This window comes from Triticum urartu, unplaced genomic scaffold, assembly GCF_003073215.2.
Source record: "Triticum urartu cultivar G1812 unplaced genomic scaffold, Tu2.1 TuUngrouped_contig_439, whole genome shotgun sequence".
NCBI lineage: Eukaryota > Viridiplantae > Streptophyta > Magnoliopsida > Poales > Poaceae > Triticum > Triticum urartu.
Window position 1 is genome coordinate 13,151 of NW_024114974.1, and position 72,089 is coordinate 85,239.

Genomic DNA, 72,089 nt, shown 5'->3' on the forward strand with positions numbered 1-72,089 from the left:
TATACTAGTGACCTTTAAAATTTCATGATCTTTCAAAACCGTGAACTTTTTTGAATACGTGAACCTTTATTTTTTTTAAACAAATTCGTGAAGTTCTTTTGATTGTTCGTGACCTTTTTTTTAAACAGCGCGGTTTCATTGGTTTCTTAAGTAGTTAGCTGTAACATTGGTTAGTAGAACTTGGTAGCTCTGGAGATTAGCCTGCACGTACGGCCCTGCGTTGCCCTGAGTTCAAATATTCGCTGAAGCAAGTGCATCTTTTTTTTTGAGGGAATGCAGCAAGTGTATCTAATGTTTTTTTTGCTGGAGCCGCGTAGTACTGGGTCGGCCCACCAGGGCGCTGCAGTGGGCGCCCAGCGGCAAATTGTGGAGCCTTCGCTGAAGTCAGGGCAAATGGGCTGGCCCATTAGGAGGTAAAACAAGCTCCAGGCAAGTAAAATAATAACCAAAAATTTGTGCATCAGCCAGAATTCGAACTCACATCCTCATTCTTGTGAACGAGCGCTACGAACCAATAGAGCTAACAAGTTGTAATTATAGATTGGAGGCGCCACGCTATAAGTACCGTAACCTTTTTAGAAAATTAGAAAAATATACACTACACATTTATGATATCCATTGAACATTTTAAATAATACACGATGACCCTTTCTTAATATACGATGAACATTTCGAAAAACATAAATATATTTGTTGAACAATTGTCGAACATTTAGTAAAAAATATTGAACAATTTCATAATATGCGATGAACATTTTTATCTGCAAAGGTGAAGATTTTTCATAACATACAATGAACATTTTTGAAGTACACAATGAACGTTTAGTAAAACATGTTTAACAATTTCATAATATATGATGAACATTTTTGTAATACACAATGAACAATTTTATATGCAAAGGTGAACCATTTGCGTAATATACAATGTACATTTTTGTAATACTTGTGAACATTTTATATAATATGAAATTAAAGAGAAGAAAACAGAAACAGAAAAATAAAACAAATAACATAAAAGAAAATGAAAGGAAAAAATGAACCAAAACAGAAAAATAGAAATAAAACAGAACAAACCAACTGAAAACAGTGAAAAACTGGAAGCAAAAAACCACGGAAGAAAAACACATAAGAACCCGCAGAAGCATCAAAGGAAACAAAACAGCGAAGGAAAACGGCACAGGAATCCGTACATGGGCCGGGCCAAGTGGGGAGTCGCTTCAGCGAAGCCGCAGCACCTGGACGCACACGGGCGTCATATATAGGAATCGGGAGCTCCTACTGGACGCATTCTGCATCAAACAACCACGCAACGCATGCACGAAACCCCCGATTGAACCGGCTCAATAGAGGGAGCGTGTGTTCCCTTGTAGAGTAGCGCTGCGATGCTAATGTTAAAAAAAAAAGAAGCAAAACTGCCAGGATTCAACCTCTGGACCTCCATGTTGCGTACGAGAGGAGCTAAGCAATAGACCTGACAAAGGTTCGTGCTAAATGGGAAGCGTGCTAGTATACGGACTAGTACCAATGAAGAATCAGGATAGTTTTTGATTTTTTTCAAACTACCTTTGAAATTGTGATTTTTTTAACAAACGAGCAACGTATCAAAATACGATATTTTTTTAACAACACAGATATATTTTCAAAATTCAAAAATAAAACAAAAGACGTGGACATTTTTAGACAGATTTGTTTTTTAAATTCCTGAACATTTTCCGAAAACCCGAACATTTATAGAATTTTGAGAACAAAAAAATGATTATGGGAACAAATTTTCAAAAGGACAAACAGTTTTTGGGAATAAAAAAAGGAACAAAATTGAAAGCAAGACCATTATTTGAAAAAAATTGAACACTGTAAAATTTGTGAACAAAAATTTAAAAACTAGAACATTTTCGGAATCTAGAGAAAGCAAAAATAAACATGAAATGAGAACATTTTTAAAATTTGTGAACAGATTTTTGAATATGCTATCATTTTTTAAAGACAAAAACATAATTGAAAACCAAATTTTTTTCAAAACATACTGAACTTTTCTAAGCGCAAACATTTAAGGAAATTTGTAAAATATTTTGAAAATTCGTGAATAGACATTGAAAATTGGATATCTTTTTGAATTTGTGAGCAAAATTTGAAAATAGGAACATTTTCTGAAGACATGAAGATTTTTTGGGAACGTCAAACATTTCTCAAAAGGGAAAAAGTGAAAACTAGAACATTTTTTGAAATTGCGAACATTATTTTTGAAAATGCAAACATTTTTTGAAAAACAGTAACAAAATTAAAACAACGAACATTTTGTGAATTTATGAACAAATTAGGAGAAGAAGAATATTTTTTGAATGCGGGGACAAATTTGAAAGGGGAACATTTTTTAAAATTCCAGAAAAAATTTCATATTTATGGAAAAAATTAAAAAATGCATACATTTTTCAATACTTTGTAGTTCTAAACTCTTTGGAATTTTCAAACATTTCTTGGAAAAAGCGAACAATTTTTGAAATTCTAAACTTTTTGCAATTGCTGATTTTTTTTTGAAAATAGGAACGTTTTCCGAATATGTGAACAAAATTTAAGAATTCAAACATTTATCTAATGTCTGAACCTTTGTTGAAAAAGTAAAATAAACTTGAATCAGAAAAATAACAGAAAATAATAAATGAAGAGAAAAGAAAAAGTAATAAGAGATAAAAGAAGAAGAACAACAAAGAAAAACGAAAAAACGAAAAAGAAACGGAAAATGAAAAAACCCGGGGCCGGCCCACCTGGAACAACCGCTCGATCCCGTGAGCGTTCCCCCGACATTTTGCGACAACGAGCGGCAAATAGGATCTCTACTCCTAATGGATCAGTTGATGAATAGTCTCCACGGTTTATTTTCGCTGATTTTTTTTTCGTCTCTCCTCCCACCACCCCCTCCCATGCTGGTCCATCGGTTATTTTCTCTCCACTCTTTATTATAACCAAAACTTTCCTAACGTATAACAAATCACGGATCTAACTTTCTTAAATTATGCAAATCAACCGATTCCTTTTATTGGTTCAATTTGTCTTAGGAAATAAATAACAGATTTTCAGGAAACAAATAATATATTTTAATCTAACTTTCCTAACTTATCTAAATCAACCGATTTCTCTCGTTAGTGAAATTTGTTTTAGGAAACAAATAACAGACACGTCACAAACTTTCCTTCCAATAAATAGTTTCTTAACATTTGCAAACTTTCCTAATCAGACATATCACAAACGGGCAGGTACTGATAACACGTTACCAAACAATAAAACCCCATTTGCATATAAATCAATTCAGAATCCTAACTTTCCTAATTTTTTTACCTTTCCTTGATAACAACCAATATTTTCTATGTTTTTCACCTATAGAAGGAAATCACCCCTCCATCGATACTAACATTTTTTTGGAATGACATCTCCAGGTTATGATTTTTTTGCGATTCTCTCCAATTGTGTCCTCTCCTTCCGCTCCGGCTCCTTCTCGCATAAACACCTCCACCACAGCCAACTGACGCCACCCCAGACCTCCTGCCTCTCCACACCTTCTCCGCCACCCCAGACCTCCTGCCTCTCCACCCCTGACGGCACACTGAATGATATCAATGTGTTGCAACGCTCTCATTTGTTTGCTAGGCTTGCTAGTGGTGATGCTCCTGCTTGCAACTACACTATCAATGGGCATGAATACACAAAGGGGTACTATCTTGCAGATGGTATATATCCTCCTTGGTGCACATTTGTCAAGAGCATCAAAGAACCCAAAAGAAAAAACAATGTGAATTTGCAAGGGTGCAAGAGGCAGCCCGAAAAGACATTGAAAGAGCATTCGGTGTTTTGCAATCTAGGTTTGCCATTATCCGTGGTCCTACTCGTTTTTGGGATAAGAAAACCCTAAATAACATCATGACTTGTTGTCTTATCCTGCACAATATGATTCTTGAAGATGAGAGAGGAATGAACTTAGAATTCTTTTACGACAATGTGGGTAGCCGTGTCAAACCAGCTAGTGACCCAAACCGCATTAGAGCTTTTCTTCAGACATATAAGGAGATTGAAAATGCAGACACACACTTTCAGCTTCAGGAAGATCTCATTGAGCACCATTGGCAAAGAGCTGGACAATGACTAATTTTTGTATTCATTTGTATTTGTATTCATGACAAGTTTTGTATTGCATTATTTTAAGTTTGCTACGGTGATTTGAATAATTATTTGTAATGCGGATGATTATTGTTTTATGTTTGATTTGAATAATTCAGTTTGTTTTTGATTGTTGAATTATGTTGGATTTGAAATTTGCGGGCTAATGATATGCGGGGATGCAGCGGTGCAAAGAGCAGAACCCGCATAGCCGACCCGTAAAAAAGCATATTCCGCGAGTATACTTTTTTATGGATCCGTTTGGGGGGTCTGCATCTGTGCTAGCCCTCGCCGGCCCGCAAAAGCTGTTTTGCGCGAACTGCAAACGCGTTTTGCGGGGTCTGCTAGAGTTGCTCTTAGCACCTGTACAAGGTGGAGCATTGGAAGGGGCCTAAATAAAGGGCGCTACTCTCCACCGGCGCACCGGCGTAACGATTCTGCCGGTCGACATAGGACCATACGATTCCTAGGCGATGCAATAACTGCTAGCCATCGGATGTGCCTCTTCGCTTTGTCCTTCTTTTCTATCGTCTTCCTGAAAAAACTACAGGGCCGCACATCGGAGCGAGAGGAGGTTGCAGCGAGCGCCGTCGACCCCCGCCGTAATCCCCCGCGAGGCGGCCCAGTCCGAAGCACTGCCGCACACCCAGGGCTCGCCACCGCTCGCCACCGTCCTCGCGCTTGACAAAAATCGATCCGTGGAGCTTTTAGCACAAATCCTCGCCGTTTCCAGCATGAAAAATCCTCATCCCCAGCCTCGCAGCTGCCGCAACATCATCATCCTTATCCCCGGGCAGTCGTTCGTCGTATCAGCAGTGCTCGGAGTTGCCGCGGTTCGCAGCTCGCCATGAATGGACATAGGAAAGAAATTGCCTGTCGTAGCAAAAATCTATGACGCTTGCAGCAAAATCGTCGTCGCCGCCGTGAATGATCGCAGCTCTGCCATGAATGGATGTAGTAAAATAATTCATCGGACATAGCAAAAATCCTTGATAGTTGCAACAAAAAATCGTCGCCGCCGTTGCGGGGTCGCAACTTAGCTACATATGCGTCATGCATAGTTCTTCATATTTTAGAATGCACTATTATTATTTTCACGCAAAGAAAAACAGCTCAACTAAGGCCGGCTTGCGCAATTCCTAGCATCCTTACCACCCACACCAAAAAAAATATCGTGTACGCTGCTAAATGATTCTTTCAGCATGACATATTTACCATCATGAAAATATTTATAGCCAATTCCTTCATTCACTTGATTGCTATATTGTACGCAAACTGCTCAAATTGTTATCTCCCGGATTTAAAGAACAATAGGCTAAAGTATGGGCATATTGCACACCTTGTTATCTTAGTTTTTTGCATGAACTAGTTACTACATGCAAACTAATAAGCAATATGGGTTCAAACCATCCAACTATAGCTTGTTCACCATGGTGTGATTCTTATATATGAGTATGTGTATTTTCTAGCATAGGCATATTGGTGAACTCATTGGTACATGCAATACAACTGTAAGGATATAATTACTATGTTGCTTTTATTTCAGATATATAACTTGCAGGGTGACCCGCGCATTTGCGCAGCTAGATTTTCCATTTGTTGCTAAAATTGAGTATTAGCGTATTTTTCTTATTAGCAATGCCCATATTGTTTCTCAATTTGGTTCATTGAACTTAAGAAAATAGACATGAAAAAGTAACATCGCATTAGATAAAATTTCAAATAGTAATTTATCCCAATCTTGGTTCCTCATAATGTCCTTGGGGGATTTTCCTTCCATTTCTCATCATTATATCGCTACTGCAGTTAGGTTTAGTTAGGGAAATGCCATGCATCAAGTTCCATCCGCACTTGCAATCCTTACTCCAATTTCCTTTGTCACATGCCTATCAATGCCCGTATTGTTTGCATCAGGTTGCTAACACATTATCTCTCTGCTAACTCTTGCATACCTTGTTTTATAATGTATCCATGTTAGTTGTGTCATAACTTACCTTTGTCTAATCATGTCAACTTTTTTGCTCCAAAATATGTTATTTAGCACAACTAAATTGATTCATTACCTTGACATAAACTTTTGTTCCAAACATTTACAAATATAGAAGAAACAAATTCCGTTGTCCATGTCTGCTTGTCTATCGCATACTCATCCACTTGTTAATTATTCTTATCTCTTATCATGTATATGACTATTTGCGTGGGCATGCACCATATTATTCTATCCAATCATGATTTTTGAATAATTCGAATATTATATTACATAATTGACATGATATCTTGCTTATACGTTCTCTCTTGGCCACTTTCATCATAATTTCTTTTTTCAGATCATCTCCATGTTCTTTTGCCCACCTATGGCAATATGATTCTCAATGACAAAGTAGGCCTGGATCACGTCGACCATAGCTTATTCTTTATGACAGGGACCATGTTGTCCATAGTCCATCCTTTACAAATGTAAGGCGCCCATTTGCACCCATTTTCTAATTGTAATCTTTCTTTATAATATTTATGTACAATATTTAATTAATAGTTAAAAGAAATGTAATAACATGAAAAGTGAAAAGAGTAAGATCTAATACGAATCAATGTTATTACTTTAATTTATAAATGGTAATCACAGATGATTATTTGGATTGCCCGTCGAAGCCAGAATTTGGCCAATTATTGTCCCACATTTTCTAGCAGATGAAGTATACTATATGATTTCTCGTGGCCATGAAACAATTATGTTTCCATCACAAAATATATCACCTAGTAATAATGGAATTGATTGCCAATTCTAATTATCCAGTGTCAAGATGCATTGTACTTCCTCTTCTTGCAACTGTGGAGTTCACACGACAAAAATTCAAGAACACCAAGATGGACTTTACACTACTCAGTTTTTTTGTATTCTCTTTTCACATTGAACCCATGTATGTAGACATATATCCTTTATCCTGCATTTTAGTTTTAGGTAAACGATCATATTTATAATCAGAATTCTGCTCTTGATATAAAAATTATTATAGTCATAAACTTTGTGAGTATGTATGCAAAAGCAACTGTATTTAAATCATTCATTTACTTTTTATTTAAGCAACAAAAAATCATTCATACAAAAATAAGAATAAAATAATTGTACAAAAATAAACTTTGATTAATTTCTTGATTATTAACATCAGATTTGAAGCCATCACATGTAATGCAATGTCCACAGCTCCTAAAGGGAACACGACTGCTCCTAAAGGGACATCATGGATTCACCCTTTTTTTGTGGGAATAACTTTTGATTTAGTCATGGCAGTACAATGCATATATTATTATGTTCTTTTAAAATTGACCAATAAAATTTGATGGCGATAGGTAGGATAAATAGAATGTTAAGATATATGTAGGCTAGTATGATTTTTCTTGCCTTAGTTAATGTTTTAGGGGCATTTGTTAATTTCTGATTATTAGGGTATGGCAGTTGACCATGCCTTGTAGATGCTAGTGAAATCCAACTGGGCCTGAGATCAAAAAAATTGACAATTAACACAAGATGAAGGAGATCTTTTTTTGAAAAGGTTCCATACGAAAGAAGGATATACATAAATATGGAGTACATTCTTCTCAAAAAAATAATATACGGAGTACATATTTGTGTGGAATGTTATATGGAATGATGTGTGTACTGCCCTTGTGATTTGGAAAGTCACAAGAGGATATGCAGGGAGCTAGGCTCGCAGGTGTAGGAGGAGTTGCTCGATCATCTATGACTTACTTTGGTGCCTGGTGCAAGCCGATCCAGGGCGTCACTGACTCGCTGGTTGCAGAGGCTCTTGCCCTCCGCGAAGGTGTAGTCTTCGCAAAGCTTCGTGGCTTTGAGCGAGTACAAATGGAGACTGACAGTCAAGATGTGGTCGATCTCTGAAACTCGCGCCGTTCTTCGCGCTCTTTGATAGCGCCAGGTCTTCTAGATATTGAAGGGTTAGCAGATAGTTTTTCCTCTTTTAGTATTCATCATGTAAAGAGGCATTCTAATGTATCTGCCCACTTGTGTGCGAAAAATGCTTGCACACTAGAGGTGACAGATTGTTGGATGTACTCTCCCCCTGGGTTTCTGGTGACTAGCCTGATGGCGGACACTGCTGGAGCTCTTTTGATTGAATAAAACCCTCCAGTTCAATGCAAAAAAAAGAGGATATGCAGCAGGTGATGTACGTCTTCAGCTTGTTATTTACTCCTTGATTCGCCACCCCTATCCAATAAATTTTAGCAATATACAGTTCGTTAATGAGTAATGGATGGCAGTCCCAACAGCATGGGTCGCTAATTCGAAATTACTCACAAATAGATATTTTTTTGCTAATCCACTAATGCATTGACGGACTAACCAACATTTTCTTATATTATTTACTATATCTAAATAGGAGCTCCCCACTACATGATTTCTCTTGACATACAGCCTACCCATATCATCAATCAACATGCAACATCCACCTCAGCAAATCTGCCACGTCAACATTTCTTTTCAACCAAACAAATCGCATGATTTTAATCTCTGTAGAACCGAAGAGGCAGTCCACACACAAAAAAGAAACCGAGGAGGCAGTAGTAGTCTCTTAATAAAAGCCAGCCAGCACTGCGGCCCTTTAATCTCCCCAATTAATCCCCCGTTGATTCCCTTAATAATACGTAGTAACAAAGAAAAAAACTCCTGGCTGATTGATTTCTTTCGCCCTCTCCCTCTTCTACGACATATCTTCTTCATCTCCTCACTATTCCCGTGGTCTTCACCGTAAGTATGAGCGCACCTGCTCGAGAGTATTAGTCAGGCATCAGATTCTTCCCTCAGATATCTGCTACTAGAAGCGATAGGTAATCCGATTTTGCCTGCGGAAATCTACGTGTTGGAGGCGACGACCCGCTGTCGATAGGCTATCTCCGGCATCGCCATGATCCATGTCTCCCTTGCCTGCTGCATCATGCTCATATATTTCCTTCGATGGGGGCCGAAGACCTCGCCCATGGAGCTGGTACCTAATCCCTAATATCATATCTCAAATTTACCTCGCCGTGCCATTACTTTTGCCTCATGTATCTTTGTTCCGCTCATACAAGTGAAACTATTGGGAAAAGTCTGGAGTTCCTGTCGTCTATTGCTACCTCCCTCATGGAATCTACTTCATATCAGGTTGTTCCCTATTCCTTTGTGCTCCATTAATTAATAATCCTCCTCCTGTGCTATGTTGCTACTCCACTATGATGTTATTTGTTATAAAATTGTGTTATCAAATTTCGTGCATCCCAACAACGAAGCATGTATCATTATGATATATGGAGGGATGGAGTTCCGTAATTCGTGTTGACACACACAACATGAAAATTCATTAGATTGTTGAGCAGTACAGATTGATTATAGAGCTCTATTGGACACAATCTAAAAGTTCCCTTTGAATTGTCTAAGAATGTTGTCTCGGCTTCATGCCTCTGCTTTACCAGGAGATATTGCAACTTCTACCCATCAGTGATCTTGATGGAGTAAATATTTTTGTTTGAAACAAGCCGATGGAGTAAATATGAACAGTGTATTCTCAGAGTGTTTCGAGTGGTTTGTTCGAATGTTTATGAGCTTTATTCTTCATTTCAATTTCTGTCAAGAATCAAGAATGCCAAGGAAAACCTAGGTAAGTGGTAACAAATAGTTGTGTTCCAGTTTCTACAGGCCCAAAGTTCTGAGTACATAGTCATGGAAATCATAGATTACTAGCTAGCTGCATGTATCATCTGATTAATGTAAATACATACGTCGTTACATCATTGGTTGATTAAAATTTACAATTGTTGCTTTCTTCAGAATAGAGAAAATGAAGTAATTTGAGTAGAGAAGATTCTAAATAAGTTAGAATCATTCAGTATTTTGTTTCTTTTTTATATCTGTTTGCGTACATTGTTGTACTTTGTAATTTTTAAGATCTATATGGTTGTATGTTATTCATGAAGCTTTGGATGTTTAGAACATACATTGCAGGAAGACATGCCTACTTGGTTTCAGGTGCTCATTACACATACTATCATACGACCATATAGTTAATTCTTATGTCGATATTTTATTTTCCCAGTGGTTAATACTTGGTACAAGAATTTCACATTTGTGTACATGTGAACAAATGCCTCTTTTGAAGTCACTATAAGCTAACCAATTGTACCATGATTTTTATCAATGTCCTTACAAGTCTACCTCCTGATGATAGGAATGTTTGCATGTACTGTTAAATCTCTCTATGTTTCTACAAGAATTCTATTCTGTAAGTCTGCTCAAAGATCATAGAAAGTTCCGCAGCAACGCGCGCGGGGTATCATCTAGTTTCTTGAATGGCATGGTCATCTTGGTCTTGGTGTACTCCAGTCTCAATATATCTTCCACTTGCTGGAGTCCATTGCCCGATCCTGCCGATGTGAGTGACGTTCCCTGAAGACCTGTAGGTCTCGCGAGGTGACGTGCATGGTGCTCTGTGCCATGGATGCGTAGAGGAGAGATGGAATTGTACTCTGGATTATTGTACTAATTAATTGCTACATGAACAGTACTTGACCTCATGGTCTGTCCTATTTCAATCCGACCATAACTCATTTACGTGATTGTTTCGGGAACTTCTATGTGAACTTTTCAACTCCCACGTAACATCTGATGATTTCTTACTTTCCTATCTTATCGCAGCCGTTCCTTTTCTACCGTTTCACGTAACATATAGATTGAACACAGCCGTTCCTTTTCCATTGCTTATGTGTATATTAATCCTATCCGTTCCTTTTCTCCTGTTTTAAGTTGTATATAATAGATCAATTGAATATTTCTGAAATATATTTACAAATGATAAAGCAAAAGGCGCCAAACAGAGAATTTAAGTGAGATACTCGGGTAAATAGAGATGAATTTGATTAGTTAAAACTTCAAAGAAGTGGGTGTGATATATGTACAATATACGTATGGAAACATATGGAAACATATATAGACACACACACACTTAATTAATTATCTGAGTACGTAAACCGCATGCACTGCTGGAGATTCATGTCCTGTTCATTATTCCTACTATCCATTTCATATAGAATCAAATAAGAATTTTAAAAGGTTTTCCATGTCATAAGGAAAACATGTAAAAATATGTTTTGTTTGATTGTGATTCGGTAACTTGAATTGAGTTCTACTCATAGTTAAAATTTCAATGGAGCTGGCATGCTACATGTTTACAGTAAACTGCATATGGAAACATAAGCAATAATCATGATACACTTTATTAAATACTCCAGCTAAGTATATGAAGCAGTATCGGAGTTTTGAGTGTTCAAGCTGAATTTCTTATCATAATTTGTTGACATCATCGACCAATTTTGTAGGTATATCGTCAGTGGCGGAGCTTTATTAGTACAGGTATGAGGGGGGTACGTAGGGCTTAGATAAGGAAAAGGTCAAGTATTTGCCCTCTTACTTGTGTTCATGTTTTGGCTTTGATGGTCCTCACAAGTATGGAACACTATTAAGTGTGCTTTTCCAGAGAATGATTGTTGTAGCAGAATTATAACCACTGCACGCATTGTTGATGCAGCCAAGTCATGTTGTCTGAGTACTGATGACCGCATGTATGCAATGGAACCACTAAGTGATGTTAACTCTAGAGGCTTGTTCTTCAAAAGGATATTTGGCTCTGATGGTTGTTGTCCTGATATGCTCAAGGAAGTTTCAAATGAAATCCTAAAAAAGTGTGCAGGCCTACCATTGGCAATTGTCACTATATCTAGTTTGTTGGCAAACAGATCAGCTACCAAGGAGGAGAGGGAGAAGGTTAAAAGGTCATGTGGTTCTGCACTGGAAAATAACCAAAGTCTAGAGGGAATGAATAGCATACTATCCCTTAGCTATAATGTTCTTCCACCTAATCTCAAGACCTGTCTGTTGTATTTAAGTGTATTTCCTGAGGATTGTGAGATTGACAAAGAGAGGTTAGTGAGGAGATGGATAGCAGAAGGTTTTATCCAGGAAGAGCGTGGACAGAGCCGACAAGAGGTCGCCGAGAACTACTTTTACGATCTTATCAACAAAAGCATGGTACAACCAGTGGACACTGGGTATGATGGTAAGGTTCGTGCCTGCCGAGTTCACGATATGATGCTTGAAATTATTATTTCAAAAGCAGTTGAAGATAATTTTGTCACTGTGGTAGGCAGAGGCCAAACAAGTTTGACTAATCGTCATGGTTTTATTCGGCGACTATCAGTTCAGCACATTGACCAGGAGATGGCATCCGCATTAGCAAATGAAGATCTAAGTCAAGCTCAATCTTTAATAGTAACATCATCAGGTTATATGGAACAATTTCCTAGTCTTCTTAAATCTGAAGCTTTACGTGTATTGGACTTTGAAGGTTGTGAGGGTTTGGAAGAGTATGACATGAACAATATGGACAAATTATACCAGCTTAAGTTTCTCAGCCTAAGGGGCACCATCATTTCAAAGCTACCACCAAGTGTTGTGATGCTACACGATCTAGAGGCCATAGATCTTAGGGACACACAAATAGTAGAGTTGCCGGCTGGAATTATCTGTCTCAGTAATCTACAGTATCTACCCACAGGAAAACAACTCCTTCCTGGCAATTTTTTTAAGCAGCTTCAAATTCTAAGAGAGATTCCACACTGCTCCATCGGTGATGGATGCTCCACCTTCTTTTGGCTAGTTCGTTGGCTATAGCCAGAGCCATTGGCTATTGTTTTCCCCGCTGTTTTCTCCCACCACACCAATCAAAATGACATGGTAGCCACAATATTACAGGATGGGACTGAACTTGCTCTTCGTAATCACCTAACCTCTGCTGTGGTCGCAGAACTTGCCTCCCTAAACTCTTTGTTGCAGGCGTTGCTACCTCCCAGGCGACTGCTTAACGGATGCTTTCTCCTCACGCGACTCTGATGGTGTAGCTTATTTGGGATTCAAAGGTGCCAAAAAACGTCATGATTTTGGCTGGCTCCTTTACCTCGACCGGCTGAACACCAGGCAGAACCTGCACATGAAAAACATTCTGGACTATGACTCTTACCCGCGGTGCAGCCATGCAGTGGAAGACCGCGACCACTTGTTCTTCTCATACCGGGCGACATGCAGGATCTGGAGAGTCGTGGCTATACGACCGCAGTTCATGCTCATCGACACACTTTTCTCTTACTACGCCGTCGGACCCCCTGCCTGCCTCGATTAGGCCCCTCATGCTCCTGCTTATTCTCTAGAAAGTTTGGGATGCAAGAAACAAAAAGGTTTTCCAGGGATTAGATATTAATGCTCATAGTTCGGTTAAAGCATTGTAGATGATCTAATTATTTGGTCTCACCGCCTCAAGACGGAAACTCTCAAAGAACACGGCGGTCTATGACGTGACTCCCTTTCCTCGCACAATGCATGAACCTCTGTAACTCTCTGGCTCTTTTCAAATATATTCAGGTGGGGAGCCCCCCCCCCCCCCCCCCCCCCGCGCCCGTGACAATTAAAAAAACAGTATGTACCCACTCAAAAATTCTGCATGGTACCTGATGGGATCAACAATATGAGAAGCATAAGGGTGCCCCCAATATTTGATATTACGAGGAGTTCATTGGATGCTTTGGAGGATATCGGGAGGCTTACCGGATTGAATGAAGTCAAATTATCGCTGGAGAAGAAACATTGTCAGGAGTTATCAGGAAATGATACTCTCCTTGCTATGCAAGCTTGGGAGCTGCAAACTCCAATCTTTTGTATATGCCATTCATCTATATAGTATGATTATGCTGATCCCATCAACCTCCTAGATCCTCCTCCCCCACCATATTTCCTTCTGGCATTTGATATGGATGACATTATCTATTTTGCGAACATTCCAAAGTGGATTTCTTCAGCGCTCACAAGTCTTGCTCGTCTGAAAATAAATTTAGCTGCATTAAGGGAGGAGGATCTGGACACTCTTGGTGAGCTCTCACCATTAATTGTTCTACAGTCGTGATTTCTTACAGGACCCAAAAAGGTTTATGTTATTGGATTCCGATGCTTGAGGAAGTTTGACCTCACTTCTACGGATGGGGAATATATGTAACCTTCACAGAAGGGGCTATGCCAAAGCTTGAGAATCTTGAGCTGTCATATAATGTGTTAGCGGCGAGAGCCTATGGATTCCATTTAGGCATTGAGCATCTACCATGCCTGAAAGCAATAGAATGACATGAAACATGATACCACACTATTGGAATACATGCCTGCAGCAACTGTGATCAGTGGCAAAGTTGGTGCCCATCCCAACCGTCCTAACCCCCCCCCCCCCCCCCCCCCCCCCCCCCCCCCCCCCCACCCACCTTGGGATCTAAATGAAGAGGGCAATGGAGAGGCTGGTAATAACGAGGGAACGAACTTGGAGCAGGGGAATTAAAATGGTCATCCTTCTGGATGAGATGGTCCTCAACCGCAAGCGGCACTAAAAACATAGTCCTGTAGGCTTCTTCTTCAAATTAAGTTCATCTCTTATATTCCAAACCCACTAATCAATGATATGTGTCGATCCAGGATGATGTGGAATTATTGCCAATTCTTGTTAATCTACTGTTCACTTGACTTGCCTGATGTGAAGATGGGAAACAGAGGCTGAAAAAGGTTGAACGGTCTCAATTGCCACTTGCCACATATTTTTTTTTTGAAACGGAGGATGAGCCCGGCCTCAGCATCTGGATGATGCATGCAACCATTTTAATAATTATTCACAAACGTCTTACAAAGTAATACATTAGGTAGTTTGAAGCCACTATCTTGGCAATATTTGTCGTTACTCCTATCCACTTGATGAAGGGGTGCCGATGGTAGAGCCTAATACCAAACATACATCACACAAAAGCAAAACATCTAAACACAGAGGCCCCTACCATACCGCGTTGTTGGGGCACACACCGGTCCAGCGCACTCAAAGAGGCTGCCACCCCCGTCTTCCACCGATCCATCTCCAGAGCAGACACTGACCTTACTAGGCCTGTGTCGACGTCACAACGGCACCGGACAACACCACCATCCTACACATATCCATCCTCACGAGCCCGTTGCTGAAACTCCACAGCGCCATGCCACCGAGATCTGCCGTTGGACTTGCGGTAGATGTAACACTACTCCTCCTCTAGTCCCCTCCAACCATCACTTTCTCAAAAATGATGCTCCCAGGAGGGAGAACGACACCGAAGGCACCGTCATCATCTGATCCGGGAGACCCAAATCTAGGGTTTCCCCCAGAGCATCGCGAGCATGATGACGCAAACTGCAACGACGATGCCGCAAAAACGAAACGACATCGAAGACATCACCATCATCTGCCATGACCGTAGTCGGCACAATTTTCATCGGCAGTTGCGCCACTAGGCCGTGCATTGCCAGCGTCGCTGGTCCCTTCAAGCGGAGAAAACTCTAGAAATGATGCCCTCAAGAGGGCCTACGTTGCCAAACCGCCATCGCTCGATACCAATGAGATCCAGGGTTTCCTCGGAGTTTCCCTCGGTGTCAAGGACCCAGACAAGGGTTGAATCCCGGCGTGATTAGAAAAACCCGTCAAGATCCGCCCAGTTGCCGACGTGCCACACCCGCCACCGCGTCGTCCACAACCCAGTGCCAGCCACCGGACATCACGGACACGTCCAGTCACCAGCCATGACCAGATCTGGCCGAGGCCAGCGACCCCATCCTGGTCATGGCCGCAAGCATCGAATCCCGCCGATCTGGTCGGAGAGCGCCCCCACGAGACGAACATTGACCTCCACCTCCGACCATTGCTCGCCGAGTCCCGCCGCCGTATGCCCAGATGTGCATCGGACAGGGACGCTGTCGGCTGGCACCAGGTTCTATCGCCCACAAAGCAAGGGGAGGCCGCGAGAGATGGGCCGCGCCGCCGCCGTCAGCCACACGGGCTTCGCCCGGCGGCATCTTCCGGCGGCGGCGGGTGGGGAGAGAGGATTGGCCGCGACGGTTGTGGGTAGGGAAGCCGCCCTCGCGTCGCCCTAGGCAGGGTTGACCGAGGGATGCGGGCAACATTGACGAACCTTTGCCACTTGCTACACATATACATTGTGGAATTGGATCGATCGTTTCCGTTAATTACCTTGGGACCAACGCGAGGAACGCATCCTCGGGATCCACTGGCGTGCTCGCACGTGCCTAGCGTGCAGTTAGCACCTTTGCAGCCTCCGCCCTCTTCGTCGTCGGCTACCGCTCGTGATAGGCGGCCCGTGCTGCAGATTCGGGCACCTCTTTTGCGCAGACGCCGGCGTAGGCACGAGAACCCAGCAATACCCTGGTGCTCCTTCTGCAGTAAATTGAACCTGCGGTGGTCGGCGGCGTACCTGGATAGGCGCATGCGAAACCAGACCTACCACTGCCGCCTTGGTTCAGTTGCGACCTCCTCCACATGGTCGGGCTCGGCATCGCACAGTGGGTTAGACCAGACGTCGAAGCCGCCAGATCCACCACTGGAGCCAGTGTTTCTGTTGTTGCTTGTCATTGATCAGAAGCGGAGGGAACTAGAAGTGGAGTAGATGGAGAGAGTGACTAGAGTGGCCTGATTAACTTCGGTCTAGGGTTCGTTCGGAGGAGGATATTTGCGGGGGTTAGGGTGGGCCAATCGAGGAAGTAGACGCGTCCGGGCCTCCTTATATATGCTCTAGATTTGAACTGGATATGAGCGGTAACGGATAAGCCTAGTGATGTTCACCATTGAAACTACTCGATATCACGTGATGATCGGACATGGTTTAGTTGATATGGATCACGTGATCACTTAGAAGATTAGAGGGATGTCGGTCTAAGTGGGAGTTCTTAAGTAATATGATTAATTGAACTTTAATTTATCATGAACTTAGTCCTTGTACTATTAGCATATCTATGTTGTAGATCAATAGCTCGCGATATTGCTCCCCGTTTAATTTTTATATGTTCCTAGAGAAAACTAAGTTGAAAAATGTTAGTAGCAATGATGCGGATTGGATCCGTGATCTGAGGATTATCCTCATTGCTGCACAGAAGAATTATGTCCTTGATGCACCGCTAGGTGACAGACCTATTGCAGGAGCAAATGTAGACGTTCTGAACGTTTGGCTAGCTCAATATGATGATTACTTGATAGTTTAGTGCACCATGCTTAACGGCTTAAAATCGGGACTTCAAAGACGTTTTGAATGTCATGGAACATATGTGATGTTCCAGGAGTTGAAGTTAATATTTCAAGCAAATACCCGAGTTGAGAGATATGAAGTCTCCAACAAGTTCTATAGCTAAAAGATGGAGGAGAATAGCTCAAGGAGTGAGCATGTTCTCAGATTGTCTGGGTACTACAATCGCTTGAATCAAGTGGGAGTTAATCTTCCAGATAAAATAGTGATTGACAGAATTCTCTAGTCACCATCACTAAGTTAGTAGAACTTCGTGATGAACTATAATATGCAAGGGATAACGGAAACGATTCTCAAGCTCTTCGTGATGCTAAAATTGACGAAGGTAGAAATCAAGAAAAGCATCAAGTGTTGATGGTAAACAAAACCACTAGTTTCAAGTAAAGGGATAAAGGGAAGAAAGGGGAACTTCAAGAAGAACGGCAAGCAAGTTGCTGCTCAAGTGAAAAACCCAAGTCTGGACCTAAGCCTGAAACTGAGTGCTTCTACTGCAAAGGGACTGGTCACTGGAAGCGGAACTACCCCAAGTAATTGGCGGATAAGAAGGATGGTAAAGTGAACATAGGTATATTTGATATACATGTTATTGATGTGTACTTTACTAGTGTTTATAGCAACCCCTCATTATTTGATACTAGTTCAGTTGCTAAGAATAGTAACTCGAAACGGGAGTTGCAGAATGAATAGAGACTAGTTAAGGGTGAAGTGACGATGTGTATTGGAAGTGGTTCCAAGATTGATATGATCATCATCGCATACTCCCTATACTTTCGGGATTAGTGTTGAACCTAAAATAAATGTTATTTAGTGTTTGCGTTGAGCATAAATATGATTGGATCATGTTTATTGCAATACGGTTATTCATGTAAACTAGAGAATAATTGTTGTTCTGTTTACATGAATAAAACCTTCTATGGTCATACACCCAATCAAAATGGTTTGTTGGATCCCGATCGTAGTGATACACATATTCATAATATTGAAGCCAAAAGATGCAAAGTTAATAATGATAGTGCAACTTATTTGTGGCAATGTCGTTTAGGTCATATTGGTGTAGAGCGCATGAAGAAAATCCATGCTGATGGGCTTTTGGAATCACTTGATTATGAATCAGTTGATGCTTGCGAACCATGCCTCATGGGCAAGATGACTAAGACTCCGTTCTCCGGAACAATGGAGCGAGCAAAAGATTTGTTGGAAATCATACATACTGATGTATGTGGTCCGATGAATATTGAGGCTCGCGGCAGGTATCATTATTTTCTGATCTTCACAGATGATTTGAGCAGATATGAGTATATCTACTTGATGAAACACAAGTCTAAAACATTTGAAAAGTTCAAAGAATTTCAGAGTGAAGTGAAGAATCATCATAACAAAAATAAAAGTTTCTATGATATGATCGCAGAAGTAAAATATTTGAGTTACGAGTTTGGCCTTTAGTTAAAACAATGTGAAATAGTTTCACAACTCACGCCACCTGGAACACCACAGTGTAATGATGTGTCCGAACGTCATAACCGTACTTTATTAGATATAGTACGATCTATGATGTCTCTTAGCGATCTACCACTATCGTTTTAGGGTTATGCATTAGAGACAGCTACATTCACGTTAAATAGGGCACCATCTAAATCCGTGGAGATGACACCGTATGAACTGTGGTTTGGTGAGAAACCTAAGCTGTCGTTTCTTAAAGTTTGGGATTGCGATGCTTATGTGAAAAAGTTTCAACATGATAAGCTCGAACCCAAATCGGAGAAGTAAATCTTCATAGGATACCCAAAAGAAACTGTTGGGTACATCTTCTATCACAGATCCGAAGGCAAGTTATTCGTTGCTGAGAATGGATCCTTTCTAGAGAAGGAGTTTCTCTCGAAAGAAGTGAGTGGGAGGAAAGTAGAACTTGATGAGGTAACTGTACCTGCTCCCTTATTGGAAAGTAGTTCATCACAGAAATCTGTTCCTGTGACTACTACACCAATTAGTGAGGAAGCTAATGATAATGATCATGTAACTTCAGATCAAGTTACTACCGAACCTCGTAGGTAAACCAGAGTGAGATCCACACCAGAGTGGTACGGTAATCCTGTTCTGGAGGTCATGTTACTTGACCATGACGAGTCTACGAACTATGAGGAAGCGATGATGAGCCCAGATTCCGCGAAATGGCTTGAGGCCATGAAATCTGAGATGAGATCCATGTATGAGAACAAAGTATGGACTTTGATTGACTTGCCCATTGATCGACGAACCATTGAGATTAAATGGATTTTCAAGAGGAAGACATATGCTGATAGTAGTGTTACTATCTACAAAGCTATAATTGTCGCAAAAAGGTTTTCGACAAGTTCAAGGTGTTGACTACGATGAGAGTTTCTCACTCGTATCTATGCTTAAGTCTGTCCGAATCATGTTAGAAATTGCCGCATTTTATGAAATCTGGCAAATGGATAAACAAAACTACATTCCTTAATGGATTTATTAAAGAAGAGTTGTATATGATGCAACCAGAAGGTATGGTCAATCCTAAAGGTACTAACAAAATATGCAAGCTCCAGTGATCCATCTATGGACTGGTGCAAGCATCTCGGAGTTGGAATATATGCTTTGATAAGTTGATCAAAGCATATAGTTTTATACAGACTTGCGGTGAAGCCTGTATTTACAAGAAAGTGAGTGGGAGGACTACATCATTTCTGATAAGTATATGTATGACATATTGTTGATCGGAGATGATGTAGAATTATTCTGCAAAGCATAAAGGAATGTTTGAAAGGAGTTTTTTTTTCAAAGAAAGACCTCGGTGAAGCTGCTTACATATTGAGCATCAAGATCTATAGAGATAGATCAAGACGCTTGATAAGTTTTTCAATGAGTACATACCTTGACAAGATTTCGATGTAGTTCAAAATGAAACAGTCAAAGAAGGAGTTCTTGTCTGTGTTACAAGGTGTGAAGTTGAGTAAGAATCAAAAACCCGACCACGGCAGAAGATAGAGAGAGAATGAAAGTCATTCCCTATGCCTCAGCCATAGGTTCTATAAAGTATGTCATGCTATGTACCAGACCTATTGTATACCCTGCCCTGAGTTTGGCAAAGGAGTACAATAGTGATCTAGGAGTAGATTACTGGACATTGGTCAAAATTATCCTTAGTGGAATAAGGATATGTTTCTCAATTATGGAAGTAACAAAAGGTTCGTTGTAAAGGGTTACGTCGATGCAAATTTTGACACTGATCCAGATGACTTTAAACTCAATCTGGATACATATTGAAAGTGGGAGCAATTAGCTAGAGTAGCTTTGTGCAGAGCATTGTTGACATAGAAATTTCAAAATACTTACGGATCTGAATGTGGCAGACCCGTTGACTAAACTTCTCTCACAATCAAAACATGATCACACCTCAGTACTCTTTGGGTGTTAATCACATAGCGATGTGAACTAGATTATTGACTCTAGTAAACCCTTTGGGTGTTGGTCATATGTCGATGTGAACTATGGGTGTTAATCACATGGTGATGTGAACTATTTGTATTAAATCACATGGCGATGTGAACTAGATTATTGACTCTAGTGCAAGTGGGAGACTGAAGGAAATATGCCCTAGAGGCAATAATAAAGTTATTATTTATTTCCTTATATCATGATAAATGTTTATTATTCATGCTAGAATTGTATTAACTGGAAACATAATACATGTGTGAATACATAGACAAACAGAGTGTCACTAGTATGCCTCTACTTGACTAGCTCGTTGATCAAAGATGGTTATGTTTCCTAACCATAGACATGAGTTGTCATTTGATCAACGGGATCACATCATTAGGAGAATGATGTGATTGACTTGACCCATTCCATTAGCATAGCACTTGATCGTTTAGTTTGTTGCTATTTCTTTCTTCATGATATATACATGTTCCTATGACTATGAGATTATGCAACTCCCGTTTACCAGAGGAACACTTTGTGTGCTACCAAACGTCACAACGTAACTGGGTGATTATAGAGGTGCTCTACAGGTGTCTCCAAAGGTACTTGTTGGGTTGGCGTATTTTGAGATTAGGATTTGTCACTCCGATTGTCGGAGAGGTATCTCTAGGCCCACTCGGTAATGCACATCACTATAAGCCTTGCAAGCATTGCAACTAATGAGTTAGTTGCGGGATGATGTATTATGGAACGAGTAAAGAGACTTGCCGGTAATGAGATTGAACTAGGTATTGAGATACCGACGATCGAATCTCGGGCAAGTAACATACCGATGACAAAGGGAACAACGTATGTTGTTATGCGGTCTGACCGATAAAGATCTTCGTAGAATATGTGGGAGCCAATATGAGGATCCAGGTTCCGCTATTGGTTATTGATTGGAGACGTGTCTCGGTCATGTCTACATAGTTCTCGAACCCGTAGGGTCCGCACGCTTAAAGTTCGATGACGGTTATATTATGAGTTTATGTGTTTTGATGTACGGAAGGAGTTCGGAGTCCCGGATGAGATCGGGGACATGACGAGGTGTCTCGAAATGGTCGAGGCGTAAAGATTGATATATTGGACGACTATATTCGGACATCGGAAAGGTTCCGAATGATTCGGCTATTTTCGGGAGTACCGGGAAGTTACGGGAATTCGTATTGGTCCTTAATGGGCCATACGGGAAAGGAGAGAAATGCCTCAAAGGGTGGCCGCACCCCTCCCCATGGGCTGGTCCGAATTGGACTAGGGAGGGGGGCGCCCCCTTCCTTCCTTCTCCTTTTCCCTTCCCTTTCCTTCCCTCCTACTCCTACTACTTGGAAGGGTTCCTAGTTCTACTAGGAAGGGGGGAATCCTACTCCCGGTGGGAGTAGGACTCCCCTAGGGCGCGCCATAGAGAGGGCCGGCCCCACCCCTCCTCCACTCCTTTATATACGTGGCCAGGGGGCACCCCATAGACAACATTGATCTCTTGATCTCTTAGCCATGTGCGGTGCCCCCCTCCACCATAATCCACCTCGGTCATATCGTAGCTGTGCTTAGGCGAAGCCCTGCGTCGGTAGAACATCATCATCGTCACCACGCCGTCGTGCTGACGAAACTCTCCCTCAACACTCGGCTGGATCAGAGTTCGAGGGACGTCATCGAGTTGAACGTGTGCAGAACTCGGAGGTGCCGTGCGTTCGGTATTTGATCGATCGGATCGTGAAGACGTACGACTACATCAACCGCGTTGTGCTAACGCTTCCGCTTTCGGTCTACGAGGGTACGTGGACAACACTCTCCCCTCTTGTTGCTATGCATCACCATGATCTTTCATGTGCGTAGGAAAATTTTGAAATTACTACGTTCACCAACAAGCATCTACAGAGAAGAAGAGGGGAGAGAGCGGAGCTCGCGGTGCAGAGGAGATGTGCGCGAGCAGAAGAATGAGTGGATCTCGTTCACCCGTGAAGAGATAAGGTAAAAGACTAGGCGGTCGTTCGGTGGTGGACCCACGTGTAGACGAACGAGTTGCGGAGTGCGCGCTGTGACCGGCCGAAACTCGGCCGGTTGACCGCATGTCGGCAAATTTAAGTTGGGCAGTGATCTGCGTCGGTGCATCGGCCAAACGATTCGGCCGATCGGCTGCCCACCGTCGGATCGCTTTGCCCAGGGCCATTAGATCACACACTTCTATCGCCCCCTTCCTCACGTGCACGAATGACAAAAATCCCCCGCGACGCTATTCGTGCTGGACACCCATCATGGACCGCTTCGAGGCCTGACCTTGAAGCATCACCAGCTTACCGCCGGTCGCCGTCCTTGCCCCCGGTCGCCGTCTCCGTCACCGGCTCGCCGCCCTCGCCCCCGGTCGTCGGTCGCCGTCCTCATCGCCGGCTTGCCGCCCTCGCCCCCGGTCGCCGGTCGCCGTCCTTGTCGCCGCCCGGTCGCCGTCCTCACCCCCGGTCGCCGGTCGCCATCCTTGTCGCCGTCCTCGCCCCCAGTCGCCGTCCTCGTCACCACCGGTCATTCGCCGCCCCCCCCCCCCCCCCCCCCCCCCCCGGTTGAAGCTTTTTTTGCCATTACCGCTTGAAGCTTTTTGTCCTGCCGGTTGAAACTTTTCCACTGCCGTTTGAAGCTTTTTCCACCATTGAAGCATTTTTTTCGCGGTGGAAGATTTTCTGCCACTCTGAAAACTTTTCCTCTAGCTGAATGAAGCTTTTCCACAAACGGTTGAAGCATTTTCTCCCTGGGTGGAAGCTAGACACTTGACTAGTTCTAGCAAATAAAAATGCAGCTGGTAGCAAATGTATACACCGGTTGTAGCATTTGTCCACCCTGGTTGCAGCTTCTGCCATGCCGGCGTTCGTAGCGGACAGTCGACAGGTTCCAGCAAAAAACGATGCCGAATGTAGCAAAAACTGCTGGTCCAGCAAAAACGACTCTGATGGAAGCATTTTTGGGTGCTACTTCTAGCAAAACACTGCGCCGGTTCTAGCAAACGTGATCCGTGGTTGCAGCATCACCCCATCCATTCCAAGTCCAACTTGCCATGGTGACCCCAGCAACTCGCCGGGGTGAATCCCGCAGCTCGCCGCCGTTACTGGTTCCAGCAAAACAAGTACGTGATTGCAGCTCCCTTCCCAGCCGGCGGTGGATGGGGTCGAGACCCGACGGTGGCAGCGCCCACCGGCGACCAGCCGGCGAGGCGGCAGGGCCGGGCAACGAGGAGGTGGGGAGCGGGGCGATGGGGCTCGGGGGCGCTGCTCGCGGGCGCGCGCGGACTTCGTGGGAACAGCGCGGGGAGGGATGGATAAGATGCATGGGCCATCATGGGAGAAGTTGCTATATGTGCGTGTGTGTTGTGCGTGACGAGGCAGGAGCCGGCCGAAGTGTCGGCCGGTGCGCCGGATCTAAACATTACCCATTTAAGATTGTACCAGAACTCAGCAAACACATCAAAAAAAAAATCTTCGCCGAGTGCAAAAAAGAAAAACATGTACTCCAATGATATGGTGTCAAAAGCTTTGCCAGTGTCACACTCAGACATCAGGGCAAGGCTTCATCGACTGTTACACTTATAGACATGTACTCCAATGACACTGTTGTGGCCGTGGTGGCAATATCCCGGCCGGCTGATCTGAGCTGCTCGCCTCGCCAGTTGCAACATCCCGGCCGGCTAGTTGAGTTGCACGCCCCGCGGGTCCAGCTGCCCTCCCCGTCATCGCAACAGTGCGTTGTAACAGTAGGCATCACGGGTTGCAACGCACCCGCTGTGGTTGCAACGCCACCGCTATGGTCATAGCATCTTGCTAGCTGGTTCTAACCCCGTGTGCCATCTCCTTCGTAGCATACTTGCGCATTGGTTCTAACCACTTGTCCCGCCGTGGTTGCAACATCCCGGCTGCAACATCGACTCAGCTGGATCTGGTTGTGCACCCTGCCGGTTGCAGTATCCCGGCGGGTTGGCCCCAGTCGCGAGCCTCGCCACTCGGTGCACACCAAAACTGTGCTGCACAAACGAACGTGATGGGAGTGTGAGCGCCGTCGTGTGCGAGAGAGATAGAGAAGGGGGACAGGAACCTGTAGTGGAGGTCACCTCGCGGTTGGATAAGGGTGGGGCGGTGGTTGCCCGGCGTAATGGCCAAGATGGGCAAAGGGGAGCACGGTCGCATGCGAGATATGGAGGAAGGGAGAGACTAGAGATAAACCTATGAAGGAGGTCGCCTCATGATTGGATATAGGCTGGGGTGCTGCCGCTTTCGGGCGTGGGTCCAACAGGACACGTGTTGCGTGCGCGCGACCGACTTGGAGCTGAGATCGGCAAGCCTATTTCCAACCTTTACTTCATTATTTTTGTAGGTTCAAACCTTTACCTTCAAGTTTTGAATTATTTTTTAAAATAATTTATCACATACGCCATGTGGTAGGAAGAACTTCATGTTTCTTGAATACTTTGGTCATAATGAAACACGCCTATCCATAACAGTATAGCAGTGTATATGGGCTCCCTTAATTTCGTAAAAGCATCCACAACGGAACCCTAAATTTCTCCCTATACGTCTAGATGGAAAGCCCAAATAGTGTTTGGATAGGTGAAAGAAAAGAAAACATCCAGCCGGATCTCTCAAATTATCCTCATATATGTCTGGGTTGTTTACAAAATATTCATATTCAGCCCATATGTGAAGAGGATATGAGCGCGATTGGCATTTTCGGGCAATCCGCCAAATCATATTTGGCCCATCCGAAGCACTTCCCCTCTTTATTTTTTCTTTCTTTTTCATCTTCATCAATCATATGCATGAGACCCCACATATAAGAGGGAATAAAGGATGGTTGTGTCCAGAAACAAATGACAACTTAAAGTGGACACGTGACGTATAGGGTTTCAAATTCTGAATCCACCCGGTGCCAAGCATCTCCTACACGCATCACAAGACACATCACGTGGCATGGTCACTCTCATCACCAAGCAAGAACCAAGGGCCCCACCCCCTGCCCGCCACGTGTAAGGCTGGTTCTAATGAGGAGTAACTTAGACTAGTAACATGCATACTAGCCTATGTTACTGTCTCTATAGTAGAAAGTAACATATATATGTGCTATCATGCGACATTTCATTTGTTAGGTCGTATGCTTATCTTGTCTTGCTATGTGTGATGTTACCCATAATGTGAGTAACATATTATGTTACCACATGCCTCTCTTTTCTTATTAATTACTTATCACATCATCTATTTTATAAGATATATGTGATGTTATTATTTATGTTACTCTAAGCGAGAGAATGGGCGAGACTGTGCTACTTACGTGGTAACGAGGGACTGCGAGAACCATTTCTGGAGACCGCTGACGGATCTGAACGGTACTCAACTACCATTTCCCCAACTCTTCTTCTTCCTTCCAGTTCCCCTTACTACTCAGAAATCCTCGCCTTGCTGCTCTGCAGTCCCAAGACTGCATTGGCTGCTTCCTCGCTGGCAGCCATGGGCACCGTCGGCGTTGCCTTGTTCCTCCCCGTGGCTCTAGCAGCGACCGCGGGCGGTGGCGATGCTGTGATCGTGGAGCACACGTTCGTCGTAAGCGTCCCTGGCTAGCTCCCTCCCTTGTCTTCTACCCCTCCGTCTCATAATATAAGAACATTTTTGACACTACATTAGTATCAAAAATGTTTTTATATTATGGGACGGAGGGAGTAAAAAATTGCTTGTTTAGTTGTTGAACTAGAAACAGGAGGTCTGTTCTTATGATTTGCTGGAATATAATGTATATGTAGGTGAGCCAGATTAAGCTGCGTCGCCTGTGCAACGACACGCTAGTCACCGTGGTCAACGGCCAACTCCCCGGTCCAGCAATTGAGGTCACGGAAGGAGATTCACTGGTTGTTCATGTCATCAACAAGTCGCCCTCTGGGTTAACTATTCATTGGTAATTAATTAGTACCTAATTTTGTGTAGCACTAGTTTATATGCCCTACTTGTTCTATGCATTATGCACGTTGTCCTGCCTGCTACGCTTCAGCTGAGCAAATGATCACAGTATTCTTTGGGAGAGAGAGAGAGCGAGAGTTCTCCTTGGCTCAGAATTTCCTAGTATGAACTTATTTTACCAGCAACAACCTATACTTCCTTCGTTCGAAAATACTTGTCCCAAAAATGTTGTATCTAGACTTAATTTAGTGATAGATACATTCATTTTATTCATTTCTAGAACAAGTATTTCCGGACAAAGAAAGTATAAATGTGCGTGAGAGCTCAGATAACCAAAACACTAACCAAAGATCGTTACACCATTATAACAGACAAACATGGAAATTTTGAGTCATATTTATATGAGGAAAATACATTAGTGGTACATCAGGTTGCACGCAATGACCACTTTGGTGCCTAAAGTAGAAAATACCTGAAACTGGTGCTCAAACATGTCTCCTGATGCACATACGGTGCAAATTCTGTTTGTAGACATAGACCATGCCTGCATGGCATGTCAGCATGGCACCAGGCCCCTATCAGTCACTGAAGCATCACATTTTTGTGAAAACCCCCTAAATCAGTACTAAATTTGGTAAAAAAAAATAACTAGATGATTCCTTCGAAAAAAACCTGAGTGGGCATCAAACCAACAACATCCTACACTACTTCCTACCGCACCAGCCACTAGGCTAGAAAACATTTTGTCTCCATCAAGGATATGCAATACTTACTTACTTAGGGCCTGTTCAGATGTCCTCCAGCTTTACTGGGTCCGGTAATATCGCTTATATTTCCCGATGGCAGCTTCTTCCATGGATTGTGATCGACGCTTGCTCTAGTTTCTCGTACGCGCAAGCAGGCCAACCTACCTCGACGGGCTGAGCCCAGCCGGCTCAACAGTTAAGGTGGCCTTAGGCCCGGCCGGACACACAGGAGTAGAGTGGTTGGGCTTGGCTCGGTTTAGAGGGAAATGTAGCGGTGTCTCCGCGTAGCCTCATCTAGAGAATATAAGGTGTTGGGAGAGGGGGAGAGAAGGCAGCGAACCGGTATGCAGCCCTCGAGTTACTTGGCAGTGGCATTACTTTGTAATTTAGGCCAACTTCTGATTTCCATTTTCCTGAATTGCCAGATGTTGGGGAACGTAGCAGAATTTTAAAATTTTCTACGCATCACCAAGATCAATCTATGGAGTCAACTAGCAATGAGGGCGAGAGGAGTGCATCTACATACCCTTGTAGATCGCGCGCGGAAGCATTCAAGAGAACGGGGTTGATGGAGTCGTACTCGACGTGATCCAAATGACCGATGACCTAGTGCCGAACGGACGGCACCTCCGCGTTCAACACACGTACGGTTGGGAAGACGTCTCCTCCAACTTGATCCAGCAAGGGGGAAGGAGAGGTTGATGAAGATCCAGCAGCACGACGGCGTGGTGGTGGATGCAGCAGGATCCCGGCAGGGCTTCGCCAAGCGCAAGCGGGGAGGAGAGGTGTTACGGAGGGAGAGGGAGGCGCCAAGAGCAAGGGGTGCAGCTGCCCTCCCTCCCCCCCTCTTTATATAGGGGCCCTGGGGGGCGCCGTCCCTAGGAGATGGATCTCCAAGGGGGGCGGTGGCCAAGGGGTGGCTCCCCCCCCAAGCCAAGTGGGGGGCGCCCCCACCCCTAGGGTTTCCCAACCCTAGGCGCAGGGGAGGCCCAAGGGGGGGCGCACCAGCCCACCAGGGGCTGGTTCCCCTCCCACTTCAGCCCATGGGGTCCTCCGGGATAGGTGGCCCCACACGATGGACCCCCGGACCCTTTCGGTGGTCCCGGTACAATACCGGCGACCCCCGAAACCTTCCCGGTGGCCGAAACTGGACTTCCTATATATAAATCTTTACCTCCGACCATTCCGGAACTCCTAGTGACGTCCGGGATCTCATCCGGGACTCCAAACAACTTTCGGGTTACTGCATATTAATATCTCTACAACCCTAGCGTCACCGAACCTTAAGTGTGTAGACCCTACGGGTTCGGGAGACATGCAGACATGACCGAGACGCCTCTCCAGTCAATAACCAACAGCGGGATCTGGATACCCATGTTGGCTCCCACATGCTCCACGATGATCTCATCGGATAAACCACGATGTCGAGAATTCAATCAATCCGTATACAATTCCCTTTGTCAGTCGGTACGTTACTTGCCCGAGACTCGATCGTGGTATCCCAATACCTCGTTCAATCTCGTTACCGGCAAGTCACTTTACTCGTACCGTAATGCATGATCCCGTGATCAACCACTTGGTCACACTGAGATTATTATGATGATGCATTACCGAGTGGGCCCAGAGATACCTCTCCGTCATGCGGAGTGACAAATCCCAGTCTCGATTCGTGCCAACCCAACAGACACTTTCGGAGATACCTGTAGTGTACCTTTATAGTCACCCAGTTACGTTGTGACGTTTGGCACACCCAAAGCACTCCTACGGTATCCGGGAGTTGCACAATCTCATGGTCTAAGGAATGATACTTGACATTCGGAAAAAGCTACAGCAAACGAACTACACGATCTTTGAGCTATGCTTAGGGTTGGGTCTTGTCCATCACATCATTCTCCTAATGATGTGATCCCGTTATCAATGACATCCAATGTCCATAGTCAGGAAACCATGACTATCTTTTGATCAACGAGCTAGTCAACTAGAGGCTCACTAGGGACGTGTTGTGGTCTATGTATTCACACATGTATTATGATTTCTGGATAACACAATTATAGCATGAATAATAGACAATTATCATAAACAAAGAAATATAATAATAACCATTTTATTATTGCCTCTAGGGCATATTTCCAACAGTCTCCCACTTGCACTAGAGTCAATAATCTAGTTACATTGTGATGAATTGAACACCCATGCAGTTCTGGTGTTTATCATGTTTTGCTCTAGGGAGAGGTTTAGTCAAGGGATCTGCCACATTCAGGTCCGTATGTACTTTACAAATCCCTATGTCTCCATTTTGAACACTTTCACGAATGGAGTTGAAGCGACGCTTGATATGCCTGGTCTTCCTGTGAAACCCCTTGGCAAGGGCAATAGCTCCAGTGTTGTCACAGAAGAGGGTCATCAGGCCCGACGCATTGGGTATGACTCCTAGGTCGGTAATGAACTCCTTCACCCAGACTGCTTCTTGTGCTGCCTCCGAGGCTGCCATGTACTCCGCTTCACATGTAGATCCCGCCACAACGCTTTGCTTGCAACTGCACCAGCTTACTGCCCCACCATTCAAAATATACATGTATCCGGTTTGTGACTTAGAGTCATCCAGATCTGTGTCGAAGCTAGTATCGACGTAACCCTTTACGACAAGCTCTTCGTCACCTCCATAAACGAGAAATATATCCTTAATCCTTTTCAGGTACTTCAGGATATTCTTGACCGCTGTCCAGTGTTCCATGTCGGGATTACTTTGGTACCTTCCTACCAAACTTACGACAAGGTTTACATCAGGTCTGGTACACAGCATAGCATACATGATAGACCCTATGGCCGAGGCATAGGGGACGACACTCATCTTTTCTCTATCTTCTGCCGTGGTTGGGCATTGAGCCGTGCTCAATCTCGTACCTTGCAATACAGGCAAGAACCCCTTCTTTGACTGATCCATTTTGAACTTCTTCAATATCTTGTCAAGGTACGTACTCTGTGAAAGACCAATGAGGCATCTCGATCTATCTCTATAGATCTTGATGCCTAATATATAAGCAGCTTCTCCAAGATCCTTCATTGAAAATCACTTGTTCAAGTAGGCCTTTATGCTTTCCAAGAATTCCATATCATTTCCCATCAACAGTATGTCATCCACATACAATATGAGAAATACTACAGAGCTCCCACTCACTTTCTTGTAAATGCAGGCTTCTTCATAAGTCTGCGTAAACCCAAATGCTTTGATCATCTCATCAAAACGAATGTTCCAACTCCGAAATGCTTGCACCAGCCCATAAATCGAGCGTTGGAGCTTGCACACCTTGTCAGCATTCTTAGGATCGACAAAACCTTCCGGCTGCATCATATACAATTCTTCCTTAAGGAAACCATTAAGGAATGCCGTTTTGACGTCCATTTGCCATATCTCATAATCATAGAATGCGGCAATTGCTAACATGATTCGGACGGACTTCAGCTTCGCTACAGGTGAGAAAGTCTCATCGTAGTCAACCCCTTGAACTTGTCAATAACCCTTAGCGGCAAGCCGAGCTTTATAGATGGTCACATTACCATCCGCGTTTGTCTTCTTCTTAAAGATCCATTTATTTTCTATGGCTCGCCATTCATCGGGCAAGTCAGTCAAAGTCCATACTTTGTTTTCGTACATGGATCCTATCTCGGATTTCATGGCTTCCAGCCATTTGTCGGAATTCGGGCCTGCCATCGCTTCTTCATAGTTCGAAGGTTCACCGTTGTCTAACAACATGATTTCCAAGACAGGGTTGCCGTACCACTCTGGTGTGGAACGTGTCCTCGTGGACCTACAAAGTTCAGTAGCAACTTGATCTGAAGTTTCATGATCATCATCATCAACTTCCTCTCTAGTCGGTGCTGGCACCTCAGGAACATTTTCTTGAGCTGCGTCACTTACCGGTTCAAGAGGTAATACTTTATCAAGTTCTACTTTCCTCCCACTTATTTCTTTCGAGAGAAACTCTTTCTCTAGAAAGGACCCATTCTTGGCAACAAAGATCTTGCCTTCAGATCGGAGGTAGAAGGTATACCCAATGGTTTCTTTAGGGTATCCTATGAAGACGCATTTTTTCGATTTGGGTTCGAGCTTTTCAGGTTTAAGTTTCTTGACATAAGCATCGCATCCCCAAACTTTTAGAAACGATAGCTTAGGTTTCTTCCCAAACCATAATTCATACGGTGTCGTCTCAATGGATTTCGACGGAGCCCTATTTAAAGTGAATGCGGCAGTCTCTAAAGCATAGCCCCAAAATGACAGCGGTAGATCGGTAAGAGACATCATAGATCACACCATATCCAATAGAGTGCGATTACGACGTTCGGACACACCAATACGCTGAGGTGTTCCAGGCGGCGTGAGTTGTGAAACTATTCCACATTTTCTTAAGTGTGTGCGAAATTCGTGACTCAAGTATTCTCCCCCATGATCTGATCGTAAGAACTTGATTTTCCTGTCACGTTGATTCTCAACCTCACTCTGAAATTCCTTAAACTTTTCAAAGGTCTCATACTTGTGTTTCATTAAGTAGACATACCCATATCTACTCAAGTCATCAGTGAGGGTGAGAACATAATGATAGCCACCGCGAGCCTCAACACTCATTGGACCGCACACATCAGTATGTATGATTTCCAATAAGTTGGTTGCTCGCTCCATTGTTCCTGAGAACGGAGTCTTGGTCATTTTACCCATGAGGCATGGTTCGCACGTGTCAAATGATTCGTAATCAAGAGACTCCAAAAGTCCATCTGCATGGAGCTTCTTCATGCGTTTGACACCTATGTGATCAAGGCGGCAGTGCCACAAGTATGTGGGACTATCATTGTCAACTTTACATCTTTTGGTATTCACACTATGAATATGTGTAACATTACGCTCGAGATTCATTAAGAATAAACCATTCACCAACGGAGCATGACCATAAAACATATCTCTCATATAAATAGAACAACCATTATTCTCGAATTTAAATGAGTAGCCATCTCAAATTAAACGAGATCCTAATACAATGTTCATGGTCAAAGCTGGCACTAAATAACAATTATTGAGGTTTAAAACTAATCACGTGGGTAAATGTAGAGGCAGCGTGCCGACGGCGATAACATCGACCTTGGAACCATTCCCGACGCGCATCCTCACCTCGTCCTTCGCCAGTCTCCGCTTATTCTGCAGCTCCTGCTTTGAGTTACAAATGTGAGCAACCGCACCGGTATCAAATACCCAGGAGCTACTACGAGTACTGGTAAGGTACACATCAATTACATGTATATCACATATACCTTTAGTGTTGCCGGCCTTCTTGTCCGCTAAGTATTTGGGGCAGTTCCGCTTCCAGTGACCAATTCCCTTGCAATAAACACTCAGTCTCAGGCTTGGGTCCATTCTTTGGCTTCTTCCCGGCAGCTTGCTTACCGGGCGCGGCAACTCCCTTGCCATCCTTCTTGAAGTTCTTCTTACCCTTGCCTTTCTTGAACTTAGTGGTTTTATTCACCATCTTTTTGATTTCCACCTCTGCTGATTTCAGCATTGAATATGCCTCAGGAATGGTCTTTTCCATCCCCTGCATATTGAAGTTCATCACAAAGCTCTTGTAGCTCGGTGGAAGCGACTGAAGGATTCTGTCAATGACCGCGTCATCCGGGAGATTAACTCCCAGCTGAGTCAAGCGGTTATGCAACCCAGACATTTTGAGTATGTGCTCACTGACAGAACTATTTTCCTCCATCTTACAGCTGAAGAACTTGTCGGAGACTTCATATCTCTCGACCCGGGCATGAGCTTGGAAAACCATTTTTAGCTCTTCGAACATCTCATATGCTCCATGTCTCTCAAAACGCTTTTGGAGCCCCGGTTCTAAGTTGTAAAGCATGCCGCACTGAACGAGGGAGTAATCATCAGCACGTGATTGCCAAGCGTTCATAACATCTTGGTTCTCTAGGATGGGTGTGTCACCTAGCGGTGCTTCTAGAACATAATCTTTCTTGGCAGCTATGAGGATGATCCTCAGGTTCCGGACCCAGTCCGTATAGTTGCTGCCATCATCTTTCAGCTTGGTTTTCTCTAGGAACGCGTTGAAGTTGAGGACAACGTGGGCCATTTGATCTACAAGACATATTGTAAAGATTTTAGACTAAGTTCATGATAATTAAGTTCATCTAATCAAATTACGTAATGAACTCCCACTCAGATAGACATCCCTCCCGTCATCTAAGTGAAACATGATCCGAGTTAACTAGGCCGTGTCCGATCATCACGTGAGACGGACTAGTCAACATCGGTGAACATCTTCATGTTGATCGTATCTTCTATACGACTCATGCTCGACCTTTCGGTCTTCCATGTTCCGAGGCCATGTCTGTACATGCTAGGCTCGTCAAGTCAACCTAAGTGTATTGCGTGTGTAAATCTGGCTTACACCCTTGTATTCGAACGTTAGAATCTATCACACCCGATCATCACGTGGTGCTTCGAAACAACGAACCTTCGCAACGTTGCACAGTTAGGGGGAACACTTTCTTGAAATTATTACGAGGGATCATCTTATTTAAGCTACCATCGTTCTAAGCAAATAAGATGTAAAACATGATAAACATCACATGCAATCAAATAGTGACATGATATGGCCAATATCATTTGCTCCTTTTGATCTCCATCTTCGGGGCTCCATGATCATCGTTGTCACCGGCATGACACCATGATCTCCATCATCATGATTTCCACCATCGTGTCTTCTTGAAGTTGTCTCTTCATCTATTACTTCTACTACTATGGCTAACGGTTTAGCAATAAAGTAAAGTAATTACATGACGTTATATGTTGACACGCAGGTCACAAATAAATTAAGACAACTCCTATGGCTCCTGCCGGTTGTCATACTCCTGTTGGAAATATGCCCTAGAGGCAATAATAAATTGGTTATTATTATATTTCCTTGTTCATGATAATCTTTTATTATCCATGCTAGAATTGTATTGATAGGAAACTCAGATACATGTGTGGATACATAGACAACACCATGTCCCTAGTAAGCCTCTAGTTGACTAGCTCGTTGATCAATAGATGGTTACGGTTTCCTGACCATGGACATTGGATGTCATTGATAACGGGATCACATCATTAGGAGAATGATGTGATGGACAAGACCCAATCCTAAGCGCATAGCACAAGATCGTGTAGTTCGTATGCTAAAGCTTTTCTAATGTCAAGTATCATTTCCTTAGACCATGAGATTGTGCAACTCCCGGATACCGTAGGAATACTTTGGGTGTGCCAAACGTCACAACGTAACTGGGTGGCTATAAAGGTACACTACGGGTATCTCCGAAAGTGTCTGTTGGGTTGGCACGAATCGAGACTGGGATTTGTCACTCCGTGTGACGGAGAGGTATCTCTGGGCCCACTCGGTAGGACATCATCATAATGTGCACAATGTGATCAAGGAGTTGATCACGGGATGATGTGTTACGGAACGAGTAAAGAGACTTGCCGGTAACAAGATTGAACAAGGTATCGGGATACCGACGATCGAATCTCGGGCAAGTACAATACCGCTAGACAAAGGGAATTGTATACGGGATTGATCGAATCCTCGACATCGTGGTTCATCCGATGAGATCATCGTGGAACATGTGGGAACCAACATGGGTATCCAGATCCCGCTGTTGGTTATTGACCGGAGAACGTCTCGGTCATGTCTGCATGGTTCCCGAACCCGTAGGGTCTACACACTTAAGGTTCGATGACGCTAGGGTTAAGGAATAGATATACGTGGTTACCGAATGTTGTTCGGAGTCCCGGATGAGATCCCGGACGTCACGAGGAGTTCCGGAATGGTCCGGAGGTAAAGATTTATATATGGGAAGTCCTGTTTTGGTCACCGGAAAAGTTTTGGGTTTTATCGATAACGTACCGGGACCACCGGGAGGGTCCCGGGGTCCACCAAGTGGGGCCACAAGCCCCGGAGGGCTGCATGGGCCAAGTGTGGGAGGGGACCAGCCCCAGGTGGGCTGGTGCGCCCCCCACAAGGGCCCAAGGCGCCTAAGGGGAGGAAGGGGGGCAAACCCTAAGGGCAGATGGGCCTTAGGGCCCATGCCTGGTGCGCCTCCCTCTCCCCCTCCACTTGGCCGCCACCCTAGATGGGATTGGGGCTGGCCGCCGCCCCTAGGGTGGAACCCTAGGTGGGGCGCACCCCTCCCTCTCCCCTATATATACTTGAGGACTTGGGGCTGCCAACAGATGAGTTTTTGACCTCTCCCTGGCGCAGCCCTACCTCTCTTTCTCCTCATATCTCGCGGTGCTTGGCGAAGCCCTGCTGGATCACCACGCTCCTCCACCACCACCACGCCATTGTGCTGCTGCTGGATGGAGTCTTCCTCAACCTCTCCCTCTCTCCTTGCTGGATCAAGGCATGGGAGACGTCACCGGGCTGTACGTGTGTTGAACGCGGAGGTGCCGTCCGTTCGGCACTAGGATCTCCGGTGATTTGGATCATGACGAGTACGACTCCTTCAACCCCGTTCTCTTGAACGCTTCCGCTTAGCGATCTACAAGGGTATGTAGATGCACTCTCCTTCCCCTCGTTGCTGGTTTCTCCATAGATAGATCTTGGTGACACGTAGGAAAATTTTGAATTTCTGCTACGTTCCCCAACAGTGGCATCATGAGCTAGGTCTATTGCGTAGATTCTATGCACGAGTAGAACACAAAGTAGTTGTGGGCGTTGATTTTGTTCAATATGCTTACCGTTACTAGTCCAATCTTGATTCGGCGGCATTGTGGGATGAAGCGGCCTGGACCAACCTTACACGTACGCTTACGTGAGACCGGTTCCACCGACTGACATGCACTAGTTGCATAAGGTGGCTGGCGGGTGTCTGTCTCTCCCACTTTAGTTGGATCAGATTCGATAACAGGGTCCTTATGAAGGGTAAATAGAAATTGGCAATTCACGTTGTGGTTTTGGTGTAGGTAAGAAACGTTCTTGCTAGCAACCTATAGCAGCCACGTAAAACATGCAAACAACAATTAGAGGACGTCTAACTTGTTTTTGCAGGGTATGCTATGTGATGTGATATGGCCAAGAAGAATGTGATGAATGATATGTGATGTATGAGATTGATCATGTTCTTGTAATAGGAATCACGACTTGCATGTCGATGAGTATGACAACCGGCAGGAGCCATAGGAGTTGTCTTTATTTATTGTATGACCTGCGTGTCATTGAACAACGCCATGTAATTACTTTACTTTATTGCTAACCGGTAGCCATAGTAGTAGAAGTAATAAGTTGGCGAGACAACTTCATGGAGACACGATGATGGAGATCATGATGATGGAGATCATGGTGTCATGCCGGTGACGATGATGATCATGGAGCCCCGAAGATGGAGATCAAAAGGAGCAATATGATATTGGCCATATCATGTCACTATTTGATTGCATGTGATGTTTATCATGTTTATACATCTTATTTGCTTAGAACAATGGTAGTAAATAAGATGACCCCTCATTAAAATTTCAAGAAAGTGTTCCCCCTAACTGTGCACCGTTGCGAAAGATCACCGTTTCGAAGCACCACGTGATGATCGGGTGTGATAGATTCTTACGTTCACATACAACGGGTGTAAGCCAGATTTACACACGCGAAACACTTAGGTTGACTTGACGAGCCTAGCATGTACAGACATGGCCTCGGAACACAAGAGACCGAAAGGTCGAGCATGAGTCGTATGGCAGATACGATCAACATGAAGATGTTCACCGATGATGACTAGTCCGTCTCACGTGATGATCGGACACGGCCTAGTTGACTCGGATCATGTAATCACTTAGATGACTAGAGGGATGTCTATCTGAGTGGGAGTTCATAAGATGAACTTAATTATCCTGAACATAATCGAAAGGTCTTCGCAAATTATGTCGTAGCACACGCTTTAGTTCTACTGTTTAGATATGTTCCTAGAGAAAATTTAGTTGAAAGTTGATAGTAGCAATTATGCGGACTAGGTCCGTAAACTGAGGATTGTCCTCGTTGCTTCGTAGAAGGCTTATGTCCTTAATGCACCGCTCAGTGTGCTGAACCTTGAACGATCGTCTGTGGGTGTTGCGAACATCTAACATACACGTTTTGATAACTACGTGATAGTTCAGTTAAACGGTTTAGAGTTGAGGCACCATAGACGATTTCGAAAACGTCGCGGAACATATGAGATGTTTCGAGGGCTGAAATTGGGATTTCAGGCTCGTGCCCACGTCAAGAGGTATAAGACCTCCGACGATTTTCTTAGCCTGCAAACTAAGGGAGAAAAGCTCAATTGTTGAGCTTGTGCTCAGATTGTCTGAGTACAACAATCATTTGAACCGAGTGGGATTGATCTTCCAGATGAGATAGTGATGTTTCTCCGAAGTCATTACCACCAAGCTGCTAGAGCTTCGTGATGAACTATAATATATCAGGGACATATATGATGATCCTTGAGATATTCGCGATGTTTGACACCACAAAAGTAGAAATCAAGAAGGAGCATCAATTGTTGATGGTTGGTGAAACCACTAGTTTCAAGAAGGGCAAGGGCAAGGGATACTTCATGAAACGGCAAATCAGCTGCTGCTCTAGTGAAGAAACCCAAGGTTGAACCCAAACCCGAGACTAAGTGCTTCTGTAATAAGGGAACAGCCACTGGAGCAGAATTACCCTAGATACTTGGTAGATGAGAAGGCTGGCAAGGTCGATAGAAGTATATTGGATATACATTGTGTTAATGTGTACTTTACTAGTACTCCTAGTAGCACCATGGTATTAGATACCGGTTCGGTTGCTAAGTGTTAGTAACTTCGAAATAAAAGGCTGCGGAGTAAACGGAGACTAGGCTAAAGGTGAGCTGGCATATGTGTTGGAAGTGTTTCCAAGCTTGATGTGATTCAAGCATCGCGACGCTCCCTCTACCATCGAGATTGGTGTTTGCGTTGAGCATAGACATGATTGGATTATGTCTATCGCAATACGGTTATTCATTTAAGGAGAATAATGGTTACTCTGTTTATTTGAATAATACCTTCAATGGTCTTGCACCTAAACTGAATGGTGTATTGGATCTCGATCGTAGTGATACACATGTTCATGCCAAAAGAGATAAGATAGTAATGATAGTACCACCTACTTGTGGCACTGCCACGTAAGTCATATCGGTATAAAACGCATGAAGAAGCTCCATGTTGATGGATCTTTGGGCTCACTCGTTTTTGAAAAGTTTGAGACATGCGAACCATGTCTATTGGTGTATATGCATGAAGAAACTCCATGCAAATGGACCGTTTGGACTCACTTGATTTTGAATCACTTGAGACATGCAAATCATACCACATGGGCAAGATGACTGAAAGCCTCGTTTTCAGTAAAATGGAACTAGAAAGCAACTTGTTGGAAGTAATACATTATAACTACTCATCAGATACCAATTTTGTCAACATCACAAAATGAAACTATAGCTATTTGACAACATCTCAAATATACCAATTTCGTTCTTCAAATTTGAAAACATTTGACAACATCACTAAGTTGACCAAAGCTATAACTAACCAATATACATTAATCCATCCATTCATCCATACAACATGCATCTATCACATAACAAGTAGTAAAAAATGCAAAAAAATGAAAAAAAAAAAGCTCACCGGGGTGGCCGCGGAAGGTGAGGCAGGGGCGGCAGGGGACGGTGAGGCAGGGGCGGCCGGGGCAGCGGCGAGCAGGGGGCGGCGGTGGAGGGCCGAGGCGGGGCGGCCGGGGACGGGAGGGCCGGGCGTGCGGGCCGGCAGGAGCCGCGGCCGGCGCGCGGTCAGGGGGAGGCCGGGGCGGTGTTGGGGTCGGGGGAGGCCGGGGCGGCGCAGCGCGGTCGGGGGAGGCCGGGGCGACGGCGGGTGGAGACGACGACGGGGGAGGCAGGGGTGGAGACGGCGGGGACGGCGGGGAGACGGCAGGTGGAGACGGCGGCGGGGATGGCAGGGGCGACGGCGGGTGGAGACGGCGATGGGGGAGGCAGGGGTGGAGTGGGCGGCGGCAGGCGGCGGGGCCGAATGCGGCGGCGGCGGATCAGGGTCGGGGGCGAGCTGGGGTCGGGATACGACTGGACGGGACGCGCCCGGGTATGGATAAGGCGACCTATGCCGACGGCTTAGCCGTCGGCATATATTAATCCTGCCACGTGGCATGTATGCCGACGGCTAAGCCGTAGGCATAGGTATATTTCTTTTTTTTCAAATATACGTTCTTGAATTTTTTTGAATGATACATGGTATATAATTATATTAAAAATGATACATGGTATACATATTTTTTACATGCATGAACATTATTTAAAATGTACCATACATTTTCTTTAATGGTTTGAAACATTATTTTTAATTACATGATCCTTTTTTTATATTCTACAACAATTTTCTAAAATATCACGTATATTTTTTTCTGAACCAGATTTTTTCTATGGTCAGCAACATTTCTTTATGATATAATTATTTGCTAAATTGTACTAACAAAAAATGTACATTGTGTTAAAATATTTCAAAATAAATTGAGGGGGGCAACATTTCTTTATGATATAAATATTTTCTATGGTCTCGTGAAAGGTGATACATAGGAGAGCAACTGACTGAGGGGTACCGTTACCGAGTACCTGATCCGGTAACTATGCGAGTGCCTGATCCGTCTACTACCGTGTCATCGCCGTCCGTGAGGGGGGGGGCACGCCCCGGAGACGCGTGCCGCCTCTTCGGACATGCCACCACACCACCCCGCATGTATGAGGGCCCGGTGCGACACTCCGGTGGCATTGCTACCCCCCAGGTCCCCCGTCCCGGCTAACCCTGTAGCGTTTGACCACGGGATCTAGCCCTTTGACTTTGCACGGACGGGCTTTGAACAGCGGACCTTCCCGCCCGGTTGTGTTAGGTCAGCCCATAGGAACACTTTGGAGCAACAACCGGGCCAGGCCCACAGCAAGATCCCCTCCGTGTAGACCCGGCGCTTCCGTTTCCCCCCTCCAGGTGCCGGCGGCGGCGCCGTCCGTGAGGGGGGGCACACGCCGGAGACGCGTGCCGCCTCTTCGGACATTTCACCACACCACCCCGCATGTATGAGGGCCCGGTGCGATGCTCCGGTGGCATTGCTACCCCCCCAGGCCCCCCTCCCGCCTAACCCGGTAGCGTTTGACCACGGGATCTAGCCCTTTGACTTTGCACGGAAGGGCTTTGACCAGCGGACCTTCCCACCCGGTTGTGTTAGGTCAGCCCATAGAAACACTTTGGAGCAACAACCGGGCCAGACCCACAGCAAGATTCCCTCCATGTAGACCCGACGCGCCCGTTTCCCCCCTCCAGGTGCCGGCGGCGGTGCCGTCCGTGAGGGGGGGCACACCCCGGACACGCTCCGATGGCATTGCTACCCCCCAGGGCTCCCGTCTCGCCTAACCCTGTAGCGTTTTACCACGGGATCTAGCCCTTTGACTTTGCACGGATGGGCTTTGACCAGTGGACCTCTCCACCCGGTTGTGTCGGGTCAGCCCAGAGGGACACCGGGGAGCAACATCTGGGCCAAACCCACAGCTAAATCCACTCCGTGTAGACCCGATGCGGTAGTTTCCCCCTCCAGGTGCCGGCGGCGGCGCCGTCCGTGAGGGGGCCACGCACCGGAGACGCGTGCGGCCTCTTCGGACATGCCACAACACCACCCCACATGTATGAGGCGCGGTACGATGCTCCGGTGGCATTGCTACCCCCCAGGGCCCCCGTCCCGCCTAACCCTGGAGCGGTTGACCACGAGATCTAGCCCTTTGACTTCCCACGGACGGGTTTTGATCAGTGGACCTCTCCACCCGGTTGTGTCAGGTCGGCCCAAAGGGACACCGGGGAGCAACATCCGGGCCAGATCCACAGCAAGATCCTCTCCGTGTAGACCCGACGCGTCCGTTTCCCCCTCCAGGTGCCGGCGTCGGCGCCGTCCGTGACGGGGGCCACACCCCGGAGATGTGTGCCGCCTCTTCCGACATGCCACAACACCACCCCGCATGTATGAGGGCCCGGTACGACGCTCCGGTGGCATTGCTACCCCTAGGGCCCCCGTCCCGGCTAACCCTGTAGCGTTTGACCACGGGATCTAGCCCTTTGACTTTGCACGGACGGGCTTTGACCAGTGGACCTCTCCACCCGGTTGTGTCAGGTCCGCCCATAGAGACACCCGGGAGCAACATCCGGGCCAGACCCACAACAAGATCCCCTTCGTGTAGACCCGACGCGTCCGTTTCCCCCCTCCAGGTGCCGGCGGCGGCGCCGTCCGTGAGGGGGGCCACGCCCCGGAGACGCGTGCCGCCTCTTCGGACATTTCACCACACCACCCCGCATGTATGAAGGCCCGGTGCGATGCTTCGATGGCAGTGCTACCTGTTGGAAATATGCCCTAGAGGCAATAATAAATTGGTTATTATTATATTTCCTTGTTCATGATAATCGTTTATTATCCATGCTATAATTGTATTGATAGGAAACTCAGATACATGTGTGGATACATAGACAACACCATGTCCCTAGTAAGCCTCTAGTTGACTAGCTCGTTGATCAATAGATGGTTACGGTTTCCTGACCATGGACATTGGATGTCGTTGATAACGGGATCACATCATTAGGAGAATGATGTGATGGACAAGACCCAATCCTAAGCATAGCACAAAGATCGTGTAGTTCGTATGCTAAAGCTTTTCTAATGTCAAGTATCATTTCCTTAGACCATGAGATTGTGCAACTCCCGGATACCGTAGGAGTGCTTTGGGTGTATCAAACGTCACAACGTAACTGGGTGACTATAAAGGTGCATTACAGGTATCTCCGAAAGTGTCTGTTGGGTTGGCATGAATCGAGACTGGGATTTGTCACTCCGTGTAAGCGGAGAGGTATCTCTGGGCCCACTCGGTAGGACATCATCATATGCGCAATGTGACCAAGGAGTTGATCACGGGATGATGTGTTACGGAACGAGTAAAGAGACTTGCCGGTAACGAGATTGAACTAGGTATTGGATACCGACGATCGAATCTCGGGCAAGTAACATACCGATAGACAAAGGGAATTGTATACGGGATTGATTAAGTCCTTGACATCGTGGTTCATCCGATGAGATCATCGTGGAACATGTGGGAGCCATCATGGGTATCCAGATCCCGATGTTGGTTATTGACAGGAGAACGTCTCGGTCATGTCTGCATGTCTCCCGAACCCGTAGGGTCTACACACTTAAGGTTCGGTGACGCTAGGGTTATGAAGATATGTGTATGCAGTAAACCGAATGTTGTTCGGAGTCCCGGATGAGATCCCGGACGTCACGAGGAGTTCCGGAATGGTCCGGAGGTAAAGAATTATATATAGGAAGTGCTGTTTCGGCCATCGGGACAAGTTTCAGGGTTATCGGTATTGTACCGGGACCACCGGAAGGGTCCCGGGGGTCCACCGGGTGGGGCCACCTGCCCCGGGGGGTCACATGGTCTGTAGGGGGTGTGCCTTGGCCTATATGGGCCAAGGGCACCAGCCCCAAGAGGCCCATGCGCCAAGAGATGGGAAAAAGAGGAGAGTCCTAAAAGGGGAAGGCACCTCCGAGGTGCCTTGGGGAGGATGGACTCCTCCCCACCCTTGGCCGCACCCTTCCTTGGAGGAAGGGGCAAGGGCTGCGCCTCCCCCTCTCCCTTGGCCCTATATATAGTGGGGAAAAAGGAGGAGCAAACCAATCTAAGGCCTGGCGCCTCCCTCTCCCTCCCGTGACACATCTACCTCCTCCCGCAGCGCTTAGCGAAGCCCTGTTGGAATCCCGCTACTTCCACCATGCCGTCGTGCTGCTGGATCTCCATCAACCTCTCCCTCCTCCTTGCTGGATCAAGGCATGGGAGACGTCTCCGTTCTGTACGTGTGTTGAACGCGGAGGTGCCGTCCGTTCGGCACTAGGATCATCGGTGATTTGAATCACGACGAGTACGACTCCATCAACCCCGTTCACTTGAACGCTTCCGCTTAGCGATCTACAAGGGTATGTAGATGCACTCTCCTTCCCCTCGTTGCTGGTCTCTCCATAGATGGATCTTGGTGACACGTAGGAAAATTTTGAATTTCTGCTACGTTCCCCAACAGTGGCATCATGAGCTAGGTCTATTGCGTAGTTTCTATGCACGAGTAGAACACAAAGTAGTTGTGGGCATTGATTTTGTTCAATATGCTTGCCGTTACTAGTCTTATCTTGATTCGGCGGCATCGTGGGATGAAGCGGCCCGGACCAACCTTACACGTACTCTTACGTGAGACCGGTTCCACCGACAAACATGCACTAGTTGCATAAGGTGGCTAGCGGGTGTCTGTCTCTCCTACTTTAGTCGGATCGGATTCGATGAAAAGGGTCCTTATGAAGGGTAAATAGCAATTGGCATATCACGTTGTGGTTTTTGCGTAGGTAAGAAACGTTCTTGCTAGAAACCCATAGCAGCCACGTAAAACATGCAAACAACAATTAGAGGACGTCTAACTTGTTTTTGCAGGGTATGCTATGTGATGTGATATGGCCAAAAGGATGTGATGAATGATATATGTAATGTATGAGATTGATCATGTTCTTGTAATAGATGATCATGGAGCCCCAAGATGGAGATCAAAGGAGCTACATGATATTGGCCATATCATGTCACTAATTGATTGCATATGATGTTTATCATGTTATGCATCTTGTTTACTTAGTACGACGGTAGTAAATAAGATGATCCCTCATTAAAATTTCAAGAAGTGTTCTCCCCTAACTGTGCACCGTTGCTACAGTTCGTCGCTTCGAAGCATCACGTGTTAATCGGGTGTGATAGATCCTTTCGTTCACATACAACGGGTGTAAGCAAGATTTACACATGCAAAAACACTTAGGGTTAACTTGACGAGCCTAGCATGTGCATAGACATGGCCTCGGAACACAGAGACCGAAAGGTCGAGCATGAGTCGTATGGTAGATACGATCAACATGATGATGTTCACCGACGTTGACTAGTCCGTCTCACGTGATGATCGGACACGGCCTAGTTCACTCGGATCATGTAATCACTTAGATGACTAGAGGGATGTCTATTTAAGTGGGAGTTCATAAGATGAACTTAATTATCCTGAACATAGTCAAAAGGATTTTGCAAATTATGTCATATCTCACGCTTTAGTTCTACTGTTTAGTTATGTTCCTAGAGAAAATTTAGTTGAAAGTTGATAGTAGCAATTATGCGGACTAGGTCCGTAAACTGAGGATTGTCCTCATTGCTTCATAGAAGGCTTATGTCCTTAAATGCACCGCTCGGTGTGTTGAACCTCGAACGTCGTCTGTGGATGTTGCGAACATCTGACATACACGTTTTGATAACTACATGATAGTTCAGTTAAACGGTTTAGAGTTGAGGCACCAAAGACGTTTTTGAAACGTCACGAAACATATGAGATGTTTTGAGGGCTGAAATTGGAATTTCAGGCTCGTGCCCACGTCAAAAGGTATAAGACCTCCGACGATTTCTTAGCCTACATACTAAGGGAGAAAAGCTCAATTGTTGAGCTTGTGCTCAGATTGTCTGAGTACAACAATCGCTTGAATCAAGTGGGAGTTGATCTTCCAGATGAGATAGTGATGTTTCTCCGAAGTCATTACCACCAAGCTGCTAGAGCTTCGTGATGAACTATAATATATCAGGGACATATATGATGATCCTTGAGATATTCGCGATGTTAGACACCACAAAAGTAGAAATCAAGAAGGAGCATCAATTGTTGATGGTTTGTGAAACCTCTAGTTTCAAGAAGGGCAAGGGCAAGAAGGGATACTTCATGAAACGGCAATTCAGCTGCTGCTCTAGTGAAGAAACCCAAGGTTGAACCCAAACCCGAGACTAAGTGCTTCTGTAATAAGGGGAACAACCACTGGAGCAGAATTACCCTAGATACTTGGTAGATTAGAAGGCTGGCAAGGTCGATAGAAGTATATTGGATATACATTGTGTTGATGTGTACTTTACTAGTACTCCTAGTAGCACCAGGGTATTAGATACCGGTTCGGTTGCTAAGTGTTAGTAACTCGAAATAAAAGCTACGAAATAAACGGAGACTAGCTAAAGGTGAGCTGACGATATGTGTTGGAAGTGTTTCCAATGTTGATATGATCAAGCATCGCACACTCCCTCTACCATCGAGATTGGTGTTTGCGTTGAGCATAGACATGATTGGATTATGTCTATCGCAATACGGTTATTCATTTAAGGAGAATAATGGTTACTCTGTTTATTTGAATAATACCCTCAATGGTCTTACGCCTAAAATGAATGGTTTATTGAATCTCGATCGTAGTGATACACATGTTCATGCCAAAAGATAGTAATGATAGTACCACCTACTTGTGGCACAGCCACGTAAGTCATATCGGTATAAAACGCATGAAGAAGCTCCATGTTGATGGATCTTTGGACTCACTCATTTTTGAAAAGTTTGAGACATGTGAACCATGTCTATTGGTGTGTATGCATGAAGAAACTCCATGCAAATGGACCGTTTTGTACTCGCTTGATTTTGAATCACTTGAGACATGCAAATCATACCACATGGGCAAGATGACTGAAAGCCTCGTTTTCAGTAAAATGGAACCAGAAAGCTACTTGCTGGAAGTAATACATTTTGATGTGTGCAGTCCAATGAGTGCTGAGGCATGTAGTGGATATCGTTATGTTCTTACTTCACAGATGATTTGAGTAGATGTTGAGTATATTTACTTGATGAATCACGAGTCTGAATTATTGAAAGGTTCAAGTAATTTCAGTGTGAAGTTGAAAGATCGTCGTGACAAGAGGATAAAAGATCTGTGATATGATCATAGAGATGAATATCTGAATTACGAGTTTGGCACAGAATTAAGATATTGTGGAAATTGTTTCACAACTAATATAGCCTGGAACACCATAGTGTGATGGTGTGTCCGAACATCATAACTGCACCCTATTGGATATGATGCATACCATGATGTCTCTTATCGAATTACCACGATAGTTTATGGGTTAGGCATTAAAGGCAACCACATTCACTTTAAATGGGGCACCACGTAATTCCGATGAGATGACACCGTATGAACTATGGTTTAGAGAAACCTAAGCTGTCATTTCTTAAAAGTTTGGGACTGCGACGCTTATGTGAAAAAGTTTCAGGCTGATAAGCTCGAACCTAAAGCGGATAAATGCATCTTCATAGGACACCCAAAACAGTTGGGTATACCTCCTGTCTCAGATTCGAAAGCAATAAGGGATTGTTTCTAGAATCAGGTCCTTTCTCGAGGAAAAGTTTCTCTCGAAAGAATTGAGTGGGAGGATGGTGGAGACTTGATGAGGTTATTGAACCGTTACTTCAACTAGTGTATAGCAGGGCACAAAGAGTTGTTCCTGTGGCACCTACACCAATTGAAGTGGAAGCTTATGATATTGATCATGAGACTTCGGATCAAGTCACTACCAAACATCGTAGGATGACAAGGATGCGTACTACTTCAGAGTGGTACGTAACCCTGTCTTGGAAGTCATGTTGCTAGACAACAATGAACCTAGGAGCTATGGAGAAGCGATGGTGGGCCCGGATTCCGATAAATGGCTCGAGGCCATATAATCCGAGAGAGGATCCATATATGAAAACAAAGTGTAGACTTTGGAAGAACTACTTGATGGTCGTAAGGCTGTTGAGTACAGATGGATTTTAAAAGGAAGACGGACAATGATGGTAAATGTCACCATTAAGAAAGCTCGACTCGTCGTTAAGATGTTTTCCGACAAGTTCAAGGAGTTGACTACGATGAGACTTTCTCACTCGTAGCGGTGCTAAGAGTCTGTTGGAATTATATTAGCGATTACTGCATTATTTATGAAATCTTGCAGATAGGATGTCAAAAACATTGTTTCCTCGACAATTTTCTTGAGGAAAGGTTGTATGTGATACAACCGAAAGGTTTTGTCAATCCTGAAAAGATGTTAATAAGTATGCAAAGCCCCAGCTATCCTTCTGAGGACTGGAGTAAGCATCTCGGAGTTGGAATGTACGCTTTGATGAGATGATCAAAGATTTTGGGTTTATATATAAAGTTTATGAGAAACTTGTATTTCCAAAGAAGTGAGTGGGAGCACTATAGAATTTCTGATGAATATGTGTTGTTGACATGTTGTTGATCAGAAATGATGTAGAGTTTCTGGAAAGCATATAGGGTTATTGGGAAAGTGTTTTTCAATGGAAAGCCTGGATTAAGCTACTTGAGCATTGAGCATCAAGATCTATAAGGATAGATCAAAACGCTTAATGGTACTTTCAAATGAGCACATACCTTGACATGACCTTGAAGGTGTTCAAGATGGATCAGTCAAATAAGGAGTTCTTGCCTAAGTTATAAGGTATGAAGTTAAGACTTAAAGCTCGACCACGGCAGAATAGAGAGAAAAGACGAAGGTCGTCCCCTATGCTTAAGACGTAGGCTCTACAGTATGCTATGCTGTGTGCCGCACCTGAAGTGTGCCTTGCCATGAGTCAGTCAAGGGGTACAAGAGTGATCCATGAATGGATCACAGGACAGCGGTCAAAGTTATCCTTAGTAACTAGTGGACTAAGGAATTTTCTCGATTATGGAGGTGGTAAAAGAGTTCGTCGTAAAGGGTTACGTCGATGCAAGCTTAACACCTATCCGGATAGCTCTGAGTAGAGATACCGGATACGTATAATGGAGCAACAATTTAGAATAGCTCCAAGTAGAACAGTTATTTGAAATAGCTCCAAATATAGCGTAGAGATTTGTGAAGTACATACGGATCTGAATGTTGCAGACCCGTTGACTAAAACCTCTCTCACAAGCAACATGATAAAACCCAGAACTCATTGAGTGTTAATCACATAGTGATGTGAACTAGATTATTGACTCTAGTAAACTCTTTGGATGTTGGTCACATGGCGATGTGATCTGTGAGTGTTAATCACATGGCGATGTGAACTAGATTATTGACTCTAGTGCAAGTGGGAGACTGTTGGAAATATGCCCTAGAGGCATAATAAATAAGTTATTATTATATTTCCTTGTTCATGATAATCGTTTATTATCCATGCTAGAATTGTATTGATAGGAAACTCAGATACATGTGTGGATACATAGACAACACCATGTCCCTAGTAAGCCTCTAGTTGACTAGCTCGTTGATCAATAGATGGTTACGGTTTCCTGACCATGGACATTGGATGTCGTTGATAACGGGATCACATCATTAGGAGAATGATGTGATGGACAAGACCCAATCCTAAGCATAGCACTAGATCGTGTAGTTCATATGCTAAAGCTTTTCTAATGTCAAGTATCATTTCCTTAGACCATGAGATTGTGCAACTCCCGGATACCGTAGGAGTGCTTTGGGTGTACCAAACGTCACAACGTAACTGGGTGGCTATAAAGGTGCACTACGGGTATCTCCGAAAGTGTCTGTTGGGTTGGCACGAATCGAGACTGGGATTTGTCACTCCGTGTGACGGAGAGGTATCTCTGGGCCCACTCGGTAGGACATCATCATAATGTGCACAATGTGATCAAGGAGTTGATCACGGGATGATGTGTTACGGAACGAGTAAAGAGACTTGCCGGTAACGAGATTGAACAAGGTATCGGGATACCGACGATCGAATCTCGGGCAAGTATCGTACCGATAGACAAAGGGAATTGTATACGGGATTGATTAAGTCCTTGACATCGTGGTTCATCCGATGAGATCATCGTGGAACATGTGGGAGCCAACATGGGTATCCAGATCCCGCTGTTGGTTATTGACCGGAGAACGTCTCGGTCATGTCTGCATGGTTCCCGAACCCGTAGGGTCTACACACTTAAGGTTCGATGACGCTAGGGTTATAAAGGAAGCTTGTATGTGGTTACCGAATGTTGTTCAGAGTCCCAGATGAGATCCCGGACATCACGAGGAGTTCCGGAATGGTCCGGAGGTAAAGATTGATATATTGGACGAAGGGTTTTGGAGTCCGGGAGTGTTCCGGAGGTACCGGGTGATGACCAGCATGACCGAAAGGTGTTTCGGGAGCCCCGGCAAGTGTTGGGGGGCTTCATGGGCCAAGGGAAGGGGGCAAACCAGCCCACTAAGGGGTTGTGCGCCCCCTCACCTAATCCCACGTGACCAGGGGGTTTGGGGCGCCCGATCTAGGGTTCCCACCTCCTGGCTTGGGGGCCAAGTCACCCAAAGGGGAGATCCCATCTGCCCTGGCCGCCCCCCCTAGGGGAAACCCTAGGGCGCCTCCCCTCCCCCTTGCCCCTATACAGAGTGGAGGTTTTGGGGCTGCACATGACACAAGATGAGTTCCTCTCCTCTATATGACGCAACCCTGCATCTCTCCTTCCTCCTCTCCCACGGTGCTTGGCGAAGCCCTGCGGGATAGCCACGCTCCTCCATCACCACCACGCCGTTGTGCTGCTGCTGGATGGAGACTTCCTCAACCTCTCCCTCTCTCCTTGCTGGATCAAGGTATGGGAGACGTCACCAGGCTGTACGTGTGTTGAACACGGAGGTGCCGTCCGTTCGGCACTAGGATCATCGGTGATTTGAATCACAACGAGTACGACTCCTTCAACCCCGTTCTCTTGAACGCTTCCGCGCGCGATCTACAAGGGTATGTAGATCCACTCCTCCCTCGTTGCTAGATGACTCCATAGATTGATCTTGGTGATACGTAGGAAAATTTTGAATTTCTGCTACGTTCCCCAACATGATCATCTCATACATCACATATATCATTCATCACATCCTTTGGCCATATCACATCACAAAACACTTGCTGCAAAAACAAGTTAGACGTCCTCTAATTGTTGTTGCAAGTTTTTACGTGGCTGCTATAGGTTTCTAGCAAGAACGTTTCTTACCTACGCCAAAACCACAACGTGAATTACCAATTTCTATTTACCCTTCATAAGGACCCTATTCATCGAATCCGATCCGACTAAAGTGGGAGAGACAGACACCCGCCAGCCACCTTATGCAACTAGTGCATGTCAGTCGGTGGAACCAGTCTCACGTAAGCGTACGTATAAGGTCGGTCCGGGCCGCTTCATCCCACAATGCCGCCGAATCAAGATAAGACTAGTAACGGCAAGATAATTGACAATATCGATGCCCACAACTGCTTTGTGTTCTACTCGTGCATAGAAACTACGATAGACCTAGCTCATGATGCCACTGTTGGGGAACGTAGCAGAATTTTAAAATTTTCTACGCATCACCAAGATCAATCTATGGAGTCATCTAGCAACGAGGGAGAGAGGAGTGCATCTACATACCCTTGTAGATCGCGCGCGGAAGCGTTCAAGAGAACGGTGTTGATGGAGTCGTACTCGACGTGATCCAAATCACCGATGACCTAGTGCCGAACGGATGGCACCTCCGCGTTCAACACACGTACGGTTGGGAAGACGTCTCCTTCAACTTGATCCAGCAAGGGGGAAGGAGAGGTTGATGAAGATCCAGCAGCACGACGGCGTGGTGGTGGATGCAGCAGGATCCCGGCAGGGCTTCGCCAAGCGCAAGCGGGGAGGAGAGGTGTTACGGATGGAGAGGGAGGCGCCAAGAGGAAGGGGTGCGGCTGCCCTCCCCCCTCTTTATATAGGGGCCTTGGGGGGCGCCGGCCCTAGGAGATGGATCTCCAAGGGGGGCGCCGGCCAAGGGGTGGCTTCCCCCCCAAGCCAAGTGGGGGGCACCCCCACCCCTAGGGTTTCCCAACCCTAGGCGCAGGGGAGGCCCAAGGGGGGCGCACCAGCCCACCAGGGGCTGGTTCCCCCCCCCCCACTTCAGCCCATGGGACCCTCCGGGATAGGTGGCCCCACCCGGTGGACCCTCGGGACCCTTCCGGTGGTCCCGGTACAATACCGGCGACCCCCGAAACCTTCCCGATGGCCGAAAATGGACTTCCTATATATAAATATTTACCTCCGGACCATTCCGGAACTCCTCGTGACGTCCGGGATCTCATCTGGGACTCCGAACAACTTTCGGGTTACTGCATACTAATATCTCTACAACCCTAGCGTCACCGAACCTTAAGTGTGTAGACCCTACGGGTTCGGGAGACATGCAGACATGACCGAGACGCCTCTCCGGTCAATAACCAACAGCGGGATCTGGATACCCATGTTGGCTCCCACATGCTCCACGATGATCTCATCGGATGAACCACGATGTCGAGGATTCAATCAATCCGTATACAATTCCCTTTGTCAGTCGGTACGTTACTTGCCCGAGACTCGATCACCGGTATCCCAATACCTCGTTCAATCTCGTTACCGGCAAGTCACTTCACTCGTACCATAATGCATGATCCCGTGATCAACCACTTGGTCACATTGAGCTCATTATGATGATGCATTACCGAGTGGGCCCAGAGATACCTCTCCGTCATGCGGAGTGACAAATCCCAGTCTCGATTCGTGCCAACCCAACAGACACTTTCGGAGATACCTGTAGTGTACGTTTATAGTCACCCAGTTACGTTGTGACGTTTGGCACACCCAAAGCACTCCTACGGTATCCGGGAGTTGCACAATCTCATGGTCTAAGGAATGATACTTGACATTCGGAAAAAGCTACAGCAAACGAACTACACGATCTTTGAGCTATGCTTAGGATTGGGTCTTGTCCATCACATCATTCTCCTAATGATGTGATCCCGTTATCAATGACATCCAATGTCCATAGTAGGAAACCATGACTATCTTTTGATCAACGAGCTAGTCAACTAGAGGCTCACTAGGGACGTGTTGTGGTCTATGTATTCACACATGTATTACGATTTCCGGATAACACAATTATAGCATGAATAATAGACAATTATCATGAACAAAGAAATATAATAATAATCATTTTATTATTGCCTCTAGGGCATATTTCCAACACCAGAAATGCCACTCCAGCTTTATACACGTACGTGGACTCTCCTCCGATTTGGGAAGCTAGCTTCCTTGAGCCGAACTGTTAGGCCCAGCTCCAATGAAGATTTAGCGGATCTACTCCCTCCGTTCCGAATTACTTGTTTTAGATTTGTCTAGATACGGATGTATCTAGACTCATTTTAGTGTTAGATACCTCTGTATCTAGACAAATCTAAGACAAGTAATTTGGAACTGAGGGAGTAGAAGCTAACCAACTACCAAACAGGCCATTAATCACTTATAATGGACCACCCTTGTGGAGCATAAATGGGCCATAGTTAGTGCGGCCCAATTTTGATATGTTAGATATTTTCTCTTTTTAAGAAATTTGTAAAAGCCACTCGAAAAAACACAAATTTGTAAAAATTATGTACATTATTATCATAGTTAGAAAAGAATCAGGCATTCTTTTAGAAAATATTTATATAACTACAATAATATACTTCCTCCGTTCCCAAATACTCCCTCCGTCCGGAATTACTTGTCATCAAAATGGATGGGTCTAGAACTAAAATACATGTAGATACATCCATTTCAATGACAAGTATTTTCGGACGGAGGGAGTACAAGTCTTTTCAGAGATTTCAACAAGTGACTATATTCGGAGCGAAATTAGTGAATCTACACTTCAAAATATGTCTACATAGATCTATATGTTGTAGTCCATTTAAAATGTCTAAAAGGACTTATATTTAGGAACGGAGGGAGTATATAATTTCAGGAACTACTATCCGAGCACGCAAGGCTCGTATTTTTTTTCATGTACCACTAGTGTATTTGCCTCTATTCTTATATATGCATGTACAAAAAGTGTCAGATATAGATTTAATTCTTATAGATCTTCACATGGTACATCAGATTATAGCTGTCATGTATTTGAAAACTGTGAGATACTGAACATCAAAAAAAGTAATGGATTTCACTCACCAAATAATCACAACAAATACTACATTATCTACATAATTTTTCTGTTGAGTCAAGTACTCCTTGCGATGGCAAATTTGCGCATGTGTATATGAACCCAGTCATAAGATTAGTATTTTTTGTGTCGTAAGATCGCTATATACTCCTTTAATCTCACTGTAAAAACACACGCAGTTGAGTGTAACGATTAACGAAGCACAATTGATCTATGTATGCAGGCACGGAGTGAAGCAGCAGCTGAATTGCTGGGCTGATGGAGCAGGGATGATAACGCAATGCCCAATCCAACCAAACAAGAATTTCACGTATCGATTCAACGTCAAGGGCCAGGAGGGCACGTTGTGGTGGCATGCTCACGTCGGCTGCCTCCGTGCAACCATTCATGGTGCACTGCTCATCCGGCCAAGATCCGGGCCCAATTCTTACCCATTTCCTAGACCTAACAAAGAGATCCCCATCGTTATAGGTTTGTATGTGCGGATTTATATCGACACAGACTGCTGAGTTAGGCCAATTAAAACTTTCTAAACTGTATGCAGGTGAATGGTTGGGAATGGATCCTATTGAGTTGGAAACGAGAATTCAGAGAAGTATTTTAAGTGATGAGCCCCTTTCAGCTACAATCAATGGAAAGCTTGGGGACGCCAATAACTGTTCAGGTAATTACCATCACTGTTACTCAAGTGTTAAACACAAACTAGGAAAGAATATGTACTATAAAATGGGACTACTATCAGCAAACTGAAAACCCTCTTGCAAATTTACATAGAAACTAAATGGTAGATTTCAAATAGCAGCAATATGAATAGCAGTTTTGATCTGGCATTGATGCATCTAGTTCTATTTAATTTTCGCGACCATATTATAAGAAGATGTTGCTGTTTGTTTTTGTAGACAGGCTGCTAGACAAATTAGCACTCCTTATTCTAGTACAAGCAAACTTATTCATATACAATATGCAATCAAAAGTTCTAATGTAGAATCTTGGTTCAATGTGTAGGGGTCATCGAAGACAACTACATTCTAAATGTCGAGCAGGGCAAGACATATCTCTTACGGATAGTAAACGCTGCGCTCCACTCAGAGTACTACGTGAAAATCGCTGGGCATACCTTCACAGTGGTCGCCGCTGATGCCAATTATGTGAAACCATACAACACAGATACAATTGCAATCGCGCCAGGTGAGACGGTGGACGCTCTGCTAGTTGCCGACGCATCACCTGGCAGGTACTACATTGTGGCCAACAGCAAGTCAATGAAAGTGAAAACAAGAGGGATTGTGCACTACAATCCAAGCAAAAGATATGATGATACTCCAGTAATGGCGCCTGACATGCCCGGTAAAAATGACGCAGTCGCATCCTTCTACTTCCATGGCAACTTGACCAGTCTGCCTCACCCGCTTGCGCACCCAGTGCCAGCAAACGTCGACGAGCAACTATTCATGGCCATTGACACGACACACATGTGCAGAGAAGGTGGATCAGTCTGTGGTTTGGTGTCCCGTATGAACAACATCTCGTTCCAGCTTCCCTCCAGGACACCATTGCTCAAAGCACACTACTACCACAATGTGAGCAGCAGCGTAAGCACGCTGCAAGAGTTCCCAAGCAGCATACCACCTGGGTTAGTGTACGACGAGGGCCAGACGTCGAAGGCGACGTCCGTGAGGAGGCTGCGGTACAACACCACAGTGGAGATTGTGTTCCGGTGTCCTCCGGTGATGTACAGCTACTCTAACCCTATGCACCTCCACGGACACGACTTCTTTGTTCTCGCACAGGGGCATGGGAAATACGACGCGCAAAAGGATGTGCAGACATACAATTTGGTGGATCCACCCGTGAGGAACACAATCCTTGTCCCGGTAGTGGGGTGGACTGCTATCCGATTCGTGGCAAGTAATCCTGGTACGTGCTAATGTATATGTTGCATTGCATATGTACCGCAAACCCATTAATACCTAATATGAAATCTATCTAGTTATACATGAAAGTTTATATATAATGCGGATTGCAACTGAAAATTTGACATTCAAACAGGGGTGTGGTTCTTGCATTGCCATTATGAAAAGCACGCATCATCAGGCATGGCAATGGCATTCATGGTGGAGAACGGGCCGACATTGGACTCGACTCTTCCACCACCTCCAAGCGATTATCCAAGCTGTGATGACCAAAACAGTGGTCTGGCATTTGACTAATGCAAATTGGTGAACTTAAAGTTTGAACAAATTATATCAGCTTTGTGTGATGATATGGTTAATAAATATTTCATTATGAAAATAAATGTTTTGTTAGCAATAATCACGACGTGCATGTATTATAGGAGCTATCCGAGTCGAACCAGAAGTCTTCACCGAATAGGACTCTTAGTTATCTAGCTTTACGCCTATGTATGCATGTGTACCCCTTACTTATGATACCAACACCATGATATCAATATAAAGAAAATCATCGGGCATGGTACCGTGGCCATCAACTAGTTCTTGCATGCTTCTTGCATGTTGTTCTCGTTAGAATCAACCAGCCCCAAGGCGAAGCTAGCTTTGTACGTGGGTGTCTTGGTCACAAGCTAAGAGCATCTCCAACAGGCGCGCTAAACAGGCGCCGCGCCGCAAAATTCCCCGTTTTAGCGCGCGCGCAACCCGGCGGATGGCTCCAGCGGACGCGCAATAACCGCGCGTGCGGTATAAGCAGTTGGGCGCGCGCGTGGATGCGGTTCATCGCGCGGTGTATTTGCGGCGCCCGCTTCCACGCGCGGCACACTCGACGCTCGCGCTGCGCGCTCTTCTTCTCCCCCTTCAAAGCCCCGCGCGCGCCGGCGCCGGCGACCCGCACCCATGGACGCACGCGCCGGCACCCCGCTCACCCCGTCCTATAGCCGCGACCCCGCCGCCGCCGCCACAAACCCTAGCCCGGGTGGCGTTGGCCTCGCCGCCGCCGGAGCTCCTCCGACGAGCGGCCTCGCGCGCGGCCTCTTCATACTGCCGCGGATGACCTCGGCGGCGGGTGGCGTCGCGCCGGCGCCGGCCCGAGCCGCCGCCCCCTCCTCCTCAAAGCTCCCCAATGCGGCGCGGCCAAAGAAGGGCAAGACATCGGCGAAGAAAAACAAGGCGGCGGACGGCTCCGGCACCTCCAAGGCGAAGAGGAAGAAGCTTGCGGGGCGTGCGACGGGCGCGGCGGCTGCCGAAGCGCCGGCAAGCTCACTCGTTGAGCCGGCGGCCGGCGCGCACAACATGTTCGACGAAATGCCTCCAAGGTAAAAAAAATTCTAACTTTTCATTTTTTTGTTATTTTTTGAATGCATTCGTCACATATAGATAGCTTATTTGCATTGTGCAAAAAAAAATTGTAGTCTCAATGATGATGCATACATGTCAACGATGGGTGTTGGCTCCAACAATTCGCATTGGTCTCAAACCAATGACATGCATTTTGAAGACCATGATTTCGAGGTGGACGAGGAGGGTGAGGGCATTGTCGACGCACCGAAAGGAAGAGCGGGCAATTACACCAACACCGATGACATCTTACTATGCAATACTTGGTTGCAAGTGTCGAGGGATCCATCCGTTGGAGGCGATCAAAGTAGAGATGCTTATTGGAACCGGATGAAGGAACACTTTGATGCTCGCAACGTGAGTGGAATTGACCACTCCAACCGATCACTTAGGTCCCGATGGTCGACAATCAACTCGGATTGTCAAAGGTGGGCGGCTTGTCAAATGGCGGTTGACAAGTTGAATCCAAGTGGCACAAATGAGGACAATAGAGTAAGTGCCATTTCATCTTACATGTTGGTGCTAAACTTTCTTTGTTTTGCTTGTTGTTGGTGCTAACTTGCTTTGTTTTCATGTAGTTCAACATTGCGCAAAACTTGTTCAAAGAAGAGGAGAGGAAAACCAAGAAGGGGAAGATCAAGAAAGGAAGGGTCTTTACTTTGCCTCATTGCTATGATGTGTTGAAGGATGATGAGAAATGGAAGAAGCGTGAAGATTTGGATGATTTGCATTTGAGCGACAAACGGAAGCGAACAATTAAGTTGGATGATGATGAGGAGGAGGATGATGCATCAAGTGATGACGGCAAGAGAAGCCCTACACCCAACTCGGTTTCATACTCGAAGCCAAAGCGACCGGATGGGTGCAAGAAAGACCAAACACAAAAGAAGAAGAGGAAAGGAGATGATGAGCTCAAAAATGCTATGGAATCTATTATGAAGGCAAGAAAAGAAGCCAACGAGGTGAGGAAAATGGCAAGGACCCAAGATGCCGCGGCCGAGGAGAGGAGGTTGGCGGCCGAGGAGAGGAGGTGGCTTTGGAGGAGAGGAAGGTGAGCAATGAGGAGCGAACTAGATTGTTGAAATGGGAGAAGCACTTGTTCTTCTTGGGCACAACTAACCTCAATGCGGCGCAAAAGGAGTATGTCAATCTTGGCCAACAAGAAGTCTTGATCCAAAAAAGAGCCATGGTTCCTGCAATGGGTGGCGGTGGCCTCGGCGCCATGGGTGCCATGGGTGGCTTCGGAGGTACCGTGGGCGGTTTAGGTGCAATGGGAGGCATGGCTGGCTTTGGAGCACCCCCGACGCTATGGCCACGATGGGAGGCATGAGTTTTGCTTCTCTCATGGGAGGCATGGGTGCACCTCCGGCCGTCATGGGCGGAATGTCTTTCGATGAGCCTCCTCGCACATATTCTCATGAAGATGCCGTTGAAAATCTTGCCAACACCGTCGGAGCTTCACGTGATGCGGTGCGCGATGAGGAGAGGGAGGAAGATTCATCTTCGGAGGCGGAAGAATCGTCTTCCAAAGATGAGGACGAGGACGAAGACGAGGACGAGGAATGATGTGTCTTTCCTTTGTGTATTGAACTTGATTTGCATTTTGAACTTGGTTGGATGAACTTGTGGGCATGATTTTAAACTTGTGGACATGAATTTCACCAACTTGTTTATGTGAAATTTTTATTGTGTTAAAAATGTTCATCATTTTATGTTGAAAAATGCCATATGCAATGCACCGGCGGGTCGCGCGCGCTGCATTTTGGCGCGCTCCTGGAGCGACGCGCGCGCTGCATTTTAGCGCGGCCGCTGGAATCAGCGCTGCACGCCGCGCCAAACCAGCTGATGCGCGCGCGGCATATGTGTTTTTTGCGCGCGGCGCGACCGGCGCCTGTTGGAGATGCTCTGACTAAAGCCTAGAATGCATTCATCTAGAAACTCATCCATGCTAGGAAACATCGTGTTCGTTGCTTTTGACGAGAAAGTACATCAGCGAGTTGCATGAACAGATTGGGTCTACGCCAAGGAGTTCAGTTGTTGTTGCTTGAAGCGGTTTTGTACTGAGCTATCTCAAGATAATTATACTTGGCGTTGTAGAAAGAAAAAAAATGCAATATCAGGGATACACACGTGTACTAGTACATTAGCTAGCTATTGCTTGATTCATGCATGCGAGTGCTCCTTCACGTACCCATCGATGCATGCATTGTGAGCTGATGACATGCATGATCAATGTCGTCTGTACGTACCGCGTATACGTACATACTTGAATACCCGCACGTACCCCGGCCGGCAAGTGTGCGTATGTCTACAAATACGTGTACATAACCAAGCCATCCGGTGTGTACGCTGAGGAGAAGATAAGCACCAAGAGAGATACTGTAGATGTTTTAAACGTGTTTCCTTGCACGTGAAGATAGGAGAGGCCGAACAGCGCCGAGCCATCGCACGTCTACTCTATCGCTTTGGCCGCGTATAAATACAAGACAACTCACACAGCAGGGAAGGAGGAGGACTCGCGCACGCAATACCATCACATCCATCCACGCAGCACATCAATCCCTTGCGCACATCGATTCATCCATCCAATACGCAGCACTCCGAGCAGGCTCGGCAGTCCTCTGGTGTCGACGGCCAGGAGGAAGGCGGTCCAGCCGGCGGCGTACACGAGTAGCGCGTGCACCAGCGACGACGCGAGCATGCCGATCGTCTTCTCCCAAGGTGAGCATCAAGATGATGGTTGTGGCCGGAGCTGCGACCGGACGGCCCGAGACGAAGCTGGCCGATGCTTCCGTTTTGGGTCGTTGAAGGTGATCGACACCGTGGCGGGGTTGCCGCTCATTGGTAGACCCCGGTGCACTACTCACCGGCGATGATCCCCGTGACGACGTGCCGGGGTGCCGCCCATGCGCAACCCTCGGCGCACTCTCCGCGCAGACGATGATGTGCCGGGGCTGCCGCCTATGCGCGACCGCGGTGAACTCTCCATGCAAGACGACGACGTACCGAGGCCTCGACCGTGCGTGGTCCCTAGTGTACCTTCCATCATCGAGTCCGCCGGCAACAACATCATTGTGCCGGGACTCGGCGGCATGCATCGATTGACTCGATGCACCCCTTCTACCTACACCATCGGCGGCGTCAAGGCGAGGCACCGCCGCATCACAAGGCCTTCCTCGCCCGTCTCACCGGTCCATGGAGGCGCCATGGACTGGTCCGGACTCGGCGGCATGCATTGATCGACTCGGCGCACCCCTTCTACCTATACCATCGGCGACGCCAAGGTGAGGCACCGCCGCATCGCGATACCTTACTCGCCCGTCTCACTGGTCCATGGAGGCGCCATGGACTGGTCCGGGCTCGTCGACACGCGTCGTTCGACTCGGCGCCATCTAGTGCGCCACCCCTTCTATCTACACCATCAGCGGCGCCAAGGCGAGGCACCTCCGCGTCAGGAGGCCTTACTCGCCTGTCTCACTGGTCCATGGAGGCGCCATGGACTGGTCGGGACTCGTCGACACGCGTCGTTCGACTCGGCGCCATCTAGTGTGCCACCCCTTCTACCTACACCATCGACGGCGCCTGGGTGAGGCTTCGCCAAATCACGAGGTCTCCTTCGCCGTTGTCTTGCCGGTCCATGGAGGCGCCATGGGCTGGCCGGGACTCGGCGACATGGTCCATTCGACGCGGCGGCGGCGGCGCGGCGCTTGACGAGTCACGACGACTCGTCGTAATCATGGAGGCGACGCGGCGCTCGACGAGCAACGATGACTCGTCGTAGCTATGGCGGCGGAGACGACATCCTGCTGCGGCCGGGACACGCTTAGGCGTATCTCGTGGCCTCCCTCTTCGTCGGGACGAACACGTGTCACATGTGCCGAGCGGTGCAAGGTGGCGACTTCCTCCGCTATTGGCGGCGGTGTACGCGGTCATCGACGGATGTGTGCACATCATGTGTCGCACATCCATTCACTCCTTCTTCTCCTATCGACATCTACTCCCGCGGGGCATACCCCTTGCACTCCCGGCGAATCTACAATGTCATCGATGACGTCTGAGCCGAGCCCAACCATGCATGCTGCCCAACTCCAACTACACCGACGCCGCTCAAGGCCGACGAGGCAAGACGGCGTAGGCGGGCGTGGCCGGAGCAAAGGCCACGTTTTCAACGGCGCGTGTACCACTCCGTACACGGACTCTGCCGCCGCCGCCACACACACCATCACCATGCATGAGGAACGTAAAGCGAAGACCGAAGACGACGATTGCGCAGTTTAATTGGAGGTGTCCCGTGGTACTATCCGTGGGAGTAATTAACCGGGGGCTTTCCGAGGCCCCCGGGAACCAGGAGACCATGATCGCTTGATCCCTTGACCGCGCCAGCAGGCCCCACCTCTTTTTCTTTTCTTCTTCTTCTATTTGTGTACTTTGTACACTGGCACGTCCGCAACACTTTGTACCCTGGGTCAAAGGAGACGCTTATACGAACCCTCTACCTTTTTGTATGAGCAATGGTCTTTCCTTTTTCGTGTCAAACAGTTGTGTGTATCTCGATAGGGCTAACAATTGGTATCAGGGCCAAGTTGGTTTTCTAGTTATGATGGGAGATTGATCGCTGATAAGAAAAATGTTTTTGATGCCACGAAAGTACTGATGACAACAAGAATGGCAGTAAATAAAGATTTTCATTATAATGAAAAGTCATCTGCAGAAGTTGCATATTCGAATCCTAACACATTAACCAAATTCTTGGCCAGCCATCTATAGAAGATTACTCTTAAACTAATACCCTGCAACCAGTATGATTTTCTTAAAGGAAGATCTATTCAGGATTGCCTTGCTTGCAAGGGCGGACTCAGATTGGAAATTACCCGGTGCCCACATAGAACACATGCCTACATGTCAAATAATTCAATGACCTACACACTAAATCAATGGATTGCGTTAAGCAAGTGCAAATTAGACCCGATGCCAGTGACACCAGCTAACTCTACCTAGCTCCGCCCCTGCTTGCTTGGCCGTATGAATATGTATTTCAATGCCAAGCCTCGAAGAAAGAAATTGTCCTACTAAAATTAGATTTCAATGCTTAAGACAATCAGAAATAATGATAGGGGGAGAAGATGTGTCGGCTTGGACGATCACATGGCAGTAGAGCTCAGATACAAGTTCACATCAGCGTCACATTGGTTATCGTTGTCAAGCACGGAAACTCTTATCCTCCCAAGTGCTTTTCTTGAGATTTTCCATGCCACCAGTGCAACCGAGCAGTAGAGGACCTACCCCTATCGATCCACATGTACAATATATAAACCTATTTATCTTCGACCAGTCAAGCACAACAAGATTTATTTCAGGATATGTTTTTTTAAAGTTGTTTCAAGATATGTTGGAACAATGCTATGCTCTTATTTTGCCACAACTTAAAGAATATGACGACATGCATGTATGCACGTTTCAACAGATGTTGATGCACCATCTAATTCCACGATACATCTCGTCACTCAAAAAAGGGAAGCCCATGCCATTTGTTCTACATATAGCATTATACAACAATAGAGCCCACACAACCCTCCTACTTTCTCATGCATATAGGGACCAAGCAAGCAAAAATATCAACACCAAAGCTCATCATTCCCACACAAAAAAATACTAAAGCTTCATCAAGAAGTATTATATTCAATAAAATAATCCCGTACATGTGTAGAGCATTCATGAACAATCAAAGTACAATACAAGCATTCAGAACTAATTATCATCCACAAATTAATACGCTGCGTATATGTGATTATATGATACAAATGGCGATTCTAAGATATATGTAATACAACGTAAACAACTACTGAAGAACTATAGTGTGGGAACGTATAGATGAGGGCGGAAGATCCCCTGCCCTAACATAAGGTTGGGGACCCCCTAATCCTAACTTAACTAGTCATCTATGATTGGTAGAGTCTGGTATACATTAGCAATGTAATTTTTTATTAGCATGGATGTTATGTTCGGCAAAACATAAGGTGTTACATGCTTGCTATGATATGGGAGATGCTCAATGCTTAAATAAAAGCCATACATTCTCTCCACTAACACATTATATGACAACACAAGATTCGCAAGCTTTGGCATGGACCCTTTCGTGACATTATGTATGCCCCATCCATACAAGTGAGGTCAAACTTCTTCATACATGGAAATGCAATGATAGTAAGCTTTTTTTTTGTATAGGTATGTATTTGGGTTCCATTGTGGAAACAAGCCAAGCGTAGCGCAACTAATGATGGGAGCTCAAAAGAATGTGCAGACCCTCCTCCGTTAATTTAGCTTAACGGATTTCTAGACAAACAAAGCTTGCGAGTGCTAGAGAAATCCACTATGGAACGTTCACAAAATAGATCATGGCTTCCATAGAAATATCTTGAAGGGAAGATACCAAAGGGGACCAAGAATCTAGGAAGTTGATGGAACCATTGTAACTACATCTCTTTAAATATTGACCTATAGTGAGGAGAGTATCATTTCCTCATACCTCTTGTCTAGTAACGGATCCAGGGGAGGGGGGCATCACCCCCCCCCCACCCCCCCACACACAACCCACCCACCTGAGATTGATAAAATTGTATGTATACCTTCTTGTCCTCCTCACAGTTCTCCAACAATAATCCAAGTTTAATTAAGCTAGTCAGGATCTTGAGCCTGTCCACGCCATCAAATGAACTAATGGTAATATCAAGCTTTGGGGCCATATGTAAGCTCCTCATATTATTGATCTCGTTAGGGGTACCTTTCGAATGTTACAATGGGTAGATATTGCAGTTTAGTGAGATGAACCAAGCTATAGCAACTCTTCTATGTATGTTCCCTAAGATCTTGGGCCTCTAGATTATCTAGAATCACAATCATTGGTGGTAGCTTTGATATGGATGCGGCCCTGAGGGTTAGATATTTTAATTGGAATAATTTGTCCATGTGTTCATGTAATACCCTTTCAAACCCTGGCAACCTAAGTCCAATACACGTAAAGCTTCAAAGTCATCAAGACTAGGAAATAGTTTGGTGCAACCTGGTGATTTGTACCCGAATACACGTAAAGCTTCAAAGTCTTAGAGATCGATCATGGATTATATCTTCATCTGACAATGCAGATGCTAACTCCTGCTCAATGTGCTGAACTGATAGTACCCGAATAAAACCATGGTGATTTGTGAAACATGTTTGGCCTTTGCGAACTATAAAGACAGAATTATCTTCAACCTATTTTGAAATAATAATTTCAAGCACTATGTCATGGACTCAGCAGAAATGAATCTTCTATCGTACCGAATGTACACTGGTTGGACCATGCATTTCTTGACCTGTAGTGAGGAGAGTAGTATTTCCTTATACATCTTGCCTAGTGACGGATCCAAGGAAGGGGGGCATGCCCCCCCCCCCCCCCCCCCCCCCAACCCCACCCAAGATTGCTAAAAGTGTGTTCATATTTTGTCCTTGTTGCTGTTGTCCTAGTCAGTTCAGTAATGATGATAAATATGTTCATCTGGATTCTTTTTATATATGAGTCATAAATAGTTTTATCATACTTATTGAACTTTCTATATAGTATATTATTATTGTTTTCTATTTTTATTTGAATAATTGGTGACTAGCTAGAATGAGTGAGGAAACCTCTTCCTAAGATTACATGTGTGTTGCATGTGCACGCTTACTAGTTCTATAACAAGTGACTCAAATACCGAGAACTATGCATGGCACATGTTTTAAGGGAAATAATTAGGTCGATATTGCAGTTTACCTTGTAGCAGTTTGATTATTTGTCATTAGATTATGTGTCTTCTAACGGCTCTTCTATGGGAGTACCATCAAAGCAATCTGGTATTGTAAACTATTGCATGTGTTGATTAATTAAATAAATCAACATTACAATAAGTCACATTTCCCAAGCCAAACTTTTATCTGAAATAAGAATACATCATAAAAATGAACTCAAACTACACATTCTTCCGAGAGAAGAGTATATTTTCGGTCCGTTGAGTTTACAAGTAGAAATTTGCTCCCTATCTTTTTTAGTCGATATTTCGTCCCTCATGTTTCAAAACAAGGCATGTTTCGTCCAAAACCATAAACGAGGGTCTTAACTATTAGTGTTGGTTTAGTCGAGCAGCTCGAAAAAAATGTTAGTTCAGTCAAGTTCTCAATTGAGAGGGGGGGGGGGGGGGATCCATGGCCCAGTGTTACCAGATGGACATTAATTGAAGGCCTATTTACAACAATGAGGTATCTATCAAGTTATACAAAGAGTGACTAGAACTAACAAGTGTGGTTGGTTTAGTCAACATGTTAGGAGAGAGGGCATATATAGATTCGTGAGTGGAGTATGGTGCGCCATGTCTCAATATTTTTTTTTCAGGGAACACCATCATGACTTACATTATTGATCATGGCACAACACTTACTCGTTTACGAGAGATTGAAGAATGCAAGAGCGAAGATCATCTACCCAATTACTTTATACATGGTTCTCATAGCAATGTTTTGCTAATTCGTGCACAGTGTCGTCGGCTTCCCGCATAGTTTATGGACTGAACAGTCCGCATATAACGCAGTCTCTTCTGTCCACCTGTCTCAACTCTAATCCTGGGTATAACAGACCTTTGACTCTATTTATACAGACTCCTCCTCCCTCTCGTGACCGCACCGCCCCCGCAGGCGACCGGTCACGCCCCCAGCGCCTCCTCTCCGAGCCCGAGCCCTCCCCTCCCTCCTTGCGCCGTCATTGGCGTCCTGCATTGGGCCTGGCCCGGGCGGCGCTGGCGGCCGCGGGCATTTCCCCTCTCAGGTCGCACTGACGCAGGGCGGTGCGGCGTCGCGAGGTGCTCCTAGCCGGCGGCGGTCCGACGCGGCGACAGGGCTCTCCGGCGTGGTGGCGGGTGATCTACTGGGCGGCGGCGTTGTCGTTGGTGGCGGGGCAGGGCGAACTGGCGGCGCCAGCTCGGCCCAGATCTGGGCCCTCCGGGCCCCATCTGGGTCTGGGTGGGCCGGCGGCGGGGAGGGTCGTCGGCGTAGCTTCCAAGAGGCAGGGAAGCGGCGATGGGCGGGTGAATGCTGGCGGCGCTGGTGCCGCCTTGCTGCAACGTGGCCAGCAGGGCTTTATCGGCCCGATTTGGGCCTGGCCGGGCCATGGTGGCATGGTATGCCCTGCCGCTGCGTCCGTACGGCGACCGCGACGGTGCCGGAGACTCGGGCCTCCTGCACGACGGCGGTGGAGGTAGTTCCCTCCCGTGTGGCTTCGGTGCTACTGCTCCCATCGCCTCGTGCATCTCTCTCCATCCTCTTGGCCTCGTGGTGGTGATCTCAGTGAGGCGGCGTGGGTGGCGTCAAGACCGCGGTGGCGCATACTGGTGGGCGGCGAGGTGGCTGGTTGGCTCCGGCCTGGTTGCGCAGTGGGGTTTGGAGTGCGGGAGAAATCCCTTGCTGGTCTTCCGGCTCCGATGCGGTGACACCTGAGGTGCCACCATCCCTTCCTGGAGGGTGTCGGTGTTGGGGAACGTAGCAGAATTTTAAAATTTTCTACACATCACCAAGATCAATCTATGGAGTCATCTAGCAACGAGGGAGAGAGGAGTGCATCTACATACCCTTGTAGATCACGAGCGGAAGCGTTCAAGACAACGGAGTTGATGGAGTCGTACTCGTCGTGATCCAAATCACCGAAGATCCTAGCGCCGAACGGACGGCACCTCCGCATTCAACACACGTACGGAGCGAGGACGTCTCTCGCGCCTTGATCCAGCAAGGAGGAGGGAGAGGTTGAGGAAGAGGGCTCCAACAACAGCACGACGGCGTGGTGGTGGTGAAGCTGCAGTACTCCGGCAGGGCTTCGCCAAACTCTTATGGAGGAGGAGAGGTGTTGGGGAGGGGAGGGGTTGCGCCTTGGATGTTGTTTGCAGCCCTCCCCTCACCCCTCTATTTATAGGGGAAGGGGGAAGGGGGCCGGCCCCCTCTAGATGAGATCTAGGGGGGGGGCGGCAGCCAAGGGGAGGGGGGCTTGCTCCCCAAGCAAGGGGGGCGCCCCCCTTAGGGTTTCCCCCCAACCCTAGGCGCATGGGCCCTAGGGGGGTGTGGTGCCCCAGCCCACTTGGGCTGGTTCCCTTCTCCATACAGCCCATAAGGCCCTCCGGAAGAGGTAGCCCCTCCCGGTGGACCCCCGGAACCCCTCCGGTGGCCCCGGTACAATATCGATAAGCCCCCGAACCTTTCCGGCGACCGTATGACAACTTCCCATATATAAATCTTTACCTCCTGACCATTCCGGAACTCCTCGTGACGTCCGGGATCTCATCCGTGACTCCGAACAACATTCGGTAATCACATACAAGTCTTCCTAACAACCCTAGCGTCACCGAACCTTAAGTGTGTAGACCCTACGGGTTCGGGAGACATGCATACATGACCGAGACCACTTTCCGGTCAATAACCAACAACGGGATCTGGATACCCATGTTGGCTCCCACATGCTCCACGATGATCTCATCGGATGAACCACGATGTCGAGGATTCAATCAATCCGTATACAATTCCCCTTGTCAATCGGTACGTTACTTGACCGAGACTCGATCGTCGGTATCCCAATACCTTGTTCAGTCTCATTACCGGCAAGTCACTTTACTCGTACCGTAATGCATGATCCCGTGATCAACCACTTGATCACATTGAGCTCATTATGATGATGCATTACCGAGTGGGCCCAGAGATACCTCTCCGTCATACGGAGTGACAAATCCCAGTCTCGATTCGTGCCAACCCAACAAACACTTTCGGAGATACCTGTAATGTACCTTTATAGTCACCCAGTTACGTTGTGACGTTTGGCACACCCAAGGCACTCCTACGGTGTCCGGGAGTTGCACAATCTCATGGTCTAAGGAAATGATACTTGACATTCAGAAAAGCTACAGCAAACGAACTACACGATCTTTGAGCTATGCTTAGGATTGGGTCTTGTCCATCACATCATTCTCCTAATGATGTGATCCCGTTATCAATGACATCCAATGTCCATAGTCAGGAAACCATGACTATATTTTGATCAACGAGCTAGTCAACTAGAGGCTCACTAGGGATGTGTTGTGGTCTATGTATTCACACATGTATTACGATTTCCGCATAACACAATTATAGCATGAACAATAGACAATTATCATGAACAAAGAAATATAATAATAACCATTTTATTATTGCCTCTAGGGCATATTTCCAACAGTCTCCCACTTGCACCAGAGTCAATATTCTAGTTACATTGTGATGAATCGAACACCCATGCAGTTCTGGTGTTGATCATGTTTTGCTCTAGGGAGAGGTTTAGTCAACGGATCTGACACATTCAGGTCCGTATGTACTTTACAAATCTCTATGTCTCCATTTTGAACACTTTCACGAATGGAGTTGAAGCGACGCTTGATATGCCTGGTCTTCCTATGAAACCTGGGCTCCTCGGCAAGGGCAATAGCTCCAGTGTTGTCACGGAAGAGAGTCATCGGGCCCGACTGAAAGTGCTAGTGATCGACTAGAGGGGGGGTGAATAGGCGATTTTTATGAAAGTCTTCAAAACATCAAAGTTTCGCAAACAAACGATAGAAATAAACCTATTACCATGCAGCGGAAGGTAGACTACACTAGGCAAACCATAGTCAAGTATTCAATGAAGTGAAAGCGCAATGACTAATAGCAGCTAGGCAGTAAGGATCAGGTAGGAAGATATTGTAAAGCCAATCAGAACAAGTAATCACTCAGTGAAGCCAAATGGTGATGCAATCATACAATGACTTCACAAGGACCAACAGTAAGTAAAGGGAAGGGAAGGATGAAACCAGTGACTCGTTGAAGACAATGATTTGTTTGACCAGTTCCAGTTGCTGTGACAACTGTACGTCTGGTTAGGGAGGCTGAGATTCAACTCATAAGACCTCGTCTTCACCTTATTCCCCTTGAGCTAAGGACACCCAGTCCTCGCCCAATCACTCTAGTAAGTCTTCAAGGTAAACTTCCAAACCTTCACAGACTTCGTTCACCGGCGATCCACAATGACTCTTGGATGCTCAGAACGCGACGCCTAACCGACTGGAGGATTCACAGTCCTCAAGTGTAATAAGTCTTCAAATCACACAAACAAGAAGACTTAAGTGATGCCTAACACTCTTTGGCTCTGGGTGATTAGGGCTTTATCCTCTCAAGGAATTCTCTCTCAAAGGCTTCGAGGTGGGTTGCTCTCAAACGACAAAAGCCGTACTTTAACTCTGAGCAGCCAACCGTTTATGGTTGTAGGGGGTGGGCTATTTATAGCCACTAGGCAACCCGACCTGATTTGTCCGAAATGACCCTGGGTCACTAAGGAACTGACACATGTTCCAACAGTCAGATTTCAAACACACACGACAACTTTACTTGGGCTACAAGCAAAGCTGACTTGTCCAACTCTGAACAAGATTCGCTCTCATAGTCTTCACTCGAAGACATAGGATTTTTGGTTAAGCATCACTTCAGTCATTCTGACTGGTTTTCTTGTACCCCACTTAACAGTATGGTGGTTCCTATGACTCAACAAAGAAGAAAAAGAACTACGAAAGATCTAACTCTTCGCGCTCCATAGTCTTCATGTGATGTATTCTCTTGTCATAGTCTTCAATGTGAATGTCTTCATATACCACCTTTGACTTCAATGTCTTCATACATTTTTAGGGGTCATCTCTGGTAGGAAAACCGAATCAATGAGGGACTTCTACCTGTGTTCCTGCAATTCTCACAAACACATTAGTCCCTCAACTAGGTTTGTCGTCAATACTCCAAAACCAACTAGGGGTGGCACTAGATGCACTTACAATCTCCCCCTTTTTGGTGATTGATGACAAACTAGTTGAAGTTTTCAACGGGGAATATAATATGTGAAATTGTAATGGATAAGGTATTGTCTTCATAAGTTGCAAGGGCTCCCCCTGAAGATGTGCATATAAGTAATTTGCTTTTGGAATGCAAATACACATGGCAGGTTGTACTTGTGGAGATCCTCTTCAACTTATGATGACAATTCATCATGCATGAAAGGTATGTGAAGATAATGAACATGCATAATGAAAAATGGACGTCTACAAAATGATCTAAGTGCGGAATTTATCGTCGCACATGCAGAATTTATCATCGCATCACAAAATAGCAAATAAGTAGCAGACGACCATCGAGTTTAAGTGTTACAACTCAAAGAACCAAATGTATCAAAACAAGAGTTGTAAACACTAGGCAAACATAAAGTAACCGCCCATATGGACCTGCTTGAAGACTATCAAACTCATAAGCTTCTCCCCCTTTTGTCAGTGAGGACCAAAAAGGTTTGAAGACATAGAGCATCTACTCGTTCCCACGAAGAGTAGGTGAAGCAGTAGGGTCGTCGGTGGTGTTCGGCGGTGCAGAAGAACTTGGGGCAGTGTCGAGGAGTGCAGAAGTAGGGGGTGGTGAAGTGGCATCATCTTCGTCCTCGATCACTCTGGCATTCACAGTTGCCGCAGAGGAAGAAAACTCAGAGTCTTCAAGAGATGGAGTTCGTCGCAGCACAGCCCTTCGGGGAGGTGTGGAGTCAAACTTGAAACGTTCAGAGAAGCCATCCTCTTGAAGATCATCCTCAGGACACATAAGCGTCAGCCCTTTCCATGTATGCCGACAAGTTTCATGGGCAACAAAGGCATTCTTGGTGGCAAGATTGCGAATGCGGTTGACATCCACCAAGAGGCTTTGCATTTGGCGCTTCAGCCAATCATGATGCCTATCCTGTTTCTGATGAAGAGTAACCAGAAGCTCTCGGTCATTGAGAACACGAGATCGCTTCTTGGGTTGTTGGGCAATAGTGCTTTCAGTGGCTTCAGTAAGAGCACGATGAGGTGCACGTGTAGTACCAGCCAGAGGATAAACACGAGTGACTGCTTCAACTCCTTCAATGTTCTGAGTGAAACTTTGATGCTCCGCATTCTGAAGACTAATAGGTTCCTTGGCAGGCTTAGGATAAATGGCTTCGACGGACATATCCACATCAGGAAGAAAGATCCGATGATTGCGAGCAGATGGCTGATATGAGATAGCTGAGTGGAGTTTAATCAGCCGCATTATCCATGGAGCGTAGAACTTCAAGCCAAAAAAATCAGATCCTGATGCAGCAAGTTGGCGGATGAAGAAGTCTTGTGCATTGAAGCATTTGCCATGAAGAATATAGAAGACCAAAGTCTTCATTGCACCTTCCAGCTTTGCATGTGGAGAATGTCCTTTGATGGGCCAGAGAGTTTGCCTTATGATGTGATAGATAGTCCTTGACAGATACTCAAGGTCTTCGACAAAGAACTCCTTAGGATATGCAGCATCTTGTGGCAGAGGCTTCATCATACTGAGCATCTGACTCATGTTCGGTTCAGGCTTCTGAAAGATGCTTTCCATCGCTTCACTGTGAAGTTGACATCCAGGTTCATAGAGATCTCCAGGAGTGGGCAGACTAGTGAGCTCAATAATATCAAAGGCTTTGGCTTCGTGATGAACATTTCCTATCATCCACTCAAGGACCCAAGTCTTTGGATCTCTGTTGTAACCACGTATGTGAAGTGTGGCATAAAATTGGAGCAGCAACTCTTCGTTCCAGTGCTCTTCGTCAGTGACGAAAGGCAACAATCCAACTGATGAAGCTATGTACCTAGGGTAGGGGCACGGACCTGTCCTAAGAGCCCTGCCCAAGGACGTCCTTAGAAGAAGTCATCTTTCAATCGACTTGAAGGTACCCACTCGACGGGTTCAAGACACTCGACCAAGAAGCTACCACTCGACCACGAAGCCAACCACTCGACTGCCAGGAGATCTAAAGTCACTCCGCAGGCAAACGGTCGGTCATTAAATAGTCTTTATGGTCATCATAGCACTTTATTAGGGGCGTTACCAGTAACGCCCAACCTTAATGTACCTTAAACCCTGCATTACTGAGGGCAGGAGAGGGCTGGCGAACTCTATATAAGCCACCCCCTTCCTCAGTAGCAAGGGTTCGCACCCCTATTATTCACACACCTATAATCCAATCAACCGCCTCCGGGCACCGAGACGTAGGGCTGTTACTTCCTCCGCGAAGGGCCTGAACTCGTACATCCTGGTGTATTTACAACCTCTCCATAGCTGAGATCTAGCCTCTCCATACACACCCCCCTACATCACTGTCAGAGTTAGAACCACGACAGTTGGCGCCCACCGTGGGGCAGGAATCTTAGCGCCTAGTTGGAGAAGTTGTGATTTTTTCCGATCCCTTTGATCATGGTTTCATGCGGAGTTTTGGTGGA

General features: G+C 45.8%; 1 protein-coding gene and 1 pseudogene across 1 annotated transcript; both read left to right on the plus strand.

Moving 5' to 3' along the window:
• The first annotated feature begins 11,638 nt into the window (after positions 1–11,638).
• Positions 11,639–14,365, plus strand: LOC125527748 (annotated as a pseudogene).
• Positions 14,366–26,092: 11,727 nt separating this feature from the next.
• On the plus strand, positions 26,093–55,659 carry LOC125527751 (laccase-15-like). The gene is made up of 7 exons (XM_048692268.1): positions 26,093–26,118; positions 26,213–26,384; positions 26,582–26,733; positions 53,673–53,920; positions 53,994–54,113; positions 54,455–55,366; positions 55,499–55,659. Exons 1-7 carry the CDS (start codon positions 26,093–26,095, stop codon positions 55,657–55,659), a joined length of 1,791 nt encoding a protein of 596 aa, XP_048548225.1.
• The last annotated feature ends 16,430 nt before the right edge of the window (positions 55,660–72,089 follow it).

Coding starts and splice junctions, on each gene's coding strand:
- LOC125527751 (XM_048692268.1), top strand. CDS start 26,093: ATGGGCGAGACTGTGCTACTTACGTG. Junction 26,385..26,581: donor TCGTGGAGCACACGTTCGTC/GTAAGCGTCCCT, acceptor ATGTATATGTAG/GTGAGCCAGATTAAGCTGCG. Junction 55,367..55,498: donor ATTCGTGGCAAGTAATCCTG/GTACGTGCTAAT, acceptor ACATTCAAACAG/GGGTGTGGTTCTTGCATTGC.